The 72,089-nt window shown below is 45.0% G+C and overlaps 2 protein-coding genes across 3 annotated transcripts; both read left to right on the top strand.

Moving 5' to 3' along the window:
• The first annotated feature begins 24,721 nt into the window (after positions 1-24,721).
• LOC8040749 (lysosomal Pro-X carboxypeptidase-like) lies at positions 24,722-45,207 on the top strand. The gene is made up of 9 exons (XM_002401127.5): positions 24,722-24,820; positions 25,467-25,607; positions 26,741-26,842; positions 27,993-28,174; positions 29,072-29,229; positions 30,144-30,304; positions 35,754-35,909; positions 42,574-42,761; positions 44,889-45,207. Exons 1-9 carry the CDS (start codon positions 24,722-24,724, stop codon positions 45,205-45,207), a joined length of 1,506 nt encoding a protein of 501 aa, XP_002401171.3.
• Positions 45,208-47,141: 1,934 nt separating this feature from the next.
• LOC8040750 (lysosomal Pro-X carboxypeptidase) lies at positions 47,142-70,022 on the top strand. Of its 2 annotated transcripts, XM_040214010.3 has the most exons (9): positions 47,142-47,272; positions 53,560-53,700; positions 54,077-54,178; positions 61,234-61,415; positions 61,992-62,149; positions 62,811-62,980; positions 63,704-63,859; positions 64,336-64,523; positions 69,031-70,022. In XM_040214010.3, exons 1-9 carry the CDS (start codon positions 47,171-47,173, stop codon positions 69,296-69,298), a joined length of 1,467 nt encoding a protein of 488 aa, XP_040069944.1. In that variant the 5' UTR covers positions 47,142-47,170; the 3' UTR covers positions 69,299-70,022. The 2 variants fall into 2 exon arrangements, with proteins under 2 accessions (XP_040069944.1, XP_040069945.1); XM_040214011.3 differs by lacking the exon at positions 54,077-54,178 and having other exon boundaries at positions 47,153-47,272.
• The last annotated feature ends 2,067 nt before the right edge of the window (positions 70,023-72,089 follow it).

Raw genomic sequence — 72,089 nt, 5'->3', positions numbered from 1 at the left:
CAAGTGAAGCAGCGGCCAAGGTGGAAATCGTTAAGACAGTCAAGCAGCAGCAGAAAGACAAGTCGAGATGTCGCTTCTGCAACCAAGCTCACGCGCCAAGGCAATGTCCAGCCTACAGAAAGACATGCTCAAAATGCAGGAAGAAAAATCATTTTGCAGTATGTTGCAAGACTAAGCAGTCTGGCGTACATGACGTTGAAGAAACCAGTGAGGCAAGCAGCGATTTTGATGTGCTTGAGATTTTGTCAACCAGCAGCGTGCATTCGGTCGGCAACCGTGACTGGACCGTGAATACTACGATAGAAGGGAAGCAGGTAGAGCTTAAAGTGGACACCGGTGCACAGGCCAATCTGCTCCCTCGAACATTGTTTATGAAGATCAAACAAAAGCAGCGGCCTCAACACACGACTGCAACTCTGCATAGCTACGGAGGTGGCATCATACAACATCTGGGAAAAGTCCGCCTGTCGGTATCTGTCGGCAGAAAACAAGGTTTCATCGATTTCTTTATAGTAAAGAAGGGCAGGCAAGCCATCATGGGCCTGAAAGCATGCGAGCACTTTGGCCTCGTCAACCGGGTCAACACTGTAGAGCACGAGAACCAGCAGCGCCAACAAGTAGAGCGCGAGTTCCCCGGTCTCTTTCGTGGTCTCGGTTGCACAAAGAGAGCCTACAAGATGGTTCTTCGCGACAACTCCACACCGGTGATCCAGCCAGCACGCCGGGTGGCGCACGCGCTACGTGCGCCTCTGAAGGCAGAGCTCGACCGAATGGAGACAGCAGGTGTCATCGCGAAGGCACCAGAACCGTCCGACTGGGTGAGCCCCTTGGTTATAGTACGAAAGAAAAACAACAACTTAAGATTATGCATGGATCCCCGTCACGTAAACAAAGCACTCAAGCGAGAGCATTTTCAGCTGCCTCGGAGAGAGGAAATTGAAGCAGACTTGGCACATGCCGCATACTTTAGCCGGCTCGACGCCAACAGCGGTTTCCATCAAATACCGTTGGATGACAGTATATCTCGAATATGCACCTTCAGCACTCCTTTTGGTCGCTACAGGTTTCTCAGACTACCCTTTGGAATCGCTTCAGCCCCCGAGGTGTTTCAGCGCACTATGAGTTACCTTTTGGATGGACTTCCAGGTGTGCGGGTGTATATTGATGATGTCCTGATTTGGGGCGAAACACGGGAAGAACATGACCAACGATTGCGTGCTGTGCTTCATGCTCTACAAACAGAAGGGTTAACTCTTAACTTGGAGAAGTGCATCTTCGGGGTCACAGAAATCACCTACTTAGGAGATAAAATAAGCGCAGCTGGCATTGAGCCAAATCCAGAACTTGTGAAATGTGTTGCAGCCCTACCAACTCCAACGAGTAAGAAAGAGGTTCAGCAGTTGCTAGGAGCTGTTAACTACTTTGGAAAGTACTTGCCAAACCTGTCAACGCAGACAGAGTCGTTGCGTCAACTTATTCGACAAGACACTATTTTTGAATGGCAGAAGGTTCATGAAACTGAGTGGCAACAACTGCGAAAATTGCTCACTGAGGCACCGGTCCTGGCAATTTTTGATCCCTCTCGACCCACCAAAGTCTCAACAGATGCCTCTGCATTTGCTCTCGGTGCTGCCTTGTTCCAGCATGATGGAAAAGATTGGAAAGTGGTGGCGTACTCATCACGAGTACTCACAGACACAGAGCGTAGATATGCTCAGATCGAAAAGGAGGCTCTGGGAATTGTATTTGGGTGCGAAAGATTTACCGAATTCATACTCGGAAGAAAAATATTCGTTGAATCTGACCATCAACCCTTGATCGCTCTTGCAAAGAAAAACTTAGGCGACCTGCCACCAAGGTTGCAACGACCATTTCTTCGTTTGCTTAAGTTCGAATTTGATTTACAGTTTGTCCCTGGAAAGAAGCTGGTGATCGCGGACACACTCTCCCGAATCTCCGGTGGTTCCCAAGCAGAAGACGACACGACCGACGTCGAAATACATGCAAATGCAGTGTTTTCAACACTGGTAGGCAGCCGGACCCTGGGCAGCCTGCAGGCAGCCACAGCAGGCGATCCCGTCCTGCAGGAGGCAATTGCCAGTTTAGAAGCTGGAACTCCAGTTCGGGGTGAGCTGAAGTCCGTTATGACAGAGCTTTCGGTCATCAATGGAGTCTTGTTGAAAGGAAACAAAGTTGTAATACCAGCAGCAATGCGCAAAGAAATACTTACAAGAATACACCAGGGTCACCTAGGCCTCAACAAATGTAAATCAATAGCAAGGAACTTAGTCTACTGGCCAGGTATGAATGCGGATATTACTGCATTAGTCAGAAAATGCGAGACATGCCAAATTTTCACCTACAGACACCAGGATGAGCCTCTGCATACACGTGAGGTGCCTGGTCATCCTTGGGGTCGGGTTGGGGCTGACTTGTTCGAACTTGGTCGTAAACATTACCTAGTGGTGTATGACGCGTACTCAAATTATCCCGAAGTGGAGGAGCTTCGTGACACAACTGCTAATGGTGTGATCTCCAAACTGTCAGAAATATTTGCACGTCATGGAATACCATTAGAAGTTTGCACAGACGGAGGGCCACAGTTTTCTGCAAAAGAATTCAAAGACTTCTCAACGCGGTATGATTTTATTCATACAGTGTCAAGCCTTGGGTATCCCCGCTCCAATGGCCTCGCGGAGAAAGGCGTCCAGGTGGTGAAGCGGCTACTCCGAAAAGCACAATCAACAAAAGAGGACTTCTGGCTCGGCTTGCTTAGCTACGTACGGCTCCGCTGGAAGGCGGTCGCTCTCCATCGGAGCTTTTGATGGGTCGTGGTATTCGAAGCCTGCTTCCAGACTTCTCTTCGGATCCAGCACCGCCTGTTCAAAAGCACACCCAGAACCTCAAAAAAGGACGACATCTAGAGCCGCTGCAGCCAGGAGACACCGTCCGTATCCTAAACGATGGAAAATGGGCTACGAAAGCAACTGTCGAGTCCTACGTCGCTCCTAGATCGTACAGCGTCGTCACAGAAGATGGCAGGACGTTCCGTCGCAACAGGCAACATCTCCTGAAAGTTGACGAAGAATATGATTCAAGGACAACAGAAGAAAACGACGACTCGGAATCGGAAGACGATGGGGGACCGCAGTCGCCTGGACCAGACGGTACAGATGAAGAGACAGAGGACCAGGAAGCACCGCAAGCTCAGACGCAGCAGGGGCCCTCATCACGCCGATCGGGCAGAAGCAGACAGCCTCCACGGAGACTAAGTTATGATGAGTCGTTCCAGCAAATGCCGTAGTTTTTTTTTCTTTCTTCTCTTTTTTTCTCTCTCTTGTCCCTGTTTTTTTTTTTTTTTTTTGACTAGCGTCTTTGTGTCATCTTAATTTTGCACTTTTTTTTTTAAATGCAGAGAAAAGAGGATGTACCACGAGCATAGCCTCGCGGTGCGGGAATAAAAGACGACGACGAGCCAGTCGTTCCTATCTCATCCTGGCGTACAGTCCATCATCCGTAGGCGCTCGTAATAGAACGATACAGTGACATCTGTCACCCAGTCTATCCCCGGAATATTGAAGTCTCCATAAATGTGAACGCGAAACTTTGGCACACCTAAAGTTTGCTCTAGAGCTCTCAGCTCTGCCACAAAATTATCAGAGCTAAACTGGGGTGGAAAATAATAGTTTCCGATTAAAAAGTTGACGCCATCATTCGATGCAAGCTCTACCCAAACGCATTCCGAGTAAGACTCTAGATCTTGCCTTCTCCATGCTCGCATAGAAGTATTCACGGCAGTAAGTACACCGCCGCCATATTTTTGCCCCGTGCTTGCGTAATTTCGATCTCGGCGAAAAACGGAATAACAGGGGGGGAACTAATCGGTGATAGAAATACCTTCCTCCAGCCACGTCTCCGTAAGGCATAGCATGGTAAAGGAACTTCCTAGAATTCCAGACATAAGCTCCGAAGACTTGGTTCTGATACCGCGTACGTTTTGGTAATAAACCGTGCACTCCATTGTCTCAGTTATCACTGGCGCTCGCAGAATAATCTTGCATATTTCTTAACTTTCCGAAAAAGGGTCGGAAAATGCATCCTGTAGGCCAAATTTCTGCTCGGTTGAGTATTTCAAAATCGTTAATATCAACAGATACATTGAAAGAAGCGTAGCTCTCATGCTTAGACACAAGCTTAGTACACAAGGCAGTATTTCCTTTCGAAGCAGTGGCTACAACTTCTGAAATGTCCGAAACCGTTGTACTTGGGGCCAGTCTGGAGACAAAGAGCGCACGACGCCCTGGTGGTCGTGGTACGGAGGCGAGCTTGCAAGTAGCACTCACGCCCTCGAGAGGTAGAGGCCTTTTCTTTCTTGGAACCGTGGTGAATCCCTCGTCATCAACAAGACCTGCTCGGGTGTGTTGCGAGTTAGCAGCCACGTCATCGCCTTCCACGGAAGGGGGGCGTTCAGTTGCCCCGCTTCTGTCGTCGTGCGCTGCAAAGTTGACATGATGGCTCACGAAGGGCACTGGCTTCTTCAAAATAGCAGCGTAGTGTTTCCGCGGCACGGCTGGTGCGACCGGCTGCCCCTCCGGGAAGCATGATTTACGCAACAATTCACTGTTGCGCGACAGATGGATGCGCAGCGACTCGTTGTCGGTCTTCAAAGTTTTGAAAGCCTTCGTAAGGTCGTCGATTTTCTTGCAAAGCAAGACCACCAGCTCGAGAAGGTTAGTGTTACTATCTCTAAAGCACCCGAGAAAAGTATTCTTACACGTCTCGATTACTTTTTTTTAACATTCTGTTTTAAAAGACAATCAGCTTGGTTTTCAGAAAGGTCGATCAACTGAAGCTGAGTTGTTGCTTAAAAAAAGCAAAGAGACTTATCACGTCATGTGTATTCATCGATTTTAGCAAAGCAATTGGTGTCTTAAACCATGAACGTTTGCTTGCAAAACTAAGTCGTTACCCTATTGGAAAAACGTACAAGAAACAAACCTGCTGCTTGTACAGTCCTGGTATGACACCATCATAATTTATTGTTATTATACATGCAGCTAGTTTGGTTTTGCGTTCTCCATAACTGGAGATACCGGCACCGCTATGGCTCCGGGTCTGTCTATACTGGCAGCCGGTTTGCTCGCCGATATGACTCGGTATGGCTGGTATGATTTTGCGTCCGATGACGTAGGCGACCGCCATCTTTCCAACGAAACGCCTATACCACAAGACCACCGGTATAACTAAACCATACATGCAGAAAGACGACCGCCATCTTCCAACAAAAACGTCCATCGTTTACCACCGGTATCGTTACATACATCATACATGTCGAAAAATAACATAAGCCGCGTTTACATGAATGCGACTTAGTCGCATTGAATCCAGTTGCCGCATTCAATATGCGGTCATGTAAACGGCATAATGCGCAAAGCGCATCGCATTAAAGTCGCTAGACAGAGGTGGATCGAGATGGCGAGTGCGCATTCATTCAGCCCATGTAAACGAAGATCGCCTCGCATTTTGGAACGGTGAGGATTATCGGAAGGCGCTCGCTGCGGGAGCGAGTGAACAGCTGAGAACATGGTGGCGGCCAACCTCGTCGGCGGCGCGGAGAGCGGTCCCGCAATTTTTTTCCCGAGAACAAACACAAGCTTTTATTGCGATCATAAGTAAGCGGAATTTAGCGGAGCTGTTCGGTGAGGGCGGCCCCGTCCAAACCTTTGCGAAGTACGACTTGCGCGTCCGAAGGGGTCACAAAGGCTTCGGTGCAAGCACGCATGACACCGAGAGCTCCGATCACTGTAGAGCACTGCATGGTTGCGCAGAACGAGCAGCTCGTACCTCGCTGCCGTTCCTGGCTGCGCAAGAGCCTCTCGGACTCGGGGTCTGGTCGCGATCGGCGAGGTCTGGCGCGGCGAAACGTGGAGGCTTCCTCAAAGCGTGCACACACACGTCGCCTCTCGTTCAGAGTGGACCGGCGGCCCGGACTGGAGTCCTAAACGCCTTGGTTTTGATGCTTCTTCCGTCTCCCAACTTCTTCCACAGCACCGAAGACAGCGGGCGCGATCTTTACGTTCACTGAATGCGTCGAAAGGCCTCCACGTGCGATGCACCGGAAAACGTGGTGCGGCTGGTGCCGGAACGGAACTGACGGAACTGCATAACTTCGAGCTTTGAGTCAACGTGCACGGCAACAAACCGATCGTGACACTAAGCCGCGGATACCGCATCGCCGGTCGACAGGGGCAAATGGCCCGTTGCTCGTATCGTGGGCCGTGACTCGTACTCGGCCAACTCGGCGTCTTTTCGTGGCCCCTCGCGTCGTCGCAACCAGCCGCAAACATACCAGCCCGCGACCGTGGCCGATGTCGGAGAAAAGCGAAACCGAAACGTAAAGCTTCCGCCCAGTGGCTTCCGCTGCCGCGCCTTTTCTAACTTCCCGGCCAGTCCCGGTTTACACACTTCCGGTCGTCGCGGAGATGGCGACGCAGCCAGACGTAGCGGTTTTGGCGCTGGCTCCTTCTGCGTTTTACGGGACATGTTTTACGGTCCGTTTCTACTGCGTCTCTGGCTCTCAACTCGACGACGCCTCTCATGGTTCAACCAGGCGTGGTCAGCCGGGGTCAGCACAGCGCGGCCGGCTCAACTCGTCCGATCGCCGGACCGCAGGCGACTTCCGATTTCGGCCGTTAGGCCTAGGATCCGAAGGACTCTGTTTCCGTGAAGCGGTAAGCGAATCTCGACCCGTTTTCGTTCTACTTTTAAATTAAGTTAGGTGCGCTACAGTGTAAGCATGCGTGCCAAGTGTTCGTGACAATTTTGAACTAGAATAATTGTGCTTCATTGCGGTTTGTCATTTACGAAAAAGTAAATCGAGCAATGAACGAGCAGCCATGCTTGAAAACGATGTATGTACGATGTTAACTTCTACCTGGGCGGCTTAAAAAAAAGTCAAGACTGGTTACGGTTGAATGCGAGGCTGGTCCCAATGCAATGGTAACCACTTAGAGCACCTTTCTGAACAGCATGTAAGCAATATAGCGATCAACGAGACGAGCGACGACGAGAAGCTACGAGTGCCGGCGCCGAGCGACGAAGATTTCTCACTCTCGCTGCTTGCGCCGCTCGGTTCCTGGGCTTCTAGAAAACGTCGCTCATCACCTTGATCGCTCGCACCAATCGCTTTCATAATGTGTGTCTCGTCGCGCAGCTGACTACCGTGTTTATTCAAATATATGTCGACCTTTTTTCTTTTCTTTTATTTATTTATTTATTTTTTTTTCGGAAATCGTGACTAAAGAATTTCGACCTACATTCGCGACCAAATTTTGCGACCGTACCGGAGGCATGAAGCTATCGAGTCACCGAGCCGGCGTTGCCGTAGAGCTGCGCCGCTTCTTGTTTCCAAAAGCTTTTGTTAAACAACCGAAAACAACAGCGGTGGCCGATGCCGCAATCGCGCGCACCTCTTGGGGCATTGGATTTCGCCATCGCACCTCTAGCGTTCCCCTTGCTGGGCAATGGGGAAGGAGAGGAACGCGATGCGCCATGCACTTTGTCCTCCATCCTCGCAAACGCGCACAAAAAAAGAAAAAAAAAAAAGATGTTACTTTTGTTAGTTGCTTGAGGCGGCTCGGCTCGCGTGTTGCTCATGGCGACACGGCGGCTTTGTTTGCGTCTTTGTAGTTTGTCTTTCGTCGTTTCGCACCTTCTTTCGTTTCTTGTCGTCATTTTACAACGGTGTCAGTGAAGTATTGTGGCGGATTTGCGAGGATGTCTACCAAGCTGTGTAGTGATGTAAATAAAGGTTTCTTTCTTTTGCCCAAAATTTCCCGTGTTCTTAAAAATAAAAAAAAAGTCGACCTATATTTGAATTTTTTTTTTTATTATTCTCGGTGGGTCCAACAAATAGAGTTCGACCTATTTTCGAGTAAATACGGTAACTTTTAATTTTTATTTTGGGTTACGTCGGACGTAACTCGAATGCTTGACAGTTACGTTGGGCGTAACTTTAATTTTTATTTCGGGTTCCGTCGGACGTAACGTTAGACACTGCGTTACACTTAAGAAAAATAGGGGCTGATGGTTCATCATATAAACCAACCATTTGTGTTTAATTAAAGTGAATCACTGGCCTAAAAAAAATACTGCTGTCCTATAGGAATGTAGCGCTTCAGATAAATTTGTTAATTTTTGCTTTTAGTCTCTGCCCCACCAGATACAACATCTGGCCTAAAGCAGTGTTCCGGATCTCCTTCCAAGACCTCAGGCGGGTCGTCATTCAATCCAGGAGGCGGCGGCGTCTCATGGGCGTGTTGCTGGTGCTTCTTACTGGATGGTGCTACCGAGGGAAAAGTGGTCGTGCTTGGGAAAGGCAAGTATGGCCGCCGTAAGTATAGATATTGTTTTTACCTTTGCTCGAACCCACCTTTAAGAAATGCACAGTTCGCATGTGTGCATCTCTCAATGCTTCTACAGTGGGCTGTTAATATTTGGAGTGCTCCAACTCTGTCAGCGCTAGTTTCTCTAGATTATGCAAATGGGATGCAACACTAAACCACATATGCTCTCGCAACAAACAGTGCTCTGCTGAAGCACGCACTGTGGAATCTACTCTGGCTTTATAATGCAGCACAAAATAGTTGACGCCAAGTATAGCTACTTTTGTGACTCCGTTTTACCAAAAGCTCTGCCGAAATAAACTTGCCACCTTATATATATAGGTGCAAAAGAACCTCGCGTGCCTAACCTGGAGAAGGGCATTTTTTTCATAGGTCAATTTTTTCTTAAACCAATACCTTCAGCCTCCTTGAAATGTTAACATCATGTGACACTCAAAAGAACAGTAAAACCCTTAATGTTGGCGAACCTTTAATTTTCGCGGCCTTTAATTTTGCGGAATTCAGTGACTGCGATTATGTCCTCTGTGACCGATTCGAGAAGAAATAGGGGCCACCAAGATAAGGGGGTTTTACTGTCCATCGGAGGAGAGAGGAAGTCACCTTTGTTTGTATGCAAGAGTAAAACCAACAACAACAATCATGGTGCCGACACTTTGTGAGCCTATCTGTGTCTATTGAATGATATCAATTTTGTTTTTGTTCGTTAAAAATTGTTGCCTGTCCACTGTGGGATGTCGTCTTCAACACGAGCAGTGGTTTTCCTCTGAAGCAGGCAGCATGGACGCGTGCCGCAGCACAACATAGTTTATTTGCAGGTGGTACCGCAGTTTGAAGGATGGTTCGCACAATATGGGGGAATCGCAATTCAATGTTCTACCTCGGGCGTAGACAAGATTTGCTCATTCTAAATCATTTTGTCTACAAATCGGGAACTTGCAACGAATGTACCCGCATGGTTGGAAGGGCCAGACAAGCCTTGCGAGCGCTTCGTTTTCTAGCCTCTCAGTCCTGAACCTACTCACGCACCACATGTGTAGATGTTCCGGTACGTGGGAGCACTTATTTGGAAAATGGTGAATGGCAACTGTTGTTATCTTTAAGGTGGACTGCATATTTGCAGTACTTTTCCTCACTTAAAAATATGTCTTACTAAAAATATGTAGTATAGCCGATGACAAAAAGAGAATGGCTGGGCGTCCTCCAGCACATGCTTGTGCTTTTCACCCCGCTTTAGACAGATGTGCTCGCTCCAGGCTCATCAGGCGCTGAAACGTCATCGAAGGTAGCAGACGGGCTGGAGGTCGAACAACGGAGACTTCTCCCTGCCTTTCTGATGGTGTCAGTGAGCATGTACTTCTATACTCTAACTTAGCTTAACCTGCACAGAGCTGAGTAGAATAGGCTTGGCAAGTGCCCTTATTGCATATGCATTTGTACAGCTGAGGCACTTTCTAAATCAAGAACATTGTGTACCTTACCTTCAAAAACACATCATTTTGAGGGTGCAAAAGGAATTCTAAGGCGTATTTTTGTTTGTATTGTCCTATTACGCATCGACTCCTTCAACTTAATGCGGAGTCGACCCAGCCTCTTGAAAAATTTAATGCTTGCCAGGTAATTGTTTTGCATTTAGTTGATATATCAGTATTCAGTTCTGTATCCCAAGTCATTAGTCGTTGAGGTGGAGTCTCTCTGTAAGTCAGTCATGTTTAACAGTCATAGAAATGCTTGTCAAATAATGGCACTGTCGAGGACATGTATTCAGCTCGAACAATTGCTGGGCACAAGCTGGTCGTGTGGTTACAGGCAGCAAACATCCCGGTTGGAACGTCCTATTTCGCAATGTAGCTGCAGACTAAATGAGGGCCCCACTCATAAACGTCTATACTTTTAGTCTCTTTAAGCTAGACCACTTTTGAAACTACAAGCCTTTGCAGCAAAAACAGCATGACGCATGATTATAAGCTCGACGTACCATGGCGTCCAACTAGAAGGTCACATGGCTTGCTTTGTGCCCTGAATTTGCAAGGATGGCTTGAGGCTTCTGTCGTGGTTAACTTTAAGCTGAGATAGTTTAAAATAATGCTCTCAGTTTTTAGTGTTGCCCGGCATGGTTAACAAGTTGGTGATATAGCGCTGCATTGAAAAGTCTGTGCACTCATGACTGTATCACGTTATGAATGCAAGCTACCTATTAAACTCTTCGTTTTTCAGAGAAATGAAATGCACTTTGCTTCCAATTGCACCCGCTTCTGTAACTTCATGGTATGAAGCACCTTATGGCTGCAAGCTCTGACCGATCTTGTTCTGTGGTCTGCGCAGGCCCATATGAGGGAGTCACTCCGAGAGCCTCACCAGAGTTTCCTGCCCGTGGTCGTTCTAAATGTTTTTGTTGTAGGTATGCATCCTTTCTGTCTTTCCCTTAATTGTACTCAAACGTCTTCTTTTCATTGTCGCCGATTTGCCTCAAAATTGGTTAAGCACACAAATGCACGCTGTACAACTATATTGTACATATTTTTTCCAAGGTAACTTTTCTTTGCCAAAGTTAGATTTTTTTATGAAGGTTAGTCTTTTTTTTTTTATTTTCAAATTTATGTGAGTTTCCATGGGCAACACTAAAACGTTATGCCAGAAGCAAGGACAAGTTCACTGCTCTAATTTGTTCTCAACTGATTGCAAGAAATTTCGTTAATGTCGTGAAACCTCCTTCCAGCGCTTGCTTTGCAGCATAAAAAAAAATTATACATAGGACATACTCTTAAATGAATGAGCAAGCAGTTTCTTAAACTGCTTGCTCATTCTGCAGGTCTGCCTGCCATAGATGTCGTGCTACTGGAGAGCAGGCGAATTCGAATGCTGGTTTTGCCATTGCTTTTTTTTTTTTTTAGACGTTGTCTTAGTAGTTCTTGTAAATTTGGAGATTTTCCAAAAAAGCAAGCCGGGAAGAATATTTAGTTTAGTTAGGAAGCTGAAAATAATGATTTAGTACCCCTTTGTCACTAAAATAGATACTGTGTGCCGCTGTTAGTGTCAAGCCGAGATCCACGCTTTTTTGGCATTTTGCTCAGAGTGGTACCCATTCTTATTCGTTAGCCTCTTGGTGTGCCAACTAAACTCTTTGTATACAGACACCTGCCCTCTGCTGGTACACTCTACCCTCATGTTCAGCGAGTGTATGAACCGGAGTTGTATCCACAGTCGACACTCGCTGAGCACGAGGGTAGGAAAATCTTTCCATTGCAGCAGAGCCATATATGGGGAGAGTCTGGCAGTCTATGATTTCGCTGCCGTAACGTCTCCCTTCTGAGTGAGCTGATCAGCCCGCGGCACAGAGCAAGAGGCGTGAGCGCATGCGCGTGAACTCTAGGCTGCTCCCAGCTGAGCGGGGAGGGCCGCCATTTTCATTCATTCGCCCGGCATGGGATCGATATTCAAATTTCGGTTCTTTCCTTTTATTTGGCAGGCTCTGGCAATAAAATGATATAGTGTTATTCCTCGGTGGCTTAAAAACCTAAAGAAAGAAGTTCCTCCATGTTTGAACGCACTTTTATTTAGGCAAAAAAAATAAATAAGCCCGTAGCAGACGACACGTAGCCTCAACAGTGCTCCGTGCAGACAGCTTTGCGTCAAAATGGTGGTCGTCTCCTCTTTGTTTCTCTGCTGCCTTCTCTCTCCCTCCTTCGGCGTTCTCCTCCCTTTCCTCCTCTCCGGCGCCTTCGTTGCCACACCCGCTGGCTAAACTCTCCCACTATACGGCTTTGCATTGCAGTAGTAGTTTTATTTGTAGTCTTTACAGTTGAATGTGAATATTTGACAGAAGTCTCAGGTTGGGGCGAAAGGGGGTTAAATGAATGCATTTGATCATTCACCTAAATTCGGTACCCATCATTTTAACGCCTACGTAGCTTTGTCCTGGGGGGTGACTATGACTAAAATAAGAGGATCTATGTGCTGATCACGAAAGAATATGCTAGCCATTCTAATGTAGCTCTGCCAAGTACTTGATTGTGATTTGTTTTTATTTTCAGCTACTTGGGTGCCTCAAGATCTGGAGATCCTAGTGGCCACAAGCTTGGACTCAATCTTTTTCTGTGGTCTGGGCAGGACCATGGGGGAGGTAATCCCAGCAACAAGAGCATCGCAGTATCTCCCTGGCTGTGACTTTCGGTCTGCGTCACGACAGGGGAGTCCTCGTGCCACCAGGTGTCAGGTATGCCACTTGAAATAAGCATTTTTCTTACCTATTAATAGAACAGCAAAAGCACTACTAAGCCTAAAATGAAAAAAAACATATTCAAATCTTGGGTTGGATGAAATTCCAATTACAAAAAGGAGTCTGCAGACATGATTAACATGTGAACTTAAAGCCCGCGGATGTAGGTTCGACGGTGTCACAGAAATAACTTCCCGCAGATCGCCTTGCTCGTGCTATACCCAAACAAATTCTTAAAATAATCATTGTGTTTCGTTGGTGTCATCAATCTTATGTCCCTACCACACTCACCAGTCGGGACATGTGAAATATAAAAAAAACAGGAACTTGCACATTGTCAGCTCTGCAAAGATTTATATAGTAAACAGAGCATAGCACGTTCAGCTTAAGAAAAAAATTCAGTGCAGGCCTATATTCATGGTTCACATATGTGTAATTGCTCTTTATAATGAAGTGAAAACTGCTTAAGTTGTGGCCCACTACAGGCTTTCTATTAGTGTTAAAAAGTGCGGTAGAAAATATGATTGCGCTTGGAAGACGGGGACATAGGAAGGACAGACACAACAGAGCGCTAACTTTCAACTGATTTAATTCAAGAACCTCAGCGTAGAAACGGACTGTGTCACCGCACCACATCTCAACCAATCCGTGGCCCTGCCATGGACCGCAAGTACGCCAAATCCTTATCCGCCAAGTCAATTGACGCCACACTGACACAACTTGTGCCGGAACTATTTATAGTGTCAGCCTCCATAATCTCGCTAACAGTCCTATCTTTGTGCCTCTCAAGAACAATAGACGAAACAAATAATGGTTTGCACCCGCAGTCAGACAGTGACACGACAGATCATGACTGCGAGTGCAAACCATTATTTGCTCAGTCTACTGTTCTTGCTAGGCACAAAGATATGACTGTTAGAGAGATTATGGAGGCTGATGCTATAAATAGTTCCGGCACGTGTTGTGTCAGTGTGGCGTCAATTGACTTGGCGGATAAGGAGTTGGCATACTTGCGGTCCGTGGCAGGGCCACGGATTGGTTGAGATGTGGTGCGGTGACGCAGTGTGTTTCTACGCCGAGGTTCTTGAATTAAATCAGTTGAAAGTTAGCACTCTGTGGTGTCTGTCCTTCCTATGTCCCCGTCTTCAAAGCACAATCATGTTTTCTAACGTACCGTACCAACTTGCCCAACAATCAGCACTTGCTAAAAAGTGCTATTGTGTTTTAAGCAGCTCGCACCAAATATTTTCTTGAAATACATAGGTTCATGGAAATTATTATGTAGATGTTGGCAGACAGTCATGGTGAGGCCAATCTTTAATGCCAAGTGGTCCACTTATTCAGAGTTAATTGAGTTTGTAAATATTGTAGGTCGCAAATTAAATTTTTATGGTACGCAATGGGCACAATCATCCGTAATGACTAGCTCTACCTAGGGGAACTTCATATGTTTACTACGGCAAGATGGTTTCGAAAAACAAAGTATTTAGTTTATTCAACTCCTGCACTAACCTTGTCTTTAGAAACTTTTTATATTCTTTGCGATGCTGAGATAAGATTCTGGAAATAGTTTTTCTAGAACTACTCTAGATATTTCCAGTTCATCATTTTTCTCGCAAAGCATTCGAGAGAGCCAAACCCTGTAATGTACGGAGGGAACTCACAGAATGATGCGACTGACAGTTTGGAACATTCGGCACTGTAACAGTAATAATGACATGTCACTTATGTAATGTTCATTATCGCAGATCAAACTGCTTTTTCCGTCTACACTCATTTTCAGTAGACTCATTCAGCGAACTCCCACCTGAGACTGCAGCGCTGGGTTCTGCAAAGTAATTTGAATGAATATAGATGCAACAGGTTTCTTTGAGCGTGCGTCTAACACATATTCTTCATATTGAATCTGCTAACTGTATTCATGTCCATGTCCATAATTCCACATTCCAGCTTATTTTTATTTTGACATTTGAGTTTTCTTCAGTACTTTTCTCAACATCTGTGCTTGCTGAGCCGTACTCAAGTCCATACATCTTGTCTTTCGCTATTACATTAATATATAAAACTGTTGATGCCGAGTGAGAATTCAAGGTACCGAATCTGTCGTGCGAGCTAAATAAGAACCAATAAAAAGCTCTACAAAGGAAATTTTGTTAAAGGATGCTGTATGGGCATTAGAATAGCACATGCCATGCTAAAAAAAAAATACAAATTCTTGTTAGGTATGCGAGGATGACAGTGCTGTGCTGTTTCTGATGTGTCACAAAAAAAAAAATCAGTGCCATACAGTGTTCCTTATGGAAGTACAAACTGTTGAATTCGAAGCCCAGAAGTTTTATTCAAGAATGTTCCTCAATACAAATGTATTTAGAGATCTGAGCCACTGACTCATACATGACTATGTGGCAAACATTAATTTTCATGTGGATTATAGTTTACAAGGTCTAGTCTGCATTGATTTATTGCATTCATGCTGAAACTGGGAGGGTTTCTCTGGGTATGAATAAAGAGATAAACATTTCTTGAAATCAAAACATTTGAGAACGGACAAAAGGAAGGATCTGAGAACGGTATCTTAGATTCTCTTCTTTTTCTTACAGTATCTCTAATGTTCACTTTATTTCACCTGATGCATTTAGTTTTTAGCGCAGCTCTTAGCACCCGTTTCCGCGTTTCGCGGCGTCGCTGTCGGCGTAACCACCCAACTAAACTTGGCAGGAAATTGAATTAATGTTGTGGTCATGTGACGTTAATATTTCCGCTAAGTCTAGCTGAGAAACTGAATTTTTTTATGGCTGACGTGACACGGTCATGCGACGTCATTTTCCCTGCTACTTTTAGCGGAAAAACTGCATTTGTGTTGAGGTCATGTGACATCAATTTCTGCGCTAAATTTAGTGGGAAACTTAACCAGCTAAATTTAGTGGGGAAATTTTCCCGCTAAATTCAGGGAAGTTTCCTGCTAAATGGGAGGGAGCAGAAGAGGAGGAGGGGAGGGGGAGGAGGGGCACACCTTCCCATCCTCCTCTTCAAGATCTGTGCTCTAATTTCACGTTACATAGAATTGTAAACGTCTCATATTTCATCTCATGTTTATTCAACTTTTATATTGCAGGTGCGCTCGCAGCACAAATCTGGGTTGTGCTGATCCTCTACGCACAAGTTAGGAACTCCTGAGTGGCAAGAGTGGGAGTTTGGTCTGACAGCTCAAGGGACACCATTGTTCAGTATTGAATTTTTAATAATCTTCTTTTAAGCAAAGTTAAGCTTTGCTGCATGCAGTTCTTGTAAAAATAAATACCTGCAACCAAATTTACCAGGTCACGACATTTCGCCTCTGCTCTTAGTGGTCCTGGTGAGCCTCGGATAAGAGCTTACTGGTGTGCAAACATCATGCTTGTTTGAAACCACTCACTGATGTAGAGACTCGCTGACATCCAGCATTCCAATGAGAAAGACTTGTGGACATCCAGCGTTAACGCTGGATGTCCACAAGTCTTTCTTGAACAATGCAAGCGGGGAAGGAACCATACAATCGTATCGTATTGGGGGACATTCTACAGAGTTTTTTTTCTATGTTTTACAGATTTTTTTTAAAAAAGCCGTAAAAGCTACATTTATGCGGTCTGTGCACGTGAGTTATATGGCCAGGGCGGCATAGTATAAAAGGCTAATTTGTAATGATCCGTCGGCTTATTACAGAGATGTGCCAGACTTCTTTCAGAAAACTAGATGGAGGTTCATTCTAGCGTAGTTTTATCCCGCGAATCTGAATATCCCGTTCGTTTTCCTCAAAGATATAACTAAACGTGAGAAAACACAAAAAACATCCCACCAACAGTGACATCGTAAGAAGACCTTTCGGCCGCCAAGCGTGTGTCGCTTAAGGGCCGCGCGTCCAATCGCAAGTTTTCTAGGTATATTCTTCGGCACTGGCACCAGTCGTGACACATTTTTCTGCCCTTTTAAAAAATAGCATGTGCGTGCATAGCTTTGATAGGCGGTGAAGATGCGTGAACAAAGATTTTGAAAGCTGCTGTTGTGACGTCGCTCTCTAGGGAGGTGCTTTCACAGCGCTTTAAAAATGACTATGCAGCCTTGATTAATTAAATTAGCAAATAATTTTGATATTTGAGATTCTGGAGGTCGAATGAAGAAGATTTAAAAGTGTTTTCTCAAATACAAAACTGCTTCAGCCTCTCTCTAAGTATAGTATGTTCGTGAAATTTTAATCAGTGAAAATAGACCCATGGTTCCAATTAGAAACCTGCTAAGCATCATCAAAACACACTAAATCAATTTTCTTTGTAAAGATATAAGACGAGTAGCATTTTATGGCGTTATAAAAAAATGGTCAATTTGGACGCATTTCCAGACTTCGGTTTCTTACCAGAGCGCATCTTTGCACCTGCGGTCCAGCTGCCCGGTGACCGCAGTGCGAAGCCGCCCCCTCGCCTCCCTTGTAGGATGAAGGGAAGCAAGGCGCATGTGTGTTGCGTGTCTATGCCCCTGGGGAACGGGACCGTGGGCGCAGAGATGAGCTCTGATAAGAAACTGAAACCTAGAAACTCGTCCAAATAAAGCTTTTTACAGAATGCATAAAACGCTACCCCTGAATTATATCCTTCTAAAAAAAACTTGGTTTTGTGGTTTTCAATGACTCAGCAAGTTTCTAATTGAAACCATATTTTCATTTTCACTAATTAAAAAGTTGATTAACAAATTGTATTTAATTATCTGACTGATCGTTACGACTAGGTCCCTCGTACGCCTGGCCGTATAACTCGCCTGCACAAACCGCATTAATATAGCTTTCACGACCTTTCTAAACATATATGTAAAGCTTAAAACTAAATCGCCCTGTACAACAGTGAAAAGGCGAAACCAACACGCTGGAGCCATATGGCTCCACCATGCTGGTATCGCCTTATCGCTGGTATAGGATGTCCCATATTACGTTATGCATGTATGGTTCCGTACGCCTATATGGTTCCGCCTATATCCACTACGCTGGTATAGGATGTCCCATAATACGACACGCTTGTATGGTTCCGCCCACCTGTATCATTCCGCCTTATTCCACTATACTGGAGCCACCTTTTTCGCTTGTATAGGATGTCCCATATTACGGTTATGCTTGTATGAGCCTTTTCCGTCATCTTTCCATCATCGAGATTTTCCAACAGGGTTAACCACGTTCTGTTGTGCTATAGTTCGTTTGATGTCTAATAGGACAATGCGGGTACAAGATGGGTGTACCCTTATAGGACCAGTCACACTTCTAACTTTCGCCACGTGTTCACACTTCCACCTGTACCCACGCGCCCAGAGCGGAGTCGAGTTATAAAAGGTGGCGGTTGGTCCGTTAAGGGAGCGCACAGCTGCCATCGTACTATCATCTGAGGTATAAAGGTATAGTATCCCAGACTACAGCCCACTGTAAAATTAAAATAAAAAAACAACAAAAGTTGATTCCGGAATGTAGACACGCGCTAAAATATCTAAGCGTTTATTTAGAAATCGCGTATGTTTGGGCGTTGTGATAGGCTCCGGAGGTTTTACGTTTTTGTTTCAATTGAAGCTTTGGCGTGCTGGTAAGGGATCGTGATTGAAACGTACGGCAACAAAGACAAGACAACAGAAAGAGGACACACAATCGGTGTTCTTACAACTGATGTTTAATCGTCAAGGCACAAGTTTATGTTCGAGTCACAATTTCTTGCACGACGACAGGAATTTAAAGACTTTTATAACTCTTAGAAAAGGAACAAAAACAAAACGCGTGTAAAGTTTCAGTCTACATCAAGATAATTTCGCGTCATGTATTGCTCAACTTGATATCACAAAAATGTAATAAAAAAGAAAAAAAATCTAGGCAAGCTTAAAAAAGCGAGTACAACAATTATTGGATTATTTATTTCTTGTCAAAATTATAACTATATTAACAAATGACTTTAGTTCCAAACTTTAGACGCGGGATGAGACAGTAACCACTAAACTACAGGGTGAGTCAAATGAATCGATGGGTGTTTGAATGGAAGGTATAAATCGATTTTTATACGCATCAAGCTAACATTTTGTACAGAAGTGGCCGGCAAACGAACGTTAAAGTTATAAACATTTCACTGAAGAAATTCACCTGAGTAAAGAGTTTAAAATGAAAAACTTGAAATTCCTGCCTACAGCGGCCATCTGCTTACCAAATGTGCCTGATTGGCGTTACAGTCGACATATGGCAGCAGTGTTCTCCGCGTCGACATGAGTCACCAAGCACCGCATTTCTCTCCGTCTACTTCGGTGATCGTTTGCTTTATATTTGCTCGTTGTTGCTGCGTCTCGTTTTCTTTGCTACTTTTTCCGTGCTATTCTCGGGCGCAATTCAGTTCCATGATGCGCTTAGCTCCAACCAGCGAGTGAATGTTGCTCTCTGGTACGGGGAGTGCCGGAGGACAAAAGAGGTTCGCAGAGGATTTCAGACCGCTTTTCGGCGGAAACCTCAGGACTCCCCAACAATTCTACTGTGGGTGACGCGCCTCATTGAAGAGGAAAACATAAAAAAAAACACCGACAAAAGTGGTGTCATGACACCACTTTTGTCGGTGTTTTTTTTTATGTTTTCCTCTTCAATGAGGCGCGTCACCCACAGTAGAATTGTTGGGGAGTCCTGAGGTTTCCGCCGAAAAGCGGTCTGAAATCCTCTGCGAACCTCTTTTGTCCTCCGGCACTCCCCGTACCAGAGAGCAACATTCACTCGCTGGTTGGAGCTAAGCGCATCATGGAACTGAATTGCGCCCGAGAATAGCACGGAAAAAGTAGCAAAGAAAACGAGACGCAGCAACAACGAGCAAATATAAAGCAAACGACAACACGCAGCCTAAAATAAGTATCGAAAAAAAATCATAACATATTTATTCTGTTTTTGTTTTATCGTATTTTTTCGTGTTTTATTGGTAGAACAAAATAATTATACGCTGACAATTCGTCCAGAAAAATAGCGCGACGCTTCTGGCTCGAAAGCATTGTCTGCTATTGCCGAGCTTGTTGAAAGCGCCCGTCGTGGCCAACTGCGATCTTACGTGCCGCCATCTGTCGGCTGTTTCGCCAATCAGGCGCCCACCTTCGCGTAAAATCTTAGCGCCATGCGGTCAGAAACAGATTTATGTGGTCCCTTCAAAAAGCGATAGTTCACTTTATCTCATCCTGTAGTACATTTTTGTGGGCTGATACTGGAACACGTTCCCAGGCAGCACACCAATATTGGACCTATATTGGGCCAACAATGGCGAACGCTGGCTCCTGAGGTTGGTCCAACATTGGTATTCTGGCCGAGCGCAACTTCTTCCAATGTTGGCCTAGCCATTGGTACCAACGTTGGGCCATCGTTCAACCAATGTTCCAGCCATCATTGGCACCAACGTTGGGCCATTGTTCAACCAACCTTCCAGCCGTCATTGCCGCCAACGTTGGGCCATCGTTCAACCAATGATCCAGCCATCATTGGCACCTTTTTTAGGCCATCGTTAAACCAATATTTCAGCCATCGTTGGCATCCACACTATGTCATTGGCTATGCCAATTTTGGCTTTCACACTAATTCAATGGCTATGCCATCATTGGTATACAAGTTCAATCATTGAATAGGCCGTTATCGGCAGTCAAGCTGATTCATTGGCATGTCCCAGTGTTAATGCCATATCTTTAGTGCTGGCCATGCAATCATGGCAATGTGTTTAAATCCTGGTTATTCCAACATTGGGTTTTAAGAACCCCTGGCCTGTTTCTTATTAGCAGCCCACTGCAAGAAAAACATTCTGGGCACAAATGGCAAGGTCCTCCTATGCTTTGTCTGTGCACTATTTTATCTGGCGAGAAAATGACTATTTCAAGGTCAATTAATACTTTTTTCGGAACTTTTATTGAAAGGGGCTAGGGAGGAAGCTCAGCGGGGAGCCTATGCCTGGTCCTGGGGAAGGTCCTGGGGCGAGTCCTGGGGCTGGGGAGCCATTACGGCTTCCGAACGCCTCTTCCTTCAGCCTCCCCTGTCGCAAGACTCTGACAGCCACTTCAGCACCATTTTTAAGCTGCCGATTCTTCAATTGTTAGCTTCGCACTGATGGCATCTACGAAAAGATCCAAAGGTCAAAGATCAACGCTTTCAAACCCACATTGGACTCAGTAAAGCACACTCCCAAGCAGCACTTCAACAAATGTTAAGGTTTGAGTGTCCCCGAAAAAGTCCCTCGCTCACGACTTTTCAGTCCTTGCGGCGTAGCACCCGTGGTAGCCGATGATCAGGGGTGTACGACGTCAGGGCCGAGGTCCGGACGTAGTGACGAGGCAGTTGACCGATGGCCGAAGGCTTGAATCAGGCCCCGTACGCCGGTGGCAGCCTATGACCAGGTGTCCGCCAAGGTCTGGGCCGAAGGACGTAGCGACGAGGCAGTTGGGCGTTGGCCGAAGGCTTGAGTCAGGCTCAGAACGTCTGTGGCACGGAGTGGCAGCGGTTGTTCAACCGCGCCACGCATGCAGTCTTGTCCACCTCCGGAAGGTTGGCGCCCGGACTGCGTGAGAAGTGGGTTGTGGGTCGGGCCTCTTGACGTCTGGTCACGCCGACGGAGGTCCGGCCTGGTCGCGTCTGCACCGTCCTTTGTCAACCGCCCGAATCCCCTCTCGCGCTCCTCGCATGCCCCCACCTCGTCTTCTTCTTTCTCGTCCTCTTCGGCTGGTCGCGGGATCGCTCAACACACCGGACTAAGAACGTTGGTAGGCCACTGGCTAAGACAGGCAATTGGTGGCCAGCTTAAACCAATCGATTGCCAACTTTGGTAACCCGTTGGCTCTATTACAGCTTATATTTCTGAGGGCGTTGTCACTACCGTAGTCAGTACTGCAGTTGCCGTATTTTGTACGCACATTGAAGTCATTTTTGGGCAAGCAGGCATAATGCTCAGCTTCTTCTGTTATAGACCTTTCCAATGTTTACAAATCCACAGCTCAGCGTGCGATCTCTACAGCTCAGCGCGCGCGTGTGCATCGCTTCGGAAAGCGAGCAAATCACGCGCGATACGCACGAACACTGAAAATGAAACCGGCCAGCAGCCCTTTTCTGGAAAGGTCTATATGTTGCGTGATAACCTTTCTTTGCAGATTGAAATGCGCATCAGCTTTATGTCACCTCCTACCTCAAACATAGGGTGTTCGAGATGTTAATTCAACGCAATTTTTTATTCGTGAAGACATGTAATTGCTCAATCAGTCGCTGGATATTTGTTTAAGGTTTTATCTTTTTGCTAAAATTATGAGTGCTTTTTATTTTTTTTTTAAATTTTGTCCGGTTCAGTCTGAATTATAGGCCGCGTTTTGCGGCTCAGCAAAGCGGGTTGCCTTGAGATCTTCAAGATCACATACAGCTGACAATACACCCGTGTCCTAGGTTGGGGAGGCGGGTGGAAATTTCGGAGTTGAACCCTGCCTCCCTTCCCCCCCTCTTTGGAAAGGTTTCCCGGCTGCGTCGCTAAATGGGCATAAGAGAAGAGGCACTATGCTTTTTGCCGTATAAACATATACACAAATCGAAGGAAGCGTGCATTTTGTATTTTGTGTGGAATTTACTAAGCATAACTATATCAGTTTTGGGAAGACGCGTGTTAGTTATAGTCGATGACAGGTGGTAGAAGCTCCTCCCATCTCTTTCCATATTTGTAGATCGAAAGATCAGGAGGAGTCGACCTCCTCCCCAGCGTTTATTTTTAACCTGTCACCGAACACGGTTTTTTTCTGCGTGGACGTTCAAACTTGCTACAGCTCGCAATGCTTAGAGCGTGCTAATTCAGTTGCTAACTTGCTCTGCGTGTGAAAACAGAAGAATCGTTCCCCCCGGAGGCATAGCTAGAGATTGTTCTCAGCGTGCGCGATCAGCACATTAAAAGAACTAAGCCAATTATATATAACATGGGTAAGCCACTGGCTAAGACAGGCCAATGTTGCCCAGCCTAAGTCAATCGATTACCAATGTCGGTAATTGATTGGCTTAAGCTGGCCAACATTGGCCTGTCTTAGCCAATCGATTACCAATGATGGCAACTCATTGGCTAACATAGACCAATGTTGGCCAGCCTAAGCCAATTGATTACCAATGTTCGTAACCAATTGGCTAAGACAGGCCAATGTTGGCCAACCTAAGCCAACCAATAACCAACGTTGGTAAGCCATTGGCTGAGGTAGGCCAATATTGGCCAGCCTAAGCCAATTGATTACCAACGTTGGTGAGCCGTTGGTCAAGTCAGGCCAACGTTGGCCAGTATATTCCAGTGTACCACCAATATTGGTTCTACGATGGCCATATTGGCCCAATATTGGACCATTATTTGTCAATTAAATACCAATGTTGGCCCGACGTCGTGTGCTGTCTGGGGTGGCTTGCAGACTGATACAATTCAGCCGCAGGAGAACACCATGCAGGGGGGGGGGGGGATCGGTGGCCGAGTGGGCTAGCGCACACCAGAGCCTTTTATACTGGGAGAGTTCGGCGGGTGGGAGGGGCTTACGGCCCGCTAGGTCTAGCGGACTCAGCGGGCGCCGCTTCCGCCATGATGTGCCTTCCGGCGAGTGGGTCCCCATTGACATGCGATGTATACGCGTGTAGGCTTTGCCGTTTGCGCTTTTGTTGGCGTAAGGAGAAAGTCGAAAAATCAAGCATTTTGTTACGTTAATCACACGTTAAGCACAAACTTACTTTGCACAATCGAGAACTCGGCTTCCAGTCAGCCCTTCTTGGTTTCCCAGATCTTGTGCCTTGCGCGGTTTTCTTTTCCTTGCAGGAACCGGTACATCCTGAACCCCTTTTTCGCGTTGTTCGAGCACCCAACGGCACTGCAGCCCCCCATTTCTTTTTCATCTAACGTCTGGCAGAGCGCAGCGCAGAACGATCATTTTCATCGTCGTCTCTCGCTCCATGGACTCTAGCGAGCCGACTGCCGGCTGGAGTCAGTAGGGCAAACGGGTTTTATCAGCCGCCACCAGCGTTAAGGCCCGTTCACACTCCTGCGACCGAGTACGACTGAGAGAGACGAGATCTCTTACAACTTCTTAAATGTTTCTAGAATGAGGGGACACACTGACATTGTGGCGCCATCTATGCGGTGACCCTAGAACTGCATTTCACAAAAGCGAAGGTTTTGCGGGATTTCCGAGGTCAAATGTGCGTAATACCCATAGAAAGGCTCGTTTATAACATTGACAAAAGTTTTTCGAGCCAAAAAAGAAAGGATATTGCGCGAGAAATAAAAAAAAATATGCCGGACCGCCGAGTTTACACTGCTTCCCAATAGATGGCGCCAGTGTGTTCTTTGGTTTAAGAAGTTTTAAGGAACCCAGGTTGAAGAGGTCGCAAGCAGTCGCAAGAGTGTGAACGGGCCTTTACACCAAACAAGGGTGAAGCTTGCAATTTAAGGTTATAATTATAATGCAATTAAATGCAAAGGTGCAATCAAGCTAGACGGCAAGGCACATCATGGCGGATGCGCACAGTTGCCAGACTGTTTGATCAGTGCTGCCAGACTGGCGGCTGGATCAAAGAACCGCCGAATCCTCCCAGTATAAAAGGCTCTGGCGCACACCAGCTCGGAGCACGTGGAGCGTAAAGCTCGAGCCGCAGAACCCAGGGATCCTGAGCTCAATCCCCACCCCTGCCCGTTTCGATCTGAATGAGCATCGTACCGGCGTGCGGTCATGTATCACTACTGCGTGGTGCACGTTAAAGACCCCAGGCTAGTGGTTGTACTGCACTGGCTAAATTTCTCATCTACAGCGAGTGACTCGTCGCAACTTTGAAATGACTTGACCAACTACACACTGTATAAGTATCCACACAACCCCAATTATTTTTAGAACACAGTCATTTGCCCTTGATCCCTTTTCGCTCTTTTTATGTGTTTACTAAGCGAACATTTTTTAACTGCAGTTAGTACAGGTATATTCCTCGTTGGGAAGCCAGCTGTGTTAGCACGCTGCAGCCTCGAACGAAGCGATCTGGAAGCCGTATGCAACCTACGTTTTGATCATCCGCTGTGCATCTCTGCCTATACACTAGCACACTGTTATGGCTCTCGCTTCGAAAACTACAATCTTTCTCTGGAGCCTTGGCGTATCTTTAGCTGCGAGTGTGGATATATTCAAAGAGTACAGCTTCACGACCAGAGTGAGTAATTGCCTTGAAGTACTTTATTTTCCACGTGAGGACAATCGAAATAGCTGAGGAAATTGTGGGGTCGTAACGTAAACACGACGTTTGTTACCAGTTTAATAGAAAATGCCAGTTTCAATCACTGGGGATGGTGTAGTTTAGATTGTTATTAAATAATTTAATGATCATTGGCTACACACGTATATATTAGAAAATACGCAGTGAATATTTTTTTTTTCTCGGCTATGGGGTTTGTTATAGGGGATAACCTGAGACCTCAGAGTATTTTCGTAGATCGTTTCCTACGTCCTGCAACGCTTTCTCTGACCAGGAACTCCGAAGACAAGGTTAGCGTCGCGCATGCGCGATGGCTTCGTCTCCGTTGCGGAGATCGTAGCGGAGGAAAAGGAAAACATAACACTCCGTAATAGTTTAGCGTTACACGCCGTAGATATGGCAGTTATTAGCAATATTTACTAACACGTATAAGTATTCAGTACATGCCATTGCTCAACCTGCTTCATTGTTAGAAGTACGAGAAAGCTCGACTAAAGCAATTTGTTTGCTTGTGAAATATCGATCTTGGAGTAAAGAAAATATAATGAAAAGCAGCAGGTAGGTTTACACTATGTCTGTTTTCAATGTTCATTTTCTTCTCTAGGTCGACCATTTTGCATATCATGACGAACGCACTTACGAGATGCGTTACTTCGTTTGCGACTTGTACTGGAAGACAGGCGGTGGTCCCGTGTTCTTCTACACAGGAAGCCAAGATTCAATCGAAGATTTGATTACAAAAACGGTACGAATGAAGCCACGTTCTGTTCGAGCGAAACTCAACCGAGTGCATTTATTAAAGTTCGAAATACCAAGTTTACAACCAACTAGGCGTGGATATAGAAGCTGATAAAACAAAACAAAAATATCACAGTTATAACACGGACGTTGTAGCACCAGCTTTCGGTATACGAGATAAGTGGGTAGCCTCAGGGAAACCAAAAATCATGAATAGTCATAGTATCATTAGCAGAATTGCTACCATACGATCCTTTCACATCGATATCATTCGGATTATTATTGGTTTATAATTTGTGTAGAACCTTCAAGTTTGAAACGGTCATGATACTTGCCATCATTCGTACGCATATTGAGCTGTGTACAGGTCTTGGTGCTGATCATTTCAGTATAATGTGTTAAGGCTGCAGCATGGGGTATTAGCACACTAAATTTCTTCATGATAGTAGAGAACAGGGGGTAAAAGGGAGAGATCGATGGCGAGCGCCTTAACGTACCGGAGCTCTGTGTACGTGGAGCGAAACCTCACGCTACAGAACAGAGGGTTCGATCCGCATCCCTGCTCCTTTCGATCTAGATAAGCATCGTACCGGCCTGCGGTTCGGTACCGTTACCGCGTTATGCGCGTTGAGGATCCCGGGCCAGCACACTCTAAAATAAAGCCCGAGCGTCTCCTGTTTCCCGCAAAACACTCGGAGAGTCAATCATTGCAACTTACAGAGGCAGCACAGCGAATGACAATGCCGAAATATGTGTTCAGACCAAAAAGCGCTGTCTGAGTTGTGACATTAAGCAATGCAAGCGTGACGTTTTGCATTGCTTAATGTCACAACTCAGACTGCGTTTTTTGGTCTAAACATATGTTTCGGCAGTGTCATTCGCTGAGCTCCATCCGTCAGTTGCGGTGATTGGCTCTCCGAGTGTTGTGCGGGAAAGTAGACGCACATTTTTAGAGTGCAGTCGTAATTCCCCTGGTTAAATTACTCTTGGAAAGCAGAGACAACAGACGCCCATTGGAGCTGACTAACCCCCCGCTGTCCAAACACCCACAGACCTAACTTAATGACTTATTAACAAACAATATTTATCGAGTTACTACTATTTATAGGAAATATAGTATATCATGTTTTGTGGTTCAAGGGTGTACTGCAGGAATGGGCGCCCGATTTCAACGCCCTGGTCGTCTTTGCCGAGCATCGGTTCTACGGAGAGTCGTTGCCATTCGGAAACTCCGCCTTTCAGGTAAGGTACATGAGCTCTTGCATCTCTCGTTTTTTCAAGAATTTAAAATGGTACTTTTTGTTAAATAAAGAATAAACTGGAAATTTTAAGCATTCCCTTTGCCACAAATACGAAGTAATATACCACACTTCACTAAACAAGAAAAAAAAAAAAAGAAAGAAGAATGTTTCATTATCTGGCAGCTGCTAAGCGAGGTTTAATACGATAGTATATTTGGGATTTTTTGCATTTCTTCTGGCGTTCATCGAGCTCGGCACTTTCGCACTGCATGAGCGAGGCTCCTTTTTTTGTACCAATTATTTTTAAATTGATCTGGTCTATATAATTTCAATATCAACGATTCAGGATTTCCCGCTAAACTCTTGGGGTATATTGAATTTGTGAGCACCTGTATTCCGTTTTGCTATAAATCTGACCACAGCCAACGCCACATTTAGGGTAGGACTAATCAAGCTTCGCCCAACACGCATTGTCATGGCGCTCGTTGTCTTTGTGCGGCGTTTATTGTCATCGGCTAAACCAATCACGCAGAGAAAAAAAAGTGCGGGATCACTGCGCATTTATTGTGCATGATTGGTGTAACGGGGTAAAATAAACATACAAAGGTGATAAGGGCTCTGACGATGTACTTTTGGGGGTGATTGATTGACTCATTGGAATTGTGGGACTGGTTGCCGTCGGACAGGTGAGACGGAGAATATGTGTACTACACCAGGTAGGTTTTAATGCGTTTTTGTTTTGGAGAAGATACGCTTCCCACTAAATTTGGCGGGGAAATGAAATTGGTGTGTTTTTAAACACTAATTGGTTTTCTCGCTAAAATTGCCCGTCAAGCTGAGACAGTCGGACGCGCATTAATCTCACGGTTTGATGATCGTAAAAATGCTGTCGTATATAAAAAAAGAAAAAGATGAAGTACGTTTGTTCACATTATACACGTTTCATTATCATTAATCACGGTTAGGTGGTAAGCCGGGTGAGTAGGTGATCGTTGAAAGTTACGAAAAATAGCGCAAAAAAAAGAAAACGAACACTCAAAAAAAAAAAAAAAGAAGAACAGCGTTTTTTTTTCTGTTTTTATTTTTTATTTGTGCAGTCTTTTTGTGGGATGCTTTACGTTTTGTTTAGTTATTCTAAACGATTCTTTCAGAGCCCCCAAAAACTGGGATATTTGACCTCCGAACAAGCCCTCGCGGACTACGCTGATCTCGTTTTGTACCTGCGAACAACGTTGCCTGGAGCTGCGAGATGTCCCTTCGTAGCATTCGGCGGAAATTATGGCGGAATGCTGGCAGCGCTGTTGAGAATCAAGTATCCTCACTTGATCGAAGCGTGAGTGTCACATTCGCAATTTTTCGTCGTCGACTTTTTTTATCAGGGCTTCGGAACACGGGTCTCTGTTCTAGATAACAAATTTAATTGCTGTAATTAACAGTATTTTAGGGGTGAGCATGGTTGGCGGGAGGAATTTTAACGAATTAACGTGGTAGGGTGTAGACAAGATTGAGTGGATATTTGCACCTTTCAAAATTTCAGATGTATTGAACGCGTTTTTTTTTTCCTTTCTCATACCGATTGTGCTTTAGCTTCTGGCACTGCCATTTTCTGTTCTTAATGTTAATGCATCGTAGTAATGAATCAATTTATCAATTGATTGAATTTGAAGTTTTTGCAATCAAGCCTGCAAAGACTCAAGTAGAAGAAATTAATAATAAAGCAATCAATTAAATGAACTGGTAAATAAATAATTAAATAAGTCCCTAAAATAAATACCTATATAAATAACATAATGACCAAAATACGAACATGTGTCCATTCTATATTTTACTTGTATGCTCGACAAACGTACCGCATCGTACGTTATGCACTTTATGTATGAGATACATAGATATGTATACTAATATCAAGCATCGGACCGTATCAATCAACACAATGACAAGTCACCACTTTTGACGTTACCCAATTGGTAGTCGCAAGGCGTTTCAAAACTGGGAGCGAGTCATGTGCTCTAGTTTTGAAGTTGTCGTACAGATTAAGGAATATAGAGCGTCTACTCTCCTCCAAGTACTTGGGAGAGCCTCTATTCTCAGGTTGGAGCGATTTGGTTTTCCGAATACTTTTGACATAAAGCAGACGCTAAGAGACATCTTCGAGTGCAGGAGTGTCCGTGTAATCGTTGAGGGCTGGAATGTAGCGCATCAAAGATGTAACATTTCACGATATTTTCAGCGCACTCTCAAGCAGCGCGCCGATGCGCATGTTTTCTGGGCTGACCCCATGTTCTGCCTATTTGCGGGCGGTTACCGAAGCATTTGAAAGGGAATCTGCTGCATGCGCGGCCGCCATTCGACAATCGTGGGAGTTGCTGGAAAGCACGGCCTCAACGAGTAAGTACCCGACACTTTCAACCCTTTGTCTTATGCGCGTCGTATAGGGTTCAGATGTACCAAACTGAACGTGTTCATCTGCATAGCAGATATCTTGCGTGGCTGCATTTGGTGTTTGCCAGTCGTGAGCCCAATGGTTAAATCGGAAGCCACCGCAAGCACGTTTATTGTTAACTTTACCAAACACCAATTATTTTATTTTCATTTTTGTAAACCATTTGCGGTCGACGCGACCGCAAAAGCTTTATTATCGTAGAAAAAATTAAGTTTTACTATTTCTCAATTTAAAAGAAGAATCTTATTCAATCAGAACTTAGTATAAATTCAAAAGAAAAACTGATTATGCGGTTATTTAATTTTGTATTAATCTCTTGTATTCGAATTAAAGAGTCAACGATGCTGCAAGCATTCATCCACCGATAATTAAGTGCCTTCTAGTTCTTTTTACACTGCCGCAGTTAATCGTAATCTGAACAGTGTTCATGTATTTGCTACAACATTTATTAAATGGCAATACATGTAAAGCAACATGCAATCGTAAGCACTTCTCGATTAAAATAAACCTCTTAGAGCATTCAGTAATGATGTTAATAAAGTAATCTGCACACTGGGAACAATTTGAAGTGGGGAAACTTTCAAAACACAACTAAACCAGAGCCGCCACATGGACGCATTTGCGAACGCATCAGCCGTTGATCCTGGAATGCTTGTTGGTCTCATTTTTGACAAGACGAGAGCTACGCTTTGAAATTTTAAAATGTAAAATGCACAACCGAAAATGCACATTCGATTAAAGTTTGTGCTTCTATGTGTAGATGTAGATTTTTCCGGCTCGTTTTTTAAAGCTAGGATCATCCGTGGCCACTCTGTGTGTGTAAAATTAATCATACTTTTTGTTTACAATGTTTTTATAGGCAGGGGACTCAGGGATCTACAGAAGACGTTCAATCTTTGTCAGAGTTCAAGATATACCAATTTGCGGGACTGGATTCATATGGCCTACGAGATCCTTGCCCGGGATAACTACGCCGATCCTTCTTTATCGGGCTCATCGCTGCCGCCTTACCCAGTCAAGGTAACAGAGGCAGTGGCACTTGCCTGTGATTGTGAAACGATGTTTCGTCTCGGTGGCTTTTTCGGTGCGAGAGTAGCGCCATTGTCCAGTTGCGGAATATTTGCAGTTGCGCTCCTCTCTGCCTATGGCCCAAGCATTATTCTTCTGGGAGCGAAAAAGCACTATTGCTCTACGAGGCACCAAATGAACCAAGACAACTTGCTCATTTGACAATCATTCGACCCGCTAAAGAAAATGCTAACATTCTATGGGACCCCTACGCCAAAAAAGATATAACACTTCTCGACAAGATACAAAGCTTAGCACTGTGATTTATTTACTGACAGTCTAAACAATTCAATTCCCCAACAAACCTGCTACGGCTGTCCAACCTTCCGATTCTAAATCTACGACAAAAAGTAGCTCGGTTAAAATATCTTTACATCCATTATTTCCATATACTGATCATTCAACCACAAAGTTATATTTCACAACTTGACATGCACTCGACAAAGTATCGCCATTCACTGGTCTTAACTCTATATTCGCAAGAACTAATCTCTACAAGAATTGTTTTTTTCCCTATCGTCCGTTGAAGAAGGTAGGGCGAGGGTAAGACGGGTCGGGTAAGGACGAAGCAGACGGAACGCTAAGAAGAAAAGAAGGTTTCCTCCTCTCTTCTCCAGCGTTCCGTGTGCTTCCTCCTTCGCAGCCTGTCCTACCCTCGCCGTACCTTCTTGAGTTGCAGCGGAGTATGGAACCATCGAAAATTGGAATAAATTACCAAACGAGGCCTTCGAAGCTGAAACTACTTTTTTTTTTTTTCGTGTCTTTCAATATAGCACTGTCATCACATTACACCATATATTCTCCTGCAGCAGTTGTTAATTTTATTTTCATATATGTTGTTAGAAGTGTATCGTGCCTTATCCCCTACGGGACCGTTTGGTCCTTAATTTCACTTGTTTTGTTGTTTATTTGCGCATTTGTACGACCCCGGTTACAAGGTATTGTCTATGTTGTATGATAAATTGTATTACAAAGACGTGTATACGTAGGCGTTAGGTTCCTGTGTTTTGCTGCGTGTAATATTATTGTATTCATTATCTGTGCTATTCCTTCTGATTGGGCACTTTTGGGGCCTGCACTATTTGTAAATAATCAATTAGGAATCTTTGGAGGAGCGGAAACAAACTATGCCCAAAGTTCCTTTGCTTGCCAACGTTCGCGGCGTGACTTGGAGACGTACTGGCATATCTGTGTTATTGGTGTCCTCAGGGCGGTTCAGCTTTAAGAGCAGGACATCTACTCTACAGCTAGCAGTATTAGTAACTTTTATTCGGATGACAAATTTGTCTATGTATATATATATAAAAAAAAACTAAATACGGTATCATGCAAGTCAAAGCTTCCTAGGTACAAAATGTCAAACTGTACTCTAAAATAACGAGATCTAAAAGCAATCACACACATACGCGTGTACATTTCCGCGAAGCTCTCAAAAGAGCCGATCGCCGCAATCTACGGAAGTACCTATACACCATTTCAGTTTACGACCAGACACAGCCGACGTTACCAGCTGATGGGTCTGGTCAAGCTCTTATTGTTTGGCAAGATGTTAGTCTTGTTCCGCGTTCCCTACTTAGAGGAGGCTATGCACCTACTGATGATTTTAAAATGCAATAAAAATTGTTGGCATGCTTCAGTTGTAAATAATAGGTTTTCTACTCAGTTCACCATCAATTGTCCTGTTTCGTTGTTACCACCCATTGACTGCAATATTCCTTGTATGGACCCGATATGTATTGATTTCGAAGGTTTTGTCAAAATTATTTAAACCGTAAAAGTGTCCTCGTCTTGTGGTACCAATGATATCAACTCTAAAATATTCCTCTGTACAAAATGTTCCTTGATCCTTTTTTGGACTAAAATATTCCAGCAGTCAATCATTAGGTACGATGGAACTTCCTGAGGATCGGAGAATCGGTGGGGTCATCTCGGTCCGCAAGAGAGGCAATAAATCATTTCCTTTAAATTTATTGACCGATATTTCTCACTTCTGAAGATTCGAAAACAATTGAACAGATACTCCACAAGCAACTATTTATTCAAGTTGATTTTATTTCCTTTTTTAACAAGGCGCTTCACGGCTTCCGTAGACATTTTTCTCGTGAAACGCAGCTACTTTGGCTCACTAATGACCTTTTTATTAACCTCAACCCCGGTTTTCTTACTGATGTTGTATTTCTTGACTTTGCTAATGCACTTGGAAAAGTGCCGTATAATCGACTCCTCCTCAACCTTTCATCATTAAACCTTGACACCAAGGTAGTCTTCTGGATTAATTATTTCCTGACACAACGTCCTTAGTTTGTTCATGCTAGCGATTCTTCATTTGGTTTAGTTCCTGTAACATCTGGCGTGTTTAAGGGGACGGTCCTTGGTCCAGTTTTCTTTCTCATCTACAGCCTGCCCACGAAACAGAATGAAGCCTTAATGCGACCGCATGAATGGGCTTCGTATTGTATCGCGCTGCCATTTACCACAGGGGTGCCTTTGAAGGTGATGAAATCATCGCATGAAAACTTAGAACAAACTTAGCTGACTGAAAGGTAAAAAAATTGATAACGGATTTTCCCTGCCTACTGCGCCCGTATGCCATGTACGCACGCTCTGACTTGCACAAAGACCGACAGATGGCGGCTCCGGTTCCGGCGCAAGCACTTGGTCACGCCAGAACCAGATGATGTTTTAGAATCATAAATGGCGCGCGCTCAATACAGGGTGATTCAGGGAGATGCCAGGCTCTTTAAATCAACCGCAAAATTCGGTTTCTTAACCTATCACGATACGACTTAGTGCAGCGTTGCCCACAGATGGTGCACCTTTTTTGTAAAATTTGCAAAGAGCAAACTTACCTGAGGAAAAAGTAAAAAAAAAAGAAAATAGGCTTATCTCCTATGGAAATGGAGCGACGCCACCGGTCTTCAAACAACACGGCGCCGTTTCGCACGGTAGACTAGAGTTGGCGCAACGAACGCCACCAACAAACGAGCATACGGCGCCGAGAGCCGGCGTTTTTAGCTGACAATCTTTTCGACTCAAAAGCGGCGCGCGTTCCGCAGGCGGCGACAGTCGCAGAAACAAAAACAGGCGCGATAACAACAAGGAAGTGCAGTTTCTTGTCTGCTAAAGACGCCGGCTTTCAGCGTCGTATGCTCGTTCGTTGGCGGCAGTTGGCGTCGCAACCGCTTGCGCCATCTCTTGTTTCCCGTGCGAAACGGCGCCGTGTTGTTTGAAGACCGGTGGCTTCGCTGCGTTTCCATAGGAGCTAAGCCTTTTTCTTTCTTTACTTTTTCCTCAGGTAAGTTCGCTCTTTGCAAATTTTACAAAAAACAAATGCACCATCTGTAGGCAACGCTGTACAAAGTCGCAGCGTGATAGATTAAGACGCCGAATTTTGCGGTCGATTTAAAGAGCCTGGCGTCTCCTTGATTCACCCTGTGGAACACATTAATGGGACACAAAACATGTAAAACCGAGTGCTCATCGAGTAATTCTAGCTGAACGTCTGCTTTTTGCGCGACCGGGCAGTAAGCTTGTTCCGGAGCCCCTGCCGCCATTTGTCGGTTGTTGCGCTCGTCAGGCGGTGCGTGGAGGGCAGACGGGCGCGATAGAAAGGAAAAAGCAGTTATCCTTTATTTTTTTTTATTTTTATCCTTGTAACTGTTTTTTTTTTTCCTGAAATATTAATGCGATGCATCCACCACCTTTGGGCAGCCACCATCTGGATTTGTGGGCACGCCGTACATGTACGATATTTCACTGCAAGGTATATTCATCATTGTTCTTTTTCGCACACGACTGTGTCGTTTATCGTAAAATAACATCTTCCCATGATTTTCTAGTGCTGCAACATGTCATTGACTCTACTAATAGCTAATGTTAACATATGTAAATGCATGCGCTTCTCTTCGTCCTCCTCTAAAGCTTCCGCTCCTCTCATTTTTAATAGTGTTCCTCTTGAACCAACTAACACGTATTGATATTTTGATGTTCTCCTAACTCCGAACCTTTTTTGGGATAGTCATTGCTAGAGGCCGCCGCCGTTGCTATCAGCAGCACGCGTAATAATGACGTCACCGGGCGCTCTATAAAAAGAGCACCGTCGTACGCGCAGCCAGGTCGCTGCCGGCCTCTGCGGAATAAAACTGTTCGCAGTCCTTCCTCATCCTGCCGTTTCTTGCCTCGCAGACATAACAGTCATGTTAACTGAGTAATATGTTCTGCCGATCGAAGCTTGGGTTACCCGCCGTAACTTCAGATCAGCCCCTCCTGATTTGAAACGGCTCCTTTATATTTCTTTGGTTTGATCTAAATAACAATACGCATCTTCAATTTGACACCTTCATCTTTCTACATTAAAATATAGTATTGACTCAGTTCAAAGTCGCGCTATCCGTTTCACTAGTGTTTCTCTAATCTAGTTAAATCTTTCTATCCCATTATTTTTAACTACGGGAAAAGGTTTGTCTTTGCCTTCTGCAGTATTTTATTCGCCGCAGCTCAGTGACTGGTTTCTCTCTAATTTCAGTACATTTAATTTTATTATTCATTTTGAAGTGGGGCAGCAGGGACAAAAGGTACTTAACACTTACCTGACCAAGGTCCAGTGCACTCATGCAGGTTTCAGAGAGGCACACCAGACACAAAACAAACACAAAATTCTAATGTCCACCAACCTATTATTTGGCAAGATTAGATAATTGCAAGAAAATAGCCGGGCCGCGATGTTTTTCTACAGCACATGTAAACGCAATTCTCCCCGACGTAATTTATTGACTGGAATGACTTTACCGAAGATATCACTCACACCAAATTTTGCGAAGCTATTTTCAAAATTGTAATTTAACATGCTCTCCTCTGTCTAAGGCTTCATTTCCTTGAGGATAGAGTAACTAACTAAATAAATAAATAAATAAAAGCGCAAGCCGCTGGGCATGAGTGATTCAGCGATAACGGAAGACATGCGGTAACATGACGACCGCCATGCGTCTGCCTTTTTGACGCTGTATGATTGACCTCATGAGGTCGTAACGTCAAATGCGTCTGGATTCAAGATGAAACGATGCGTCGAATCAGTCGGCGCTGAGCACGAGTTTGACGTAAGCACAGCGAATATCATGCCTAGCGCAACAGCGCAGGCTGTCCCTCTGTGGATGGTAGTGATTGACTCTACTAAATACTGCGGATGAAAGCAGACGCACAATATTTTTTTTAATGCGTGGTATAGTCGCTGGCAGATTAATAAATGCAGGGTGTGGATTGTCAATTCCACGCAGCTTGCATCGTAATTCCTTCTGCGCCGTTCTTATCGAATGACGCTGCAATCTCATTGACTGTTTCTTGATAATGAGGACCGTAGGAGTATCTGTGTCGTTTTGTTGATTTCGCATTCCAATGTCTCCAGGAAGCCTGCAAAGTGCTTACAGGTTCTGACTCAAACGGAACTGCACCACTGGAGCTCATCGCTGGAGTGACGAATCTCTGCTATAACTTCGCCGGCAAGCTGAGGTGTAACGACATCCTAAACATTCCAACGTCTTCATACAGCCTGGAGTTTCAGGTAGGAGCTCAATCTGGAGATGTAATATTGCGGCGATTGCAAACAATGCGTCCGAAGATCTATTTTTAATTTTTGCGGTTTCCTCTTGCTTAGACTTATCCCATCTGATTAGACAAAGCAGTGTTTTTCTTGGAAGTGTTCTCACACTGGGTTCTGTAGGATATTCGCAGCATGTTCTGTAGGAGACTGGAATTGGCGCGATGATCGAAGTTATCCTGGCTGGCTGAGATTCTTGTATTCATATTTTCTGTATTTATTTATTTATTTTATTCGTTCAGTTCTTTATTTAAGTACTCCAAAGGCCTGAAGGCATTACATAGGGGAGCGGGACACACACAAATATTATACAATCGGGAATATACAAACACTATAAACAAAACACATTTAAACAAAAAAAAGTCGGGTTCTTCGCCCAAAATGTTCGAAGAAGCGAAAGCGAGAGCTATAGCGCGGTCGCGCAAAGCACGAGTAAAGGTGCCTTCACGTATGTGAGGATGGAGGTGCGAGGCGGTGAATTCTTATAGCCGCCGTGGTTGGCTCGTGGATGCCACTCACGACCGCTGAGAGTGCTCGGTGATCCGTGAAGTGGGCAAGCGCGGTTGGTAGCTCAAATGATCCAACATTACGTGTAGCAGCTGAATACTGCCAAAGTGGGATTTCGCATAACGCGAGGAACGTTTGGAAGCAACAGTTTGAAGTAGACGACCCGAAGAGTTTCCCCATTCCTCGCGCCGTTCTTGGCGGGGCACCAGGGCTGCCCTCTTCGCCCTCTTCGGGCGGCACGACCGACGGGAAGTACCGACTTCCCCCTCCTCGCGCCAAGAGGGGAAAGAAAAGGTTTTTTTTTCTTTTATTGGCGGCAACGTCAGCCCACAAGCTCGAAACCTCTCCAAAGTGTCGGCCGTAAAGCTATCGCGACGAGACGAGGGTGTAAGTTAGGGACGTGGAGATGCGACAGTCGATTGGGTGACCTAATTATGTCCCCGCTTTAGGAAGGATTGTGGCACTCCACATAGATGGCGCCACGCAAGGAAGAAACTAAACACAATATCCTCATTAATGTTTCAGGCACTGGCAATTTATTTCGCGAAGTGTGCATGAACCATGGAAGCTTACTAGAGCAAACTAATATTATATTTAATAAATAGGCTCTGTTTGCCACGTAGTCCCACATTGCAAGTTAAAATTATCACGTAGGCGCGCAGCGGAAAAAAGTTAAGTCTAGCTAAGAAATCAGTTCAGGCATGTCGTGAGGGCCTCGACGTCATCGATTCCACTCCGCCAGGTTCGCGCCATTTGAAGTCAGCGGTGCGCCGTTGCACTGTACTGAGGTCACATTGTGCCCAGCGCGATAGATTCACCCGTACTCAACATTGCCTATGTTAAATACCACCGCTTTTTTTTTCCTCCGGGCCGTACCCCGATTGACAGTTCAGAACACAGCACGAGCTGCCCCATACCTAACAAATCTTGGCCACCCTTAGGCGTCAAAAAAAAGGGCGAGAAATGCCAATTTCGTATGGTACCGAAAACTTCGTCTGCTCTAAGCGAGTTCGGGAGCAACACAAACATAAAAAAAGCAAAGAGCACGTCGGACAATTCGCAGACAAGTCCACTTTGCCAGCCGCTCATACGATTTGGAAAATGCATCAAAGTCAATGAAAATGTTGATAAATAATGTGGTAATTTTAGTTCGCCGGAATGCGGTAAATTCTACTTCAAATTAACAAAAAATATATATATTACTGACATGGCGCGTTCCCTCGCAGAGTTCCATACGGAGCCTAGTCTATTTCCTTTGCATACCGCGGGGCATTCTATCGTAAGGCGGAGGTACCTGCCTAGCAGAAGTCGCCAGGACAAAATCCGATCGCACCGCTGCTTTCAGTGGGCGTTACCTCACCTGCATATCTTACAGCATGGTTGAGACACTACCTGGTCGATGATAGTGAATATAGTTAGTAAATATAACACTGGAGTTCCTAACTCCAGCTACGCACTGCTAAGTTAATGGGTTGTATATTTATTTTTCTCATATGAAATAAGGTTTATAATCTGTAAGTACTGGGAAACACTAGGGTAAAAACAGTAAATGGTGTAATATAGACACCTTAAAATTTATGTTCTGTAAGCTTTCTTTCCATCTTTCTTGTAGGAGCGTCGTAGTACCCAATTAAAACTTCGACGTAGAGCCACCTGTTGCGGCGCGCCGAGGGTAGGAAAGCGCTAGAGCGGAGAGAAACATTAGCAAAAATGACGTCATCACCGGATCGGATGACCCTGCCTAAGCTGGCTCGGAGATGCCGTCAATGTCTTCACGATGCTCTGGACAAATAACAGGCGGAAGAGAGTATCGCCGCATGCCCGGCGGCCATCGCCGCACGTATTTTCGAAAATAAATATGGTTTACGTTCACTTTTGCCCAAGGTAAGTGCGATGACTGAATTCACGGGGCAAAGGGCTATACAAGTCCACTCCTAACTCAAATTTACTGAAAAGTGCTTCAGCTTCTCTTTAAGGCTAAGGCTGAATGAGTGCCCAACTACAAGACACCTTCACTTTTATTATTAAGAGATTTTCGTAAACATATTTTTGGATCTATTGTTTTAATACTAATGGACCTTTTGGCGAATATGTGCTGCCACTTAGACACGCGACTGGGTTCCAGACAATGTGGCGAGAAAACAACGCGCCCGCAAGGCCTCTCCCACCCGTTCCACACCAAAAGCGTCAGCCACATCCTCTTCACTCATTGAGGCGCTGTGACCTAGATACGGCTCCCCAAAACTCGCCTTGTTTTCATCGTGCGTAATCTTCTGCCCCGAAGTTGACACAAAGAAACCACCTTCCCCCTCTGCTTGGCCAGAAGGAAGAAAGAGAGGGTACTAGAACCATTTATTCTTGAACCGATGTTTCTACAAAAGGTCCATCGTATAACTTCCGTCACCAGGGGCAAATGCCCAGGAATACTTTCCCTATAATGCGTGCAATTCTTGAGATTAAATATAATTAGGGTTCATACCCAAAAAGTTCATAATCCTTGCCGATCCTCACACAACATCGGCTGCATGATGATAGAGTCACTAAGTGCCAAAGAAAAACACTGGGTTCTGCTTACGGTGCCCATGCCTCTTGCTTCGTGATTGGTTAATCGGCGTTTTTATCGGATAATGCAGCAATCTCATTGACCGCAAAGGGATAATGAGATGCACCCGTTTCTTGAGCTGTCGGCGACTACACATTGCGCCACTAACTTGACAAAGCATGACGGTTTTTGAGCTGGTTTGGGATAATTTATAAAGAAATCTCCTAAAAACATTATCATCATCATCATAACTACCATGTGTTTTTTTTTTGCGTGTTAATAATTCCAGCTAAGTTCCGGGATGCGCACAAATACTAATTACACATTGCAGGGTTTCGATTCACGCTCAAGGATATCGTTATTGAATATCCTATGCAAGTACTAGCTAAAATTGTGTACTTTGCGATAGAAGTTGCAATAAAAATCAATAACAAGTAAGAAATGCGAACGCAGAGCGGCAGCTAGCGTTTTGCCGAGAGTCTCAGCGTTTTCAGGGCTAAGGTAAGGCTCGAAGCCTTCATTACGTTGCAATATACTATACTGCTCCTTACGTGACACGAACATGCAATTTCTGTTTCGCACATTAAACGCTTGACTGTGCTACCCGAGAAAACTAATATTGTCAAATGGTTCGCAACTTTCTGACAAAACTGAGCCGCGGATATTTGGATGCACGACGCCCATGAGTACAATGGAAACACGTGTTATGAGCGACATCGCATCAGAAAATGTCGGAGACTTATTGCCTGCTGAGCGATATTAAAAGGGCCCTCCGGAGCGTTCTGCGATGGTCTATATATGGCGGGAACCCACTCTACAGGCACTAAGGATCCTGAAAATCATAACATTAAGGTCATGCGCGGCGGATTTCCCTATTAAAATTGCTATCAAAGTCCCCGGCACGCCCCCCTTTCTGAGATGACCCCGGAAAACGGGAGGGGCATCTCTTTACGCGTCAGCCAATAGCAAGCGAAGGATTCCGGCGTCACTGCGCGTCACCAACGCGGACGACCGCCGACCCGCAGAGGAATCTCTCGAACACGCGCGGACCGTCGTCAAAGGGCCCGGACTTTGTGCTCGGCAGTCGTCGTTCGTCGCACCGCACCGTCGCGCTGCTACTGCAATACGCAGTCGCATTCCACAGATGACAAAGGAAACGTTTGACTCGTTGACGTAAAAGGATCGCAAAGCTGGCTTCGGAGTCAAGATCCACGGGAAGAAGGAACACGTGTCCCGCAAACGCACGCCTGCAGACGCCCCGGGAAGCAGACGAGCCGACGCGCTGACGCATCACCCCCTAGCAACACGCTTGCGGGGAGAAAACATAGCTCGCTGGTTTTGGAGCGATAATTGCGGACTATGTTTCCCGCACCACAATCAGTTTACGTTTTTCTCAAACTCTAATTTACAACAAGCTTAAAAAGTGTTGCAATAATAACTTTCGCATTCACCGCGAGATCCAGCATTTCCATTGGTCAAGTTATAGCTATGGGCAGGGAATGGGGGATTGTCTTCCAAGAGAAAAGAGTCCCGATATATTTCTTCTGCCATCTGCTTAATAAACGGTTTTGTAATCTAAAACTTTGCATACATATTAACTTGCACCTACTACGCAATATAACAGCATAAACAGACGATCGCAGAAAGCTCCGGAGGTCCCCTTTAAGATTCTCAGGGTTTTCCAGGTATAGCGTTTTTCAAGCTGTCATGATTTTAATGGTTTTGATATTAGCCTTACAGTTCATATACAAAGCAGAAAACATTACCGATGGCTTATCGTACGTCCTTATCTGTAATTCTTATCCTAACAACTCGGAGCGCTGTGACGTATTCATATAAAAACACGAATGGCGGGAACGATATTATCTGACATTTTACGCGAGAAAACTTCAGGGTGAGCATTGTGTACAAATCACATACAGCAGTGTTGTACACGTTCCTCAAAAAAAGGAACGAAAGCTCGTTCCTCGTCCCTTCTGATTTTTGGAACGCGTTCCCGTTACAAGTTCCATTTGTGAAAAAGGAACTCGTTACCGTTACAGTTAAAAAAATGGAACGTATCGTTACATATACGTTACATTTGTATTTTTTGCTAATTACCATATTTAGTTAAATCAAGCAGAGTTTTTTTTTTCTATCTATCCCATTAATAGTCAACATACGAGTTTTTATGTCGTGATGGAAGGGCACCAGGAGTAGAAAACACGCAGCAGTAGGATTTCATTTGTTGATATATTCATGTTATAAATCTCAGCTATTAACCATGTCCATGTTTGTAGTGGACAATTCAGACGAGCCAAATGTACATTTACCCAAGATTGCACGAGCGCTTTTAAACAACCTCACACGCTTCAATTTAACGGAGTCCTGTGTTAGAACTTAACAGTTGCTTCTCGATGTTGCTGTCCGCAAAACGAGCAAGTGAAGGAGAGGGTAGGGCTTTTGGAAAGTCAGTCTTGAAAGATACAAATACTTCGTTGTGAAGGTTGGATTTGCTGTTCAGTTTGAAGATAAAGAACAAAAAAAAAATAAGTTTTTTTTTTTTTTTGTATTTTTTAAGTGAATAATGTTCGGGATACAAGGATAAGTCCGATATCTGGCAATTTGTGATCTTGTTGTAATTGTAGGTCTCGTTATTGAAGTTCGAAAATGGCTGTAGTCGGGAATAAGATTTCTAGGTGTATGAGGATTTGTGGAACCAAAGAAAGGTAGCTGAGTTTGAAACAACCGTCTTTCTTTGTCTTTTCCTACAACTAAAAGTTTTGCTTTTTGTACCGCAGTTCCGGGCACTCAAAAAAGTATCATTGCCCACCAGCTCTCCTGCACCCGAAACTGTTAGCAAGCGAGGACCACACAAAATAATCCATAATATTAGTAGCCAAAAAGTTAAAGAGATCCTGCGGGTCATAAAGATATTGTTTTTGTACTTTGTGGGAGCGAGGTCCGGCCACCACCACCAGAGGCCGCTACTGACCACCCAGAGTTAAGAACATCTGGGCCGCGCAAACGTCCGGCCGCGCAGGTGTATAAAAGAGGGGGACACGCCCACAGGGAAGGAAGACGGACCGTGGCCACGGAGGCGTGCAGTTCGAACGCTCCGGCAATGTCTTACGTTGATACTAACAATCCATTCCTGTTACTTTAATAAATGTAGTTTCTCGTTTAAGAAACCCCGGCTTAGTGTTGTTCCTCCCGGATGGGCATGCAGCAAGGCAACCCTACCACAACTTTCATACTTTCCCTGTGAGAAATAAAATAAAAATTACCCCACTGGACGAAAAAAGGAACGCCGTTACTTCTTCCGTTCCAGTAAAAATGGAACGCGTTCCCGTTCCAGTTCCAGCGATGCAAAATGGAACGGCGGCGTTCCTTCGTTCCTCCTAAAAGGAACGCGTTCCAGGAACGCCGTTCCTTGGAACGCCGTTCCGTACAACACTGCTGCACAGCAATATTCGCTTGGAAGCAATGCAACCTGAATCTCGTGGAACAACCCTCGTGTTCAAATTATACACACCCTTGAAGCAATATGCGCGTGAAGGTGATATAATCCAACACTCGTGGTTCCTGATACATTTCCAGACGTGCACCGAACTTGTCCATCCAGTATGCAGCGATGGCGTGGCGGACATGTTTTATCCGTCCGTCTGGGACCAAGCTCAGGAGACTGAAAAATGTCGAAAGACGTACGGCGTCCGTTCGGATATCACGAAGGGCTATCTGTTTTTCGGTGGAGGGAACTTGCCTTCAGCCTCGAAAGTTATATTCAGGTGAGACCGATGCTGTCATCCCATCTTCACATTTATTCGAAGAATTTGTTCACTGACAAAGCTTGCAGCCCACGCGTTTACCTTTGATTATATTGTTAATATACCGGAACAGTATTGTATTGCATATATTAAAGAGTTTTAGGGAACCATTTTAGCTCATCCGATAGGATACGATGGATCCTCCGGTACGCACTGCACATCTGCGTGTCTTATGCTATAACGCATGCGCAGTTCGTACCGTAGGGCCCAGCGTACCGTATCGGATGTGCAAAAACGGATCCCTAAAACTCCCTATGGCCGCCATCAATCGATATAATTGCGGGTTGGTGAATAATCATTGGCAGCCACCAGTTTAACTCGAACACTGCCTAGGAGATTAAAGAGTAGGACGGGCTTTGGTCCAGCTCGTTTTTTACGGACCTCTGTTTTCGCTCAACTCGAGTCCTGGGGGCTAAATATTTCATCATAATCTTCCTTGATAGAGTGCGGGGCTGATGTTGAGCACGAGTGCTGCGTCATCGTTCGGCTAGCATTCGTGTTTAATTACTGCCTCATTCAATGATGCGAGCCCCTGCGGAACGCCGACGCAGTGTTGAGCTACGGCAGCCGAGAACTGCCGCTTAAAAATGCACAGATGGAATTTATTTTGCTGTTCTCCCCACGGGTTAGAGATTCCACTCAGCCGCTAGGGGCGCGACGGTTGAATATCTTCCAACCTAAAAAAGAAAAACACTGACTAGGTGGCGCAAGTTGCCGCCCGATTCAAAGGGGTCAACCTCATCCATCGATCCATCCATTTTCCCCAGAGAGCCTGCACTAAAGAGAGTTTCCAACTAACTGCTTGATCGGGGTCACCCGATTAATGGACCGTGTTAGTGATACGTGCTGCGAGGGGTGACAAAAGCGTTGATCGCCTGGAATCGTCTCCTCTTGCTTTCCCCCTCGTCCGCTTAAACGCAGAGCATGCGCACTTGCGACCAATCTCCGCAGAAGATGTCTGCCATTAAATTGCGAAACGGTCCACATGGTTTGAGATGTACCATCTCTCCCAATCTAGGCTCTCTACCCCTCCCCCCCCACCAAAAAAAAAAAAAAAAAGTCCGTCATTAGAATCAATGAAAGGACCGCGGCCAAGTTTGCCAGTCGCAGAATGCATTTGTTTTAACAAGTTCTGGAGGGCGAGCTGGTTTCTCAGCTTTTAAAACGTTCACACAAGTGTAGTAGCGCAAATAGCGCTATAGTGTGCAAGAAAGTTAGTTGTACGTGCTATCCGCTAGACACGTCCATGTACCACTTTGTGATTTATGTGGGAAGAAATAAAATTGTTCAAGCAGAATCCTACAAATGAGAGTGCAGGTGCTTTGCTTTCGATAGGTTAATGTAAAAACAATCTCAGGAAAAAAAAACAAAAAAAAAAAACGTTGCTATCGTACTTTACTGCTTAAACGGGCACTGAAGTCAATTCTGAGATGGTCCTTTTCTGGTGACAACACAATCTAGACGATCTAAGCATCCCAACAAACCCAAAATCACAATCGTGCGTAGCTTATTTTCTCGTTAAAAGCGTGTTCAAAGATCGTGACACACCCTTTTTGGGAAGAATTTTCTTCCGAGGGAAGTGGTCAACGAAGGGCGCTTGTCAGCGAGTTGCAAGCGATGGCTTCGCCCGCGGTGAAAAAGAGAAGTCTTATTTGAATGTGTATCTATCAGAATCTCTACGGAACGAATTACAATAAAATCATGCGAAATCTGAGCGTATCGTTGGGCTTTCATTGGTCCACACAATGTAGTCCGGGAAAAAAAAATGTCCACATGTTTTTCTATTGCCCTGAGATGAATAGGTGGTTTTGTAATATAGGACTCGGTATTTGTGAGAACTAACTCATTTTAAACAATATAAGATCAAAAACGACCTTTCTCAAAAAATTTCTTCAGTGCCCCTTTAAGAAATGCAGGTCGTTTCATGTTGTGTTCTTGTTTCTTGCTGATACGTAAACCGTTCATGGCTCTCCTTATCGGCCAACGCCTCAGACTAATTGGCTGTGGAGCAATAATGAGATGCACGGTACTAGCCACGCCCTACGCTTCTTACGTTGTCGGTGACCATGTAAACGTATGCTTTTGCAGCAATGGCGATCACGATCCTTGGAACGTCTACGGAATCAAGGATCCTCCTAGCGACGAGTCGGTGGTCATCCTGATCGAGGGCGCGGCTCACCACGAAGACTTGCGGTTCTCGTCTCCGAACGACAGCGATGCTTTGAGAATGGCCAGGTCCGTCGAGAAGAACTACATTCGGCAGTGGATTTTGGAGACCTCCAACACTTCGGATATTCCACCAGAGATTCCGGAGATATCCCAAAATTCCACGAGTTGCCGGAACGAAAGCGGGCCCAAATACGTTATTGCGTTGCTTTCTGCGATGGCTTTGATAGAGCTCAAATAATTGTTTGGGAATGCGACACGTGACAAAGCCACGGATACGTCAAGAAACGCAGAGTGCAGATGCAACTCTAGCGAGAATCTTGCCGCTTGTCTGTTCTGGTCGGCCCCGGCTGATCAGAACACAGGAGAACGAATCACTAATCAAGTATGCTGAACGTAACAGACTGCGTTTGTTTAGCTGTCAGGGACTGTATAGAACTTTATATTTTACTGTTTTGGGTTTATAATCTGGGTACGAATATAAAATATCGCGCGTGTTTGGGGGGTGGCGGGTGTGGCAGTGAAGGGATTTTCTTTTACGTAAAAATAAAGCTTCGGCCAGGTAGGGAGCAGATGGAAAATATTTTAAGTATATAGAATGTCGGACGTAATATTTCCGGTAATATCATCACGACCGGACTAAGGCTAGCTCAAACGGCTAGAATGCCGAATGGGGTGCTCCTGGAATGCCAAGCTATGAACATGACTTGTTACATTTCTATGCGAAAGCTGTGTCGTCTGCTTCGTCCTCTTGTGTGTTTCTTTCGTTTTAAGTCAATTTAATACCAAACTTCTTTTTTTTAACAGCTTAACGTTTCCGGGGTCCTCCGCATATGGCTCGTGTGCTGTCTCGGTTAGAACGCCGCTGTGCCAGCACAGATCCTTGCGTCCTGTATTTACATAAATACATTGTTGTGATCTGAAAGAAATTTAATGAACACCTAGATTATAGGTTTTTTAGTAAGGTCGTTGCATATAATGACGAATCATCTTTATGATGGCGGTTTGTAAAATTTACCGAAGCATAATAAAGAAACCTAGGTTGAGCGAGCCATAAAAAAATTCTTATTTTCTTCCCATATTGCGTTTCGTTGTGTTACTTCAGGCTACAACTTGAGATTTTGAATAGGGTGTGAAGATCTCACGTAAAGAAGAAAACAAAAACAACAACAACGTAGGAAAGAAGTTTTGGTTGAGAAATGTGTTTTTTTTGTCAGCTTTTTCTGCTTTCGATAGAGCTCAAGGTATGATGAGCCCAAGTTCGTCTGGTTCTGTTGCTGAGGTTGAGGTGACGCCAGAAATCCGAGCTCTGATTCGCTGACTGAAGGATAGTGGGTAGACCTCAAAGCAGCTTGATTTGAGGTCTACCCACTATTCTTCAATAAGAACCAATCAGAGCTCGGCGTTCTGACATCATCACAACCCCTGCAAACGAAGCAGACGAACTTGCGCTCCGCATTACGCTTCTACTGAAACGCATACATACTTGCGATTTATAAAATCAAAAACGCCGTCAACGGTTCTTGCCTTATTTCCACTCGACACATTATTAGTTCACAATATGGCCATCAAGTTCCATGCAAAAAGTTCACCCCGTGCATTGGATGGAAAATATACTGTTCACTAATCTACCATTAAATACGCATTCATCTCCTTCCTCAGGGGTCATGTGCTCCCCTTATCGGTTCTTTTTTTTTACTTTTGTAACGCACGGAACCGTGGTGTAAGCAAACACACGAGTACAAGCTGATTCTCCCGGAGCTTATCTCGACGAAAAAGATTAGAATCGCCAGACCAGTACAAGCTGATTCTTCCGGAGCTTAGCTTGACGAAAAAGATTAGAATTGCCAGCACTCGCCCCATTTTTGTTTCTCTACACAATGTGTCACGTTTCCTAACCCAGGAAAAATCGAACGGGGGCAAGATTGACCACATGTTTCTTCACTTTTCCGCGGATCGAAGAGAAAACTCGCCAAATTGGCCGCCCACTCAGCTATTTTATTTTTCTTTCCATTCCTTGTGCTTTCGAATCCTTTGTTTCTCGAAGGCATGACGCACAACCCTGTTGACCCTTGCACGCCTCGGATTTCACAACAAATAACAATAAAACTTTGATGCACGTGAGATCGGGACAACTGATAGCCGCTCTTTCTGGACGTTGCTGCCGTCAGCGGTAGGGTTGACACGACAGCTTCAAGCGCACTATGGCTTCCACGACGCGTGCGCTCCTGTTGGTTACTTTGAGCGTTTGTGCGATTGGAAGCGCGAACAAAACACCGTACAAAGAACACGTGTTCAGGACAAAGGTAAGCTTACAGCAAAGCAATTCTCTCTTACTTCTATAGGCAGAAGCAACTTGTTTTATACTTCTGATTTCTACCTTCTTCAAAAGCGTGAGGGACCGATGGATTATGAGTGTATTGGAACAAGTCAAAATAGAGGCACATATATGAACTTTATGAAAGCCCAGGTCAATGGGAGCTAGGAATCGGGGGTTACCTTGAGATATATTTATAAAATAAAACCTCCACAGGCTTGAGTTTCCTGCAAGAAAATGTCCGTCTATCTTGATTTTAACATGTATATATATTCTATGGCGCCTTCAACAAAAGCAGACAATCAGGCGTGCTCAATCAGAAGGCCACCACCCCTTTATTACATCGTCGTCATAAACCAATAAATGTGATGTATACAGCCACACATTAAAATTTAATTCAAAATAAATACGCCGCGGTCCTGTATATTTTTACATTTCCAGGAACCGCTCCAATTCAAGCAGATAGAATAGGCACCTAAAAACATACATTTTGTAGGCAGATTAAGTACAGGTATTTTTTAGCCATTAGGCGTTTTGATGAAACTCAAATTTAACAAATTATAGGTAACTAGAATTATGTTTATATGATTTCAATATATTCTATATTTTGAGGGTCTTAAATCAAAAGTTTTTGTGGGGTAGTTATTGCTGGCGAATTTAATCACTTGGCTTGTATAACTTAAAATTTTGGCCCCGTTGCATACGATCATCACGGTAACACCTAACGACATAAATTACTACGCATTTTTAAATAAAACTTTGCCGAAGCAAGCGTGTTGAACCTGTAAGCACATCGTGTTACTTGTTGAGCATACATCACTATATTTGCAATACAAAAATATTGAACTGCAAAATCGGTATAAATTAACAAATATATATGCTCGTACCCTTGCCTGAGATAACCATGCAGTGAAATCATTTTCAGCAAAATAAAAGCTGTTGTTGTTATACCGCATTAACAGAACTTATCTCTTAGGCTTTCCCTGTGATTGGCACTAAATCTAATTTACCAAAAGTAATTTTTGTCTACGCCAACTGGAGTTTATACTTGTACTTTGGTAGAAAAGGGGCTGACTGTTGGATTATTATTTTACTTCATGTTAATTGGTCTAGGCGGACAGTAGTCGGGGGTAATCTTAACAATAAGCTACACGATACATTGAAATATGGTAATTACTTTCATAATTATTAATTAAATTACAAAGTTCAATATTATATTTCAGTTAATTATTCCACAGATCGTTACGGTTTTTCCCATTAAAAGTCCATGCACTGAGCCCAATAAATAGTGCAGCCGACATCCACTTAGAGATCCCCTCTTTTAAAACATCGTCCCAATGGAAACGAACACCTTCTATAATAAACGCGATGGCACTTTGTATGCTACACGATTATCTTCTTACCTTCTGTCAAATTGGCACAAAGGTTGCGTGATGCAAGTTCCCAATGAAGTGGACTGAATGTTCAAGGGTATCAAGTATTCCTGAATTCATAAAACAAAGGGAAGCATATAAAGAAATCAAAGGAAGTGAAGAAGCGAGCATTAAATGGCAGTCCCGGTTATCCCTCGAATGTATTTAGAAACGTTTGATTGAGGAAGTTAATAAAGTTTCTTTGTTAAGTTTTGCTGGGGGTAAGGAGATGTGTCACATAAGACAGCACGAAAAACCGGCGGAGGGAAACCAGTAGTTTCTCTCGGTGTTTGGGCAACCCCCTCCCCTCATCAAACAGTTTCATTTCATTTCATTTATTATTCCTTGAGGGCCCGTTAGGGCATTATACAAGGGGGGTCAATAACACACTAATAATCATAGTTTAAAATAAATGAACACTCACAGAGAGGAAGTCTGCAATACAGATGAATCAAAGAACAACAAATACAAGTAGTTATCAACATTACACAATATAATTAATATTTTAACGGTATGCACTGTAAACAGTAAAAAGGAAGAAAAAAAAATTAGCAGATAGACATGTTTGTAAGTTCCAGGTAATTAATTGATCAGTTCTTCGGCAAATCTATCAGAGTTAGTCTTGGTTACAACGCTATCGGGTAATTTATTCCAGTCCTTGATTGTCATGGGCAGATAGGAATTATAAAATGATACAGTTGAACTAAAAATCGGGCGAACTTTGCGGGAGTTATCATGGCGGAGAGATATGCTGTGGGGTGGAAGGAAGAGGGATGTTCTAATAGAGGCATTGTTATAGTATAATTCAGGGATGGGCAAAATACATGCAAATATGTATCGAAATACAAATACAAAATACTCCGTCAAAAATGTATTTAATTACAAATCTAATTACATTTACAAAAAAGTATTTAAGTACAAGATACAAATACAACCAAATGTATTTGGTCTCCTCCAAATACTTTTCAAAATACATTCCTTAAAATTTGCGTCAGCGACTTCAGGGCACCTGCAACGGGTTTCTGGGTATCTCATTTTTATTTTGGATCGAACACTCGGGAGTTAGTGTGCGAGGCTCTAGTAACGTAATAGAAATATAATCACACACAAAAAAATGTAATCAGCTTGGACGTAATAGGTGAAAAAAGTACCGAGCTTCAAGCAGCTTTTTTTGTCGATTACATTTTGGTATAGACCAGGGGTGGCCAAACCGCGGCTCGCGAGCCGCATGCGGCTCTTTGCTTGTCCAAGTGCGGCTCGCGGATACCTCGTAAGGGGACCCCCCCCCCCCCCCCCCCCCCTTTCGCCCCTTTCCGCGTTTCTTCAGGAAAAAAAAAAAAGAAAGGATTTCAAAATAAAACACACTGCAGCTTACAGTTTGACAGCCTTGTACTCCCATACGTACAGTCGTACAGCCTTGTGCCCCCCTACGTACAATCAGACTCTGAACAAAAGTTACGTTTGCCCTGCCCCCCTCCTCCCCCCCCCTCCCCCCCCCTTCCCCCCCCCCTCCCCCCCCCGCGGCTCTTAGAAGTTCCGTGGTTTTGTTTGCGGCTCTTAGGCCAGGCCAGCCTGGCCACCCCTGGTATAGACCAACAAAGAACCGAGACGACCAAGACCCGCAGCACTAGCTAGAGATTTTTTTATTGTTCGAACTCGCACCAGTTACGAAAATCTGGACGACCCGCGCATTTAGTATGTTCCAGGCAAAAATATGAATGGAAATCAGGCTGAAAAGTATCACAAGGTTGTCACAGGCACTTATTTAGCCAGTCTGCCTGTGAACGTCGATTTCGTCACTATTCTTGCCCTGGACTAGCACCGTAATCACAAAGTCACTGAACGCTTGTGCTTGATTGAGAGACACTTCATTCGGTGCAGAACGTATTTTTTTAAATAAAGCCAGAGGAGGAAAGGAAAAAAGCCCCTTGGCCGAATAAAGGATGGAGACTATATCTTACAACCACATGCATAAAAACAAGAATTGCAGCTTTGGCAATAACATTCATTTAACGTAATAGAGGCAAGTGCAACATAAAAAAGGAGACCTTCTCAGTACAGTGTAATTTTGGTGCAAGCTAATCTGTGAAGTTTCGACTAGTACGACTTCATCAGCAGAAGCTTTTCGAACCACGTGTCGCTAAGGCGACGCCTGTTGGGGCAAGAATAAGGCTGCCAAGGGAAAATAGGCACTCTACGCGAACTGCCGCAGGACTGGTGTATGAGGAGATGAAGAGTTTCTTGGTTTGTTGTTGCCGTTGGCGTTGAGATGAAAAAAGAGCAGCTTTGAACAAGTCTTAGGATGAGCAAAATGAGTCGCGACAATAAATTTGAGGGATGTATTTTCGACCACAAAATTGTATTTAATTACAATTGTATTTGAAATACCCAAGTTTTAGTATTTAAATACACACGTCAAATACATTACCCCATTTGTAATTAAATACAGATGCAAAATACACAAAGTATTTGAAATACGTATTTCAAATACTTGTATTTGAAATACTGCCCATCCCTGGTATAATTTATGAAACAGGGCTAGTCGAGAAAGAATTCGCCTAAATGAGAATGCGTGAAGGTTAGCTTTGCTTCTTAGGCCTGTTACGCTAGTGAAACATGAGTAGTCTGAGAAAATGAACCTTAAAGCTCGGTTTTGAATTGCCTCTAATTTCATAACTAGGTAATGCTGCCATGGGGACCATACAGAAGACGCATACTCTAGACGAGATCTAACAAATGTTATGTATGATAATTGTTTAATTTCAGGTGAGGCCAGTTTGAGTTTGCGCCGAAGATATCCTAATGATGAATTAGCCTTAGATAAAATTAAATTAATGTGAGTTGCCCAAGATAGATCACAGGTTAAATGAACGCCAAGGTATTTATAAGATGCACAGGGGTTAATTATTGTGTCGTTGAGTTGATATGAAAAGAGTGATGGGGACTGTGATCTGGTGAAAGACACTAGTTTCGTTTTATTTGCATTAACTGTCATTTGCCATGTTTGACACCATTCTTCAATTATTAGTAAGTCAGCCTGTAAGAGTAGGTGATCATTATTATTACTTATCGGTTTGTATAGAGCACAATCGTCAGCAAAGAGGCGAATTTCAGATGTTAGGTTAGCAGGAAGGTCGTTAATGTATATTAAAAACAGCAAGGGGCCAAGAACACTACCTTGGGGTACGCCGGACGTTACACGAGAAAGAGGTGAACGGGACTCGTTTACAACAGTATATTGTGTACGATCGAATAGGAAATTTTTTATCCAAGTGATTACTGAATTATGAATACGCAGTTGGGTAAGTTTTTGTAGCAGACGTTGGTGGGGAACTTTATCGAATGCTTTAGAAAAGTCTATGAAAATGACATCGGTCTGTAATCTCTTGTCAAGGTTACTGTGAAGCTCATGAATGAAATGTATTAGCTGGTTATCACACGAATATGTCTTACGAAAACCATGCTGATTTTTAAAAAGCAGATCGTAATTTTCCAGATATTTCATGATAGAAGAGAAAATGACGTGCTCTAGTAATTTACATAAGATGCTGGTGAGAGATATTGGGCGATAGTTCGATACAACATTACGATCCCCACTTTTAAAAATAGGGATGACTCTACCAATTTTCCAATCAAACGGAAGCTTGCCGACATCAAGTGACTGTTGAAAAATAAGGGTTAAAAATTGGGATGAGATATGTTTTGTGTTTTTCAGCAATTTAGAATTTATTTGGTCATCACCGGAGCTGGCAGAATTTTTTAGATTTCTATTGCTTTCACTATACCCAAATATGTTATTTCGATAGAAGGCATAGCAGAATGAGAGATGTGATTTAGGAGAGGAATATTGTCATTGTTTTCTAGTGTAAATACTGAGCTAAAGTAGGTATTGATTAGTTTCAACAAAACTCCGAAGGGCAGCTGAAAGCAACCCCCTTTCTTTCCCTTCCCACCACCCCACCAAAAAAATAAAAGGATAGACTCCTGTGAGATGCTTAAACTATATGAAAACAATTGCTATAGCAATATTATATCTCTTACCACTGTCACATTGAAATCGCAAATCACATGGCGTCATTGGTTTGCTGGATGTACTATCACCTTTGACAATAGAAAACGCCGGAGCGCCCCCCTTTCACATTGGTGTCACCCCGATGTATTGTGTAGTTCAACGTCAAGTGCGAGATAAAAAAATAGAGGGAAATGATTTTCTAAATAATCTTTGCAAATATCACAATAGTACACAGAATTATTTCAGCTGAAAACATAAATGACGCAGTAGAGTAATGCAGTTAATTGCAGATTATTTTTTTTCAATTAAAGTGATGCGGTATTTCTTTTTCTTTAAAACAACTAGTTTCTTTGTTTTCAGAAGAAGCTTTTGCGATGAGCGTGCACCACTCTAGCTAGTATCTTTTTAACTATTACTGGGTCAGCTAACTTGGCATGTAAATCTAAAACCCTGTAAGATACGGTATTGTGCTTGAATCAAAGGGTTGCTCTTGAGCGCCACAAAAAAGTTCAGACTTTTAACTGCGAGTATGAAAGGAAAACACAAAACATGAAAGGTTTTTAGCTGTTTATTAAAAAAAAATTGAAAGTGAGTGCCTTCGTGATACGCTAACCATTGTCCTTATAAATGATTTAAACCCGATGTACTAGAAAGAAAGCCTTATTAATAAACATAATTTTGTTCCTTTGCAAAACAATTAACAGAATGGACAATATAATGAGCATATATAATATTCTAAAAGTATTTTTTTATTTTTTCCTTTTGTACCATTTGTGAAACCAAACCTCCAACATTCACAAAAATGTGCCATACAAGAAGGTACGCTAAATACCGCTCTCGGTTCATTCCCAGGTGGACCACTTTGCGTACCACAATGACGAAACTTTCGAGATGCGGTACATGGTGGCAGACCAGTACTGGGACCGCAATGGAGGTCCCATATTCCTCTACACCGGAAATGAAGATGACATCGAGAGCTTCATAACTAACACCGTAAGATTTAACAGAGTTTTGTTATAGTATAACTGAATCAGGAACATGTACAAAAATATAAAAATTCAAAAATAAAAAGAGAATAAGAATATAACAAGTAAAATTATGTGTAGACATGAAAACTAAACGGCAGTTCTAAACATCAGAATCCTATTTCTTACACATATTGGTATTTTCTATTGTTGAACGTATTAACTAAATTTCGCTATTTAGAACAAATGTACTGCGATCTGCACTGCGGCGCATCCAATGGTCATGCTTATTTTAATATTTCCGCTGTTTTTTTTAAGTATTAAGCTGTTTCAGTTACTGTTTGAAATAACTGAAAACAAGGTGATGGGAAAAAATCAAGCTGCCTGTAATAAACTATTTTTAGGGGCTGATGTGGGAATGGGCCCCCGAATTCAACGCCTTGCTTGTTTTTGCCGAGCACCGCTACTATGGAAAGTCTATGCCTTTTGGAAATCGGTCTTTTGAGGTAAGCGTATTTTGGTTACTTTACGGTCACGTGAATTGTTGTAATTGTTGCATATTGCCACCCGCAGAGCCGAGAAGGCAACGCTCGGTCACGGTCTTCTAGAAGATTCCCTGTCATTCTCGCAGCAGACGTAACTTTCCTTCTGCTTAGTTATTCTCGAAAGTGCCAGTTCATCCTCGCCCCGAGCGCGCGACGCTCGAACCTTCTTTGCCGAACTTTCGAGATAGTGACGCAGGGTAGATAAGCGGCTCCCGCGACCTTGTCGAGTCAGTCGCAGTCTCGCTCGCGCTTTCTGATTCGCCGCCGAATCGCCGCCTGCTTTTCTGCTGCTCCGACGCTCTTTCGTTACTTATTTTTTGGTTGGCACAAGTTCGCCCATTAAATCTTTATTTTCAGTTCACTGTTCGGCTTTTCGTCACCTTCATTCGTGACATTTCTGGTGGAGGTGCGGGGTACAAAACCCGTGCAGCGTACCCCTACAAGAACTCGATCAGCAAGCCCCATTTCCCGACGACCTTCCGTTGAAGACTCGGAGCATCGAGCCAGCCGCCGTATTCAAGGGTTGCCCCGGAATTCGGTCTACTGCCGAAGAAGACCAACCAGTCGACGAAGCCGACAATGGACCCCCAGTCGTCACAGACTCTGGCCGCCGTCCCCGTCGTCTACCTGCCCGTCGCCCCTCGTACACCGACGTCCTTCCATGGCGAGATCTACGAAGACGTCGAAGATTGGTTGCAGCAATACGAACGGGTGGCGCTGCACAACCAATGGACTCCGGAACAGCGTCTGCAAAACGTCTATTTTTCCCTCGAGGGAACGGCACGACACTGGTTCGAGAATCGTGAAACCTCGATTACGTCATGGGACCAGCTGAAAGGAGAGCTCCGAGGGACGTTCGCCAGTCAGCACCGAAGGGAGAGAGCCGAAGACCTCCTTCGGACGAGGACGCAAGGCCCCAACGAAAGCGTAACCAGCTTCGTTCAAGACGTCCTACGGCTGAGTGCGCGTGCCGACCCACAAGCCACTGATGACAAGAAGCTGCGTGTCCTCATGCGCGGGGTGAGGGACGACATCTTTGGGGGCCTCGTCCGCTACCCGCCGACCACCGTCGAAGCGTTTGTCACGGAAGCAACGAACATGGAGCGCGCCCTCCAAGCACGCGCCTCCTACTACCAACGACATCCCGGCATCGTTGCCTCCACCGACATCGGCGCCCGCACCCGGGACATACGCGACGTTATCCGGGACATCGTCCGAGAGGAGCTCCGAAAGCTGCTCCCCGCTACTGAGCGCCCGGCGTCGCTGTCAGTCGCCGAGATCGTGCGCGACGAGGTACAGCGGGCCTTGCAGCCTGAAACTCCCGTCAACGAGCAAGCCCCTGAGGAACCGAGGCTGACCTACGCCGCCATGGCCAGACGACCGCCGCAAGCTCCCCGCCAAGCTACGGTGACACCACGACGTCAACCTCCAGCGCCACAGTACTACCAACGTCGCGAAGAACGACAGCACGTGCGCCCGGAAAAACCAGCACCCAGGAAAACTGACGTGTGGCGAACGGCCGACCGACGCCCGCTTTGTTACCATTGCGGGGAAGCCGATCATGTCTACCGCCGTTGCCCGTACCGGCAGCTGGGGTTACGAGGCTTCCACCCCGACGACCCGCGACCACGCTACGGAGAGCGACCTAGGGACATCGACGAATACCTCCGCCGTTCGCCATCCCCAGGACCGTCTCCCCGCCGCGGTTACCGATCGCCATCACCGCAACGCCTTGCATCGCCTCATCGTAGGTCCCGCCGAGAAAGCCTGTCCCCCTTGCCTCGCCGGGAAAACTGAGTGCGGCAATACCGGGAGGTGGTATTGCCGGTGACGAACGACGCCAATATCCTCCACTAACGTCGGAGGGCTCCCACACTAGCGACGAAACGGATAGGAGCGACGCTTCTGTGACGGTGTCGAATAACCTCGACGTTACCATCGACGGCCACGACGCGAAGGCACTCGTCGACACCGGAGCAGACTATTCCGTTTTAAGTGGGAAGCTCTCTCGCCGCCTTCGGAAAGTGATGACGCCGTGGGATGGCCCGAAAATACGAACCGCCGGCGGACATCTCATCACACCAGTGGGAAGGTGTACTGCGCGCGTGGACATCTACGGAGAGTCTTGTCCCGTCAAATTCGTCGTCCTCAAAGACTGTTCGAGAGACGTCATCCTTGGCATGGACTTCCTTTGTGAGTACGGTGCCGTGATCGACCTTGGAGCAAACAGGTTGACGCTGCGAAAGCCCGTGCTACCTCCGGAGGAATCCAAAACGTCGCCAGCCGCCGTCCGAGTCATTGCGGACCACGTGAACCTGCCGCCACGGTCGAGTGTTCTTGTGCCCGTCGTTACCGACGCAGTTGCCAGCGGGAAAGTCCTTCTGGAAGGCAACGTCCAACTGCTTCTCGGAAGAGGAATAGGCGTCGCAAGGGGCGTAGCAGAGCTGCAGGATGGACGTTGTGTGGTCCTCGCGACGAACTTTCGACCGGAGGCGCAGCATCTCACGAAAGGTGCCACTATAGGACACGTCGAGGAACTCCGGGCCGACGCCGAAATCGCCGCGATCTCCGAAGAGCCCTCGCCATGTCAGCCGTCCAGTACAGTGCCGCAACAGCTTGACGTTAACCCCAAGCTCAGCGCCACGGAACGACGACAGCTCGGAGACCTCCTCGCCGAGTTCGGCGACTGCTTTGCGACGACGTCGAGGGTGCGCCAGACAACAGTTGCGAAACACCGCATCATTACCAACGAGGACGCGCTCCCTGTGCATCGGCCGCCGTACCGGGTCTCCCCAAAGGAACGAGAGGCCATTCATGAACAAGTACAGGAGATGCTCAACGACGACATCATTCAGCCTTCGAGCAGCCCGTGGGCCTCTCCAGTTGTGCTGGTAAAGAAGAAAGACGGAACGCTTCGATTCTGCGTTGACTACCGGCGGCTCAACGCGGTCACGAAGAAAGATGTGTATCCGCTCCCCCGCATCGACGACACGCTGGACCGGCTGCGCCACTCCCGATACTTTTCGTCGATGGACCTTAAGAGTGGCTACTGGCAGATCGAAGTCGACGAACGGGACCGAGAAAAGACTGCCTTCGTCACGCCCGACGGACTGTTTGAGTTCAAGGTGATGCCCTTCGGACTGTGCACGGCGCCGGCAACGTTCCAACGTGTCATGGACACCGTCCTGGCAGGCCTCAAGTGGCAGAGCTGTCTCGTTTACCTCGACGACGTCGTGGTATTCTCCGCCAACTTCGACGAGCATTTGCGACGCCTTCGGGCCGTTTTAGAGGCAATCAGGACCGCAGGACTCACCCTCAAGCCGACGAAGTGCCGGTTTGCCTACGGCGAACTGAAGTTCCTGGGCCACGTGGTGAGCAACGAAGGTGTAAGTCCTGACCCTGAGAAGACTCGCGCCGTAGCGGCCTTTCCACCGCCCACCGACAAAACTGCCGTCCGAAGATTCCTTGGGCTTTGCGCATACTACCGGCGATTCGTTCAGGATTTCGCCAAGCTTTCTGCGCCGCTAACGCACCTTACGAAGGACGCCGTGAACTTCGACTGCACTCTCAAGAAAAAAGGGTGTCAAAAGGTGTATCGTTACACCCTTTGTCCCATATAATACACCCCCAAACTTCAATTCGACGTACTGCGCCCTACAGTCGAACAGACGGCCCTAAATTTTGCGAGGGGCTTGATAACAGTGTGGTACAACTTATTAAAATAGCTAATGTACGTTTCATTGACTGCAGAAAAAATAATCGGGGTTTTGTTTGCCGTACTGTAAAAACTCGGTGTTTTCTTTATGTGGTGTTTGATACGTACTTTAGCTATTGAAAATGTTGTACCACACGGCTATCAAGCCCATCGTAAAATTTCGGGTCGTCTGTTTGACTGTAGGGAGCAGTACGTCGAATTGAAGTTTGGGGGTGCATTATATGGGACAAAGGGTGTAACGATACACCTTTTGACACCCTTTTTTCTTGAGAGTGTGGGGTGAAGAACAACAACAGGCATTCGACGAACTAAAGCGACGGCTCCAGTCACCACCGATTCTCGGCCACTTCGACCAATCAGCCGAAACGGAGGTCCACACGGACGCCAGTAATACAGGACTCGGAGCGGTACTGGTCCAACGACAAGACGGTGCGGAGCGCGTGATCGCATACGCTAGCCGGACGCTGTCGAACGTGGAACGCAATTACTCGACGACCGAGAAGGAATGTCTGGCCGTCGTCTGGGCCATCACGAAATTCCGCCCATACCTGTACGGGACTCCTTTTCGGGTGGTCACCGACCACCATTCGCTGTGTTGGTTAGCGAGCCTGAAGGACCCATCGGGACGCCTCGCTCGATGGAGCCTACGACTGCAAGAGTACGACGTAACCGTGGTCTACAAGTCAGGCCGAAAACACAGCGACGCCGACTGCCTGTCCAGAGCCCCTGTCGAGTCAGCTGCCGGATGTGCCAAAGACGACGACGACGACCACTTTCTTGGCGCGGTGAGCATTCACGGCATGGCAGCACTCCAGCGGGACGATCCTGAGCTGCGTGCATTGATCGACCACTTGGAGGGACGAGGGGGTACGATTCCCCGAGCCTTCTCACGTGACCTGCCAAGATTCGCCGTCCGGAGAGGTATCCTCTATAAAGAAAACTTCGGGGACAACAACTCGACGTGGTTGTTAGTGATTCCTGCTAGTCTTCGAGAAGAGATCTTCCAAGCCTGCCACGACGACCCAACATCTGGTCACCTTGGCTACAGTAGGACTCTTGCTCGAATCCGAGAAAAATACTACTGGCCCAAGCTTCCGAAGACTGTCCACCTCTACGTCCGTTCGTGCCACGAATGCCAACGACGCAAGAAACCACCGACGAAGCCGGCAGGTCTCTTGCAACCGATCGCGCCCCCGACTGCACCATTCCAGCAGGTTGGAATGGATCTTCTCGGACCTTTCCCACCGTCGGCGCAGGGAAACCGGTGGATAATCGTGGCAACTGATTATCTCACCAGGTACGCCGAGACAAAAGCACTCCCGTCGGGGACCGCCGTGGAAGTAGCCAAATTCTTCGTGGAGTCTATCGTCCTCCGACACGGCGCTCCCCAAGTCCTGATTACGGACCGAGGATCCTCGTTCATGGCGCAACTGACACAAGAGATACTCCGCCTGAGCCACACCGACCACCGCCGGACCACGGCATACCACCCGCAGACCAACGGGCTGACGGAGCGACTAAACAAGACCATCTCCGACATGATTTCTATGTACGTGGACGTGGAACACAAGACGTGGGATGAAGTGCTGCCCTACGTCACGTTTGCGTACAACACGGCGATTCAAGAAACTACCGGCGTTACACCCTTTCAGCTGGTGCACGGCAGAAAGGTGACGACGATGCTCGACGCCATGCTGCCCCACGACCCGACGGATGACGGCGCTGACGACGCCCAGCTGGTCACCCAACGAGCAGAAGAAGTACGCCAGCTAGCCCGTCTTCGAATAAAGGACCAGCAACGTGTGGACGCTGGCCGGTACAACCTTCGCCGCCGCGACGTGGAGTTCCAGCCCGGAGACAGGGTATGGGTGTGGACGCCCATTCGCCGCCGCGGCCTCAGCGAGAAACTGTTAAAACGCTACTTCGGACCCTACAAGGTCATCCGCCGCCTTGGGGACTTGAACTACGAGGTGCTCCCCGACGGAACTCGCCCATCAGGACGCCGCCAGCCACGACCCGAAGTCGTCCACGTAGTTCGACTCAAGCCGTTCTACGCGCGTTAGGATTGTGAAACTGCATGTTTGTTTTGTTTCGCCGTAATTGTTTCAGCCATTTCCGTTTTCCTTTCGTTTTGCATCGGGGCGATGCACTTTTAAAGGGGGGATAATGCCACCCGCAGAGCCGAGAAGGCAACGCTCGGTCACGGTCTTCTAGAAGATTCCCTGTCATTCTCGCAGCAGACGTAACTTTCCTTCTGCTTAGTTATTCTCGAAAGTGCCAGTTCATCCTCGCCCCGAGCGCGCGACGCTCGAACCTTCTTTGCCGAACTTTCGAGATAGTGACGCAGGGTAGATAAGCGGCTCCCGCGACCTTGTCGAGTCAGTCGCAGTCTCGCTCGCGCTTTCTGATTCGCCGCCGAATCGCCGCCTGCTTTTCTGCTGCTCCGACGCTCTTTCGTTACTTATTTTTTGGTTGGCACAAGTTCGCCCATTAAATCTTTATTTTCAGTTCACTGTTCGGCTTTTCGTCACCTTCATTCGTGACAATATCACATATCTGAGGCACACTCTGTTTCAGTGTTGACGCATACCTTAGCGGTTTATTGGAGCAAATGTTAATGCAAAAATAAATATAGCACAAACTCAACATTAAAGCAAACCCATGCGCGAGCACATAAGAAAAAACTTCCTAAATACGCTAAGTTACCTGAGGACATGCTCCAGGTAAGTTTTATTGTGTTGCAAGTGGAGAATGGGATGCCCGTACTTTCAGCTTGAATTTATTAGCCAACGTAGCAATTACTCTTCACCAATAATACAAATCTAACCTTGATAATATAACAAATTTTATAGTTCAGAAAACCAGGTTCACATGTGTTGAAATCAACTGGAAGAGCAGTGTTGAGTTCTATATTTGATGAAGCTTGTTTAATTCTTTAGTTGTACAAAGCATGTGCCTTACAAAGATAAACTAAAGGGAGACATTACCTAGTAAACCTCTCATATTTATGGACGTAAATGTAGTAGAAAATTGGAAATATTTCAGAGTCCATCGAAGCTTGGATACCTGACGTCTGAACAAGCTCTTGCGGACTAACAAATTTTATAGTTCAGAAAACCAGGTTCACATGTGTTGAAATCAACTGAAAGAGCAGTGTTGAGTTCTATATTTGATGAAGCTTTTTTAATTCTTTAGTTGTACAAAGCATGTGCCTTGCAAAGATAAACTAAAGGGAGACATTAGCTAGTAAACCTCTCATATTTATGGACGTAAATGTAGTAGAAAATTGGAAATATTTCAGAGTCCATCGAAGCTTGGATACCTGACGTCTGAACAAGCTCTTGCGGACTACGCCGACCTGCTTCTGCACCTGAAAGCAAAACTGCCAGGAGCAGAAAAGAGTCCAGTCGTGGCCTTTGGCGGGTCTTATGGAGGCCTTTTGTCTGCATGGTTTAGAATCAAATACCCGCACCTTATAACAGCGTGAGCGTTTTCTTTGATTTATTTCCCAACACTGGTCTTCCCATAATAACAAGAGACCATATATCACATAAGTCGTTGAATCTTTGGAAAGGCAATTTATACAACTTGAATTTAACTAAATAAAGCGTGTGAATCTTACGCACCTAGTAATAATATAGTACATAGTGAATATTCCAGAAAATTTAACAAAATATCACAGTTTAATGGTGTTTACATTATTTATATTGGGTAAAAAAACATTACTCATTTATGAATGCTTATTTGTGTAGAATCTTTTGTAAAAAGGCCCGCACTCCACGCAAAATATCACAGTACTTGGGATATGTTGTTTAAGCTAAGAGCATTTAGTCAGGTTTCACAATCGTAACGCACAAGGAATGCCAAATTTGCATTTGCCATACTTTCAGAACTCTGAGCATGTTTAGGGTTAAGGGCTTCATTGTCTGTGTAGATACATGATGCAACCAAATCTAAGCAAAGGACGCTCACGTTTCCCCTATATTTGTTTGCCACGAGGGACACAGTTGACACGCTTTCTTAGTTTTAGTAATATTCGATTGCTTTGATCTTTTGCAGTGCTTTGGCCAGCAGCGCTCCCGTCAACATGTTTCCTGGCCTGGTTCCATGCTCCACTTACAGCATAGCGATAACCGAAGCGTTTCGACGGGTATCGGAACTCTGCACACATGCTATCAGACAGTCGTGGAGTCCTCTAGAAGCCATGGGAGCTACCGGTAATGACAAAAGAAATATTTTACTTCTAACGGTGCAAATTCGTTACACAGTTTTAGGATTAACGATGAGTATCAGCATCTGCATATCACGCTACAAGATATGTTTCGTTTAGAGATGAAAGGCTCAATCAGAGTGCTTAATAATCTGCGTTGGTTGTAAATCTTTACAAGAGGTGGTGATCAACCGATTCACTGATATGGTGCATAGGATTGAGCCGATATGTACCTCTATATTCAATACTGCTTATTTCCTGTCCGAAAAAATGTGCACATTTGAATGCTAATCCTAGAGTTTATATATTAATGTTTGTAAGAATCTGCCCAGGGTAGAAAATAAAAGCCCGGCTGAAGGACCAATGCAGGAACCTCCGGTACAATTGAGCAGGGCTTGAATATCACACGATCTACACTCACTTCCGGAATGATGACGGCGTCGCGCCGTCCTGAAGCCGTATAGCACTAACGTCTGTAAACTTCTGCAAATATAAGAAGCTGTTTTTTTTTGTCTAGGTAACAAACGCCATGACATCCTAGAGAAGGGTAACAGGGATTTTCGTTTGGAGTATTTTTTGCCTCATCATTAAAGTCTGACAATTTTAGCTGGCTATATCCGGTAAAACAGAAATGGACGACTGAAATTTCCTCTATATGTTGTTTTCAGAAAAAGGGACAAAAACACTTCAAGAAAAGTTTAACCTGTGCCAAACCTTGAATCCCGGCAACTATACTGTGTTTAGAGACTGGATTAGGGACACGTACGCTGTACTCGCTCTTGTTAACTACCCTGAACCTGGATCGCTTATAACCCCGCTGCCCGGAAGCCCTGTCAAGGTGAGGACCATACTGACTTTTGTGCGCCTACGTTACAGTACTTTTTTTACTGGGATCGAGAGAAATAAGTTGGTCGTTTAGGAATACATGTATCTTTGTGATGTTGTGGTTATTTGTTTTGTGAAACAAAAGTGTTTTGAAACTAAAGAAACAAGAATGTCCGCTAATCTGTAGTGTCAAATCACCAGAAGGAACCTACGAATGAAGTGAAATCGACTATATTTTGATGCAATAGCGTAAACTAGAAAGAAATTCACTACGCATACCAAATAGCCATGCTGAGAGTTCTGGTAAGCGTAACTATAAGTTTTGTAACGTCAAATCTTTAACATACGGGTTATTTGACATTCACTGGAACCGTTCTTGAGACTGCACAAATTGCGGCTCGTTGTCTACTCTTTAAATTGGTTGGCACGCGCCCATTTCTAAAAAAACCGAAGAATTAGAAAGACTCAAACTAAAAATCGTTAGGTGGTGTCACCTCAAGGGAAGCACAATAAAAGAACAATTCAGTGACTCAGCTTAGCTGCAAATTTTAGTATTTATACACATATGCTTATGATACGTATTCATTTGACCCGTTGAAGCCTAGGAGCGTTATGTCCAGCTTCTGAGCAGAAAAGCCATCACTTCATTTGATTCTGCAGAACCAAGCGCAGCTCTTTATTGTCCACGTCGTTCCGTGTTCCTGTTGGCATGTGCATTCTGTTTGTTATATTTCAGGCAGTCTGCAATGCGCTCACCAAAGCCATAGGAAACAGAAGTGCAATGGTGGACGCGGTCGCTGCGGCTGTGAACCTTTTTTTCAACAGCACCGGAACCAGGAAATGCCATGACGTTTCGATTTTTCAGTCAGCTGTGCCCAGCTGGAGATTTCAAGTAAGTCATCTGTGTACCCTGGCATACAATGCTGTATTCGCTATAGAAATAGAAATGAAAACACAAAGTTTACATTTATGGAATGCGGTTCCCATTGTTATAATTGATAACATTAAACTGAAGCTAGATTTACCACGGCTTATATAAAATTAGAGGCCATTATAGCGTTTAGTGGTACCTTCCGCAGAACTGCGTTTCCCGCATATCACGATGTTCTGTTCCGTTTTACCGTTCAATTGTAATGTTGAAGTCTCAATTTAGAATAGGCATTGCGACTCCTCTAACAAGCAATCATTGTCGTAGAGCCTTTCAAACTGTTTAGTGATGAAGCAAAGAAGGTTTATAAGATCTTATTGAACAACGAGACGGACTAAGATACCAGAAACTTTGTAGGGTAATTCTTGCTTTTTCTCGAACTAAAACTGGACAGGGTAATATAAAAATTAAAAAAAATTGATTTCAACTTATGATTGTAGGGATGCACCGAGCTGGTGATGCCCGTCTGCAGCGACGGCGTCACCGACATGTTTTACCCGTCCTCCTGGAACCTCACCGAGGTCACCGCAAAATGTCGGGAAACATTTGGCGTCACGCCCGACATTTACAAGAGCGTCATGTTGTATGGCGGAGGTCATTTGGCGAGGGCGACGAACATCGTCTTTAGGTAGGTTATCAAGTTGTTTCTCTAATTATAATTTAATTTCTCAGACCCGGATTTCTGAAAGTGTTAAATTTAAATGTAATTTGTTAAATTGGCAGTTTTGTCAATTTATTTATTCGAGGCTCCGTAAAAAATAAATTCGGTTTTCCCGAGTCGTGACATACTACACCGGTCCGTAGTGCAAAGCTATGAAAACAAATATGCGCTTAGCAGAAATTGAGGGAGGGGTCAGTTTTGTAAAGAGTGAACAACTGATCAAGACTACTTTTTCTGTTCGTAACAAGGCTCTGTATTTCGTTAGCACGTGCCCTCCCACTTACGAAAAATTGTACTCGATAACAAATTTTGAGGTAGTGCAGTCAAGGGTACGGGACAAGCGTCCTAAAACCTTTAAAGTAAGGCAAAAGGCCAATGTCGCTACTCTGACTGTCTTGTTTTTCATGGACGTCACATCACTTGTCTAACGAGAGAAAGAGAGGAGGGGGGAAGGCTGAGGCTTAGGCAAACGTATCTCACTGATTCACGCGCTAGCTTTCAGCCGTCTCTCAGATTTTCTTACGTTTAATGGGTACACAAATCTGCGCGCAAGCTAAAGGCTAGCACGTGCCACACTGAGGTTTCTTTGCCTAAGCCTCGTCTTTCCCCCTCTTCTCTCTCCCCCGTATGCCCGCCTTTTTTTCTCTCGCCCATATATTAGGAGACGTGACGTCATGGGCGTCCGCAGAGGGGTGCAAGGGGGGGGCAGTTGCCCACCCTTGGAATTTCGAAGGGGGTGCAGGAGGGGGGGGGGGGGGGGGAGGGAGCTGCACCCACACCAGTTAAAGGGTACTCCGGTGGTTTTTTACCTACCTAAACTAACTACATTTTCTGAATAACATGAACTTACTGTTCCCGGCAGGCTATTTTTTATCTAGAAATTCAAAATGGCTATTGAAAAAACGGCAAATCTAAAGGGCAAAAAAAAAAAAAAAAAAATAGTGTTAAGGAAGTTTTGACTACGTCGCGAGACCGGCAAAACTTGCTTTCGACGCGTTGTGTCTTTTTTCTGCGGCACCGCGCTTCCGTAAACATTTTCACGTGTTCTCAACGGAAAGTCTCACGGCTTACGGAGGGTTTTAAAAACTCCTTCGACGAATGATGACGAACGAGTAGAAAATGTGTCTTCAGCACGCTGCCGCTAGCCTCCGCAACGCTCCAAAAACGCGATTTTTCGACATGCAGGATTGCCGCCCAGTGGCTCCAAAGAGTTGTTATAATGTACGCTAGAGGTTCAACTGGCTCTAGTGTCTATGCGACTTCTGGGAGGCAAATTGAAGCAGACAGCAAACAGTCTACTTTTGCGGTGCTCCCGTGCATTCCTATGGGAAAACGTGCGTGAATTTTGTCTCTTCGTCAGAAAATAACACGAACAACTTCTGTTATTTTGGTTGTAAAGGATAGTACGTACCTTTATTAATATTGTAAAAGTGTAATTGCTTTAATTACAGTATTTTTCTTTACCACTGAATGATGTTAAGCTTCTTTATATTTCAGGACCAAACCTCTGTTCCATTGCAGGTATGTTAGAACGAGCGACGATTCTAAGCAAACTAACGATCGAAAGGAGTGTAGAGTGTGTTCAAGGTTCGCTAGCATTCCGGCGGCGCTTATATATTGCTAATATGCCCGTCCTGTCACTCTATGAAAATGACTCCGTCATGCATCTTTACGATCAGTTAAAGAACTTTTGAATGTAAAAAATAAAGTACGTGGGCTACGAAAGGTGCGTCTTTTTATTATCTCCTATGTCAGGCAGTTTTTATCGGGCACCTTTTCTCTGACTTCTCCCTATTTGCAAAGATATGGAGCGTGCGGTTGATGGTTTGAACCCAGAACATGCATGTTCGCAAATATTCATGACCAGAAAGAATAAAGCAGTACTTATTTATTGCTAATCGAACTATACTACATGGCTTTCAATTTATTTTGATCGCCTGCATACACAAGGAGTTACTTACCCAGTGTTACTGCGTAGTTCTTGCCGTCTCTCTTGGTTTCCCAGATGGCCTTCGTTCGTTTGACACGTATATCCCCCATGGTGGAAAGCGCCGACGCCGTGTTCGCGCTAACAGTGTCCGACTGCACAAAAGTACATGTACGAAGCGGTTTTAACACCGTTTTTCATGCCACGAATTTCAAATAAAAACGCCGTAACTGACCAATTATTTCGTGTGCGTGACTGAGAAATGTTTCAATGTGCCTAGTACGTACGAAATATTCGTGATATTTGCTCTTATAATTGAGCGCAGCGAGAAAATGCACCCGCTTTTTCCCATAGAAATGCATTACCGGAAGTCTATTGCCGACTGGTTGCTGTTTGCTTCAATTTGCAGCAGCACTCTCGCGCCAGTTTAACCTCTAGCGTACATTATAATAACTTTATGGTGGCTTCACTCGCGGAAGCGGGAAGCGCGATCCAGCAATTGTCATAGAGATCAACGAGTGTGCAGTAGGGTTGTGCGAATACAGTAAAACCTCGTTATAACAAAATGGGATATAACAAACTAATGGATATAACAAAGCAATCATAATTCCCCTTGCTTGCTATAGTAGGAAGAAATGGACATTGGCTGTAACAAACTAATGGTTATAACAAAATAATTATGACCGCTCCTTCAACTTTGTTATAACGAGGTTTTACTGTAGTGGTTCGAATCGAATAGCGCAGCGTCATCCCTAGCTTCTCCACTGCTGAAGGAACCGACCGTCTTAAATTTCCCTTGCATTGTCAAGCCTATGAATGACGCAGCGCTATTCGATTCGAACCACTATTCGCACAACCCTAGTGTGCAGTCCAAAATCCAGGGCGCGGCCGTGAAAGCAGGTAGAGAGTAACGTAGAAACATGCTGAAAATAGCCAACATAGCTAACATTCCCGGGGGGGGGGGGGGGGAGGGGGAGGGGCGGGGGGAGGATAAGTGTGCACCCCCCTGGAAAAAGTTCTGCGGACGCCCATGCGTGACGTGCATAAAAACGTTCCAATCAAAAGGACGATATTGGTCTATTGACTTACTCCACAAGCTTTCCGAATGGGCGTTGTCACCAAGCGCTGCTTTTGGAGCCTCTCCTCTCAGTGAATAATATCGCTCCTCGTGATGTGTGAAGCGGATTAAAGGCGCATTTTTTTAAATTTCAAGACGACAGGTTAATAAGCATTTCCGCTGGAAACGGAGCGACCGAGAGCTTGGAAGCTCACGCATCTCCAAGCGGTTTCAATCATGCAGCTTTTAGGAAACCAAGCGCGGAGACAATCACGTCCCTTTACAGAATGGCTTTCACTTGTTACAAGGGGCAAATGAGGTCAAGCTGCCGCCACTTTCAGCCGTGCTTATTTTGTTGGGCCGAAGCCGCAACTTTGATCCGTGATTTTTGTGAAACTTAATTTTTTTAGAGCAGGGATTCATCCTATAGTACTCCACATAAGTACGTTAAACCGTCCAGTGTGCAGGTTAAGGCATGACCACAAAAGGTTAATATTATTGAGAAACCACTATTTTAATTTGGTTCTCTGTTTGTACTTGAGTTCATTACTCAATGAAATTATATAAAATAAATGGTAAGCCAAGTTTCTCATCCGCACCCGACAAGATGCATCTTGTCGCCCTTTTTCATTTGGTGTTTAACAAAATTAATTGTCAGTCATGTCAAAATGTGTCTTTATTCTCAAACAAGTTGTTAGTTGATAACATATTAATTCAGGCAGGGGTTCAAAAGTTTCAAAGTGGTAAAGAAACACCTTGATAATGAAGATCACTTAGTAATCAAAGGATAGCCCAGCATTTAACGTGAAAGAAATGCTTGTCTAAGATTATATGAAAAGGAAAAAAAGATCCTTATACAATTTCAATGCATAATAAAATATGTATATTGCCGCGCGCAGGGTCACGGATTTGTAGAAGGTTCTCGTTTATTCTTGGCTGCGGACATAACTTCTATCGTTCATCCCTGCTTTTGTTTTTCTAGAAAGTGCGTGTTCATTCTCGCCCCAAAGCGCGCTACGCTCGAACCTTCTCCGCCGAATCTTCGAGACAATGACTCACTCTTGATAAGAGGCCGCCCGCGACCTTGTCGAGTCAGTCTTGCCCCAGCGTTCGAGTCTGCTGTCACGCCGACCTCGACGCCCGCGACACTCCGTTATCTTTTGTTTCCTTTTTATTTTGGGCACAAGTTCGCCCCATTAAACGTTTAGTTTCTTCAGTTATTATCGCCTCATCACTTGTCATTCGTGACAATATATTCATAAAACATATAGAGCCAAGAAAGAAAAAAAAAAAGAAGAGAGAGAGAGAACGAAAGGAATACCAACGAAAATACAGTTAGTGTTTTATGTATGGGTATTTTGGTATTTTTCCCTTACGATTTCATGTTATGACTTCAGTCTCGCAGAAGGATTTTTTTTGTGAAATGATTGATTTAATTTTGTAATTTTCTTCTTCGGATTTAGGGTTAAGTTCGTCTCATTTTCTTCCAGCAACGGCGACGTGGATCCTTGGGCCTCGGTCGGTCTCCTCGAACCCCCGTCAGACTCCGTCGTCGTCATCATCATTCCTGACGCCGCCCATCACCAAGATCTGAGGTTCTCAACTCCGCTGGACAGCGAGGCGCTCACTGCGGCTAGACGTGTCGAGAAGAACTACATTCGAAAGTGGATTGATGAGTCGCTGCCCGTCCCCGAGAAGACACCACGCGTGGTTGCTAAGAAGCGCGCCTCCAGCGTGCTGTTCAAGTTTTCGTTTTGACCGTGGCTTTTACTATGAGAGCGTTGAAATGGCACCTACCGTAAACAGAGGTTTTTTTTCTTTTTTACTATTGTCACAGTCATCTTAAAGAAAGTAGGGCATGGCAAATCCGGATAATCTTTTGTTATCGCTCCCGAACCGATGAGACTGCTTCATTAGCCGATAAGAACGGCGGAGAACCATTCACAAAGCAAGGCGCTTGTACATAATATGCCACACCCTGTCTTTGTTAAGTTGTCTCCAACCAAGTGTCTGGTGTCCGGACTCATATTAGGAAACGACGTAGTAATAATAATAAAAATTAAAAAAAAACACTGAAGCAACATTCATTCTCATGGATATAAAATTGAACAGAAAGATATACTTGGGTCGAAGCCAAGTAGACAAAGAGGGAAGCACCTAGATGGCGATTATTAAAATGGTCTAAAGTCACCGACACCTTAAGAAATGCAGTGTGTCGCGAACCCCTAGCATGGAGTTTAAGCATTAAAAAAAATGGTGTTTCGCAATTTTTTGCAAAAGTGGTGCACGTTACTATGGTATGTTCCTTAGTGGCTTGAATACATCGAAGCCACGACGAGAAGCAACTGAGCTGGTGTGTTTGGGACATGTTTACGATACTAGAAAACTGTAGTACCGGACGACGTTCCAAGCGCAGTTTGAAATATTTATTTCTACTCATTCTAGCACAATGTATGCAGACACATTTTTACGTCATAGTGACGAGGGGGCGAAAGGGAGGGGGGGGGGAGGGGAGTGTTTCTCGTTTACTGATGATAATGATTGAGGTTGTGAATGTCGGTTTGTGTATGAACAAATGTCCTTGTTTCTAGAAACTAGTACATATATGTTTATCTTGGTCGATTTCTTTCCTCCGACTCTACAGTGACCGCGAATAAACATGATCGTGTGACTGTATGACAATAAACATAATCATATTGCAGTATGGAAAAAAATATTTACGAGGCTGGAATTACGGAGCAATCTAGCCCATTTTTATGAAGAAACGCAGACTGCCAACATTCACTCGTCTGCGTAGTGCGTACTAGGGCTGCTTGTGGTAGAGGCATAATAGACCATTCCTTGGCGACTAGAGCCGCAAGAAAGAATAAAAGGGCATGGTAAAAGTCATATTAATTCTTTAAATGTTAAAAAAAATCGCTCTTGCAAAAAACAACAGCAACAACAACAAAAGGAAGCCGGCGTTCTTCTACCTGCAAAAAACATAAAAAAAAACAGCACAAAGTAATGTTTATGTTTGTCAACACCCTTCTAATACAAACATGAACCTTTCAAAACACACAAATCAGGTTGAAAAAAAAAACAAAAAAAAACACCACATTCTAGCAACACAGGCGTACCGTATTTTCCGGGCTATTCGCAACTCCAGCGCGCCGCTCGCCCTCCTGCGGACGAACGGAGAACCAGAGGAGCGGGGACGGCAGCGGCGGCGGCGGCGCGGAAACGGTGGTAGGGACTGTCGGCTTTGATGCGTGAAGCCGTTTTAACGTAAAAAGTGAGCGCGTTAAAAAAGGAATTCTTGTGCTCCGCCTTGAAACAGCCTTGCACGAAGGACCGGGAGGTCTAATTTCATTAGGGACTTTTCGTGTATCGCATACGCTGCGGATTTCGGGTCTTGTGCATGGCCGCCAGCTCAATCTGTGCTTAACGTGACGGAAAACGCTCCCGCTAATAATGAAGAACTGTATAGTACAGTCTACGGAAAGTCTATTCTTTGCCATAACTAGGAGAAAACTCGTCGCGCAACGGTATGTCGAGCAATACAAATCGGGAATGGGTTCGCGTTTAAGGCCGTTCCAAGGAACATGACCATTTATTCCAAGCACTTTTAAAACATAGAATACCCGTACTTGCTTTCAGGTAATTACAGAGCAGAAAAAGAAATGTTCGAAGCATTTTAAGCGCGTCTGTGTTAGCCAGCCGTTTGTGACGAGAGCTTAGAACGCGCAGTTTTGGCCAGGAGGACCGCAATGTTGCAAATAACACGGTACAACAAATGTACGGTATATTAAAATATTTTTTTGACAAAGCAATAAATAAAACTCCTAAACATGCCGATTATGTTAATAGACAGTTTTTGCATAGCGTACGACACCCATAAACTTCAGTTGGGCGTACAGCGCACTGACGTTCCACCGGTGCTACCAACTTTCACGAGCGGCTCGATAGCCGAGTTGTCCAACTTATTAAAATAGCTTAAGTAGGTGTAAATGACTGTAAAAAAAAAAGAAGAAAGTAATCGGGGTTTTCTTGGCCCTACTGCAAAACCGCGGTGTTTTTTGTTTTGTTTTTCCGAACTCTTTAATGCGTACTTTAGCTGTTTAATATCTTATATTGCGCCGTCATCAAGCCTCTCGTAAAAGTTGGGGCCCTCAGCTTGACGTGAGTGGGCTGCACGGCGAACTGAAGTTTTGGAGTGTCATATATGTGACAAAGGGTGTAAGGACTACAACATTTTTTTTTTTTTTTCCTTAGAGCGATGAGCACGGCGACGCTTCTGGCGTGCACTGAAAATTGTGCTTCAAAGGCGCAGCGCGAGCTTGCGGTTGTAATGCTACACCGCATAATAAGCTGCGGTAATAAACTTTTTATCAGTAACCATAGAGCAGTTTGATTACGTGTTGCAATAGACTAAAACCGAGACGGCAAGCAGCGATTTGAGAGGCTGTGACGCGACGACATCAATATTATGTATTGCTGCTCTTCCGAAGCTTGACGGTCACCGTTCGCGGCTTTCTTTTTAGAGCACTAATGGCCAGTCAAAGCGCAA

Source organism: Ixodes scapularis, unplaced genomic scaffold (assembly GCF_016920785.2).
Source record: "Ixodes scapularis isolate PalLabHiFi unplaced genomic scaffold, ASM1692078v2 PGA_scaffold12__126_contigs__length_90152505, whole genome shotgun sequence".
NCBI classification, from domain to species: Eukaryota; Metazoa; Arthropoda; class Arachnida; order Ixodida; family Ixodidae; genus Ixodes; species Ixodes scapularis.
This window is presented reverse-complemented; position numbering and strand designations above follow the sequence as displayed.

Excerpts from the sequence above, each read along its gene's own strand:
- LOC8040749 (XM_002401127.5), top strand. The coding sequence starts at position 24,722 with ATGGCTCTCGCTTCGAAAACTACAATCTTTCTCTGGAGCCTTGGCGTA. Across the intron at positions 25,608-26,740 it reads AAGATTTGATTACAAAAACG|GGTGTACTGCAGGAATGGGC; the intron begins GTACGAATGAAG and ends TTGTGGTTCAAG. Across the intron at positions 35,910-42,573 it reads CATACAGCCTGGAGTTTCAG|ACGTGCACCGAACTTGTCCA; the intron begins GTAGGAGCTCAA and ends ATACATTTCCAG.
- LOC8040750 (XM_040214010.3), top strand. The coding sequence starts at position 47,171 with ATGGCTTCCACGACGCGTGCGCTCCTGTTGGTTACTTTGAGCGTTTGT. Across the intron at positions 53,701-54,076 it reads AGAGCTTCATAACTAACACC|GGGCTGATGTGGGAATGGGC; the intron begins GTAAGATTTAAC and ends AACTATTTTTAG. Across the intron at positions 63,860-64,335 it reads TGCCCAGCTGGAGATTTCAA|GGATGCACCGAGCTGGTGAT; the intron begins GTAAGTCATCTG and ends TTATGATTGTAG.